Genomic DNA, 71,626 nt, shown 5'->3' with positions numbered 1-71,626 from the left:
GATATTGAATCTGAAACTCAAGGCTCAGAGCTGAAAATAAAGATGTGAATCATCAGCTTAGAAGGTATTATAATAAAAGCCTATGATAATGCATCCTATAATAATAGGAATTAGGATGTCATGTGATTCTTAATTGGCTTCTAACCGCCCTTAACCCTTTGTTCTTCAATGGGAAGTTAAAAACTAGTGTCCTTAGCAGGTGGCTTGCTTTGGTTAGATAATGCTCCATTGTGAGTTCAGTGTGTATTTTGTTTTATATACAGTGTAGGTATTATTATGTTTTCTTTTGTGATTGTGTGTGTGAGAGAGAGACAGAGACAGACAGACATACCATTACAGACTATCTGAAATCTATTTTTCATTAATTTCTCAATTTATGCAATTGAATTTTTGGACCCTGGTATGTTGGACTTATGCTAAAGTAAACAAAAAAATGGGTGGGGTTGCCCTAGAGAGCATGTATTTCTGAATAAATTATTCAGAAAAACCTCGATATTTTCTCAACTATAAAATAGGAACAGCAATACCCACCTTGCTGGGCTATTTATAATAGATTCTAATTCACACACACACACACACACACACATATGTAATATGGTATATATTATGTATTTATATATATTATATATGTATATTAAAGTTAAATCAGCCCTGATTGGTTTGGCTCAGTGGATAGAGCATCGGCCTGCGGACTGAGAGTCCCAGGTTCGATTCCGGTCAAGGGCATGTACCTTGGTTTCGGGGCACATCCCCAGTAGGGGGTGTGCAGGAGGCAGCTGATCGATGTTTCTCATTGATGTTTCTAACTCTATCCCTCTCCCTTCCTCTCAGTAAAAAAATCAATAAATATATATTTTAAAAAATAAAATAAAGTTAAGTCATAGATAGTAAGATGAAAAAAGGTCTAGCAGTTGAAAAAATATATTTTGCAAAAATGTATATTCTACAAAATGTTCATTAGCCTGCAAAATTTTTATCATTCCATTTCTAATATGTAAATGCTTCACATCAGTATTAGAGTTGTAAAAATGTCAGTTATATAATATTGTAAATATGTTTAGTATACCTTTTATTAAAGATATACCTTTTTATTAAATTTCTCACATTTTGAAGACTATCTGATTCATTTGCTTATTGTTGGGCACCAATTATACATTTTAATGGAAGATGATAACTAGCATATATTGGGTGCTTATAATCCCAGCCAGTTCCTTCATTTACTTCTCATAGCAAGCCCATTTTTCCCATTTTACAGATAAAAAGACAGATTCAAAGAGGTTAAGTAAATTTACCAATCAACTAGTAATTGGATGAGCCAACATTAGAAGCCCATAATCTTTCTAAGATTATTCCTATTTTCTCTTTTAAAGCCTTAAACTGTATTATTTTTCCAATGTAGTATCTCAGTTCAAACCCAGCTGGTTTAAGATAATTAGCCTGTTGATTATTCTTTTTAAGTGGCCAAACCAGAGCATGGGATGCAGAATCAGAGTCTAGTTTTAGTTCTGACTTTAGCAGAATATGATCTTTAAAAAAAAAACAGAATCTTTATAGGGTTTTTCGTTAATCTCTTAAATGGAAAGTCTCTTCTAGATCTGAAAAAAAGATATTGATTGAAGAAGTATGAATTTCACCCTGATTTATCATTTATCTCCTTAGCATTTTGCATTTCAGTGTAATTTTTAGAACTCATTCCATTTGTTACTAGGAAATCATGGATTTTTAAAAATTATAGCTTGTAGAATTAAATTCAGCTAATAATGTCTACAGTGTGCCAGTAGCTGTATTAGATGTAAAGGATATAGATTAAATGGATAATCTACTTTTAAGGAATTTATGGTCTTTGGTGGATTATGTGAATCTCTACTGATATATTGACATAGAAGAAGCTGTATTTTCCTTTCCTTTTTGGAGGGGAATAGAAGGGAGAAAATGATGAGATTTGGAAATAGATTTTCTTCATCTTATTCTCACACAAAGACCATTTCAAATCATTTTATTCTCCTCAGATCTCTGTGCTTTTGCTCTTTTTTCTTAACAGATGGTATCATGCCCTTTTTTATAGAGAGAGAAAAAAAAAGCCTTTAGATCAGAATTACCTCAACCTTCTGACACCAAAGCTATAAACTTACCTGTAAGTGCACCTAACCTTTCTTCAGTTCCAGTGGAAGGAGATATTTCTCCAGTTCTCTTTAAGGTTCAGTCCCTCCACCCTGTCTTCTGGTTCTAATTTTCTATCCCCTTATCAATCCTTCTACTTAATTATCCTGTGTTCTTCTTTTATTACCAGTCTTTTCCTCTTGATGACTCACTTGAGCATTTACACATGCTCTGGTTCATCTAAGCTTTTTTTAAAAAAAAAATCTCTTCTTTGACCCTGTTTTTAGCCTTCAGCTGCTTTTCAGTCTTTCTCTTCCCTTTTATAGTCAAAGTTCATAAGAGAGTTGTCTATACTTGCTATCTTCATCTTTTCTTCCTATTCACGCCTCAGCAACTTCTCTCCCCACTAAAGTGCTCTTTTAAGGCCATCGATGACACATGTCATTCATTCCAGTGTACTTTTTTTAAATATCCTTTTTCTGTGCCTTCTTTCTCTCTCTCTCTCTCTCTCTCTTGCTTTTCTTGCTTTCTTCTTCTTTCTTTTCTATTTTTGTTAATCCTCACCTGATGATATTTCCCCATTGATTTTTAGAGAGAGTAGAAGGGAGGGGGAGAGACACAGAGAAAAACATTGTTGTGAGAGAGACCCATGGATTGATTGCCTCCCACACACGCCCTGGCCAGGGATCAAGTCTGCAACCTAAGTTCTTGACCTTGACTGGAATCGAACCCCAGACCCTTCAGTCTGTAGGTCGACACTCTATCCACTGAGCCAAACCAGCTAGGGCTCCAGTGTACATTTTAAATCTGTATCCTACTTGGCCTCTCCCGATAAGAATTCCCAATGTTCTTGAAACTCTCTCTTCCTTTGGCTTCCATTGCATCAAACTCTCTTGGGTTTTTGTTTGTTTGTTTGTTTGTTTGTTTGTTTTCTCCTAAAGGAAAGTGGGAAGCTTTTGAAATGTTTTGAGCAGGGAAGGGACAGCTTATTTGACTGAAGAAAAGACCAGTTATGAAGCTACTATCATAGTCTAGGCCAGAGGTGATGTTTGCTTGGACTAGAGTGAAGAAAGTTAATTTGAAAAGAAACGAAGATCAAGGGAGATAGAGAAGATAATAGCAACAGGATTTCATAATTAAATATAGATAGTAAGAAAGCAGGAATTAGTTGTTCTGACTTTAACATATAAGGTAAATGGATACTATTTACCAGAAAGGGCAGAGGGAGATACTGGAAAAGGCCATGTTGAATTCTAGGTACATTTGAGATTCTGAATGGAAATGTCATGAGGGAAGATGGATATTAAGTCTGAATTTCAAAAGAGCTAAGATATGAATATTTGATTTGTTGATATATAAATGGTAATTTAATTGAAGCCATACATGTAAAAGAAGTCATCTAGGGAAATCTTACAGAGTAGAAAGAATTCAGTTTACGCTTTGGTGAATTCCAACATTTGAAGGTTGATTCAAGTAGGATGAGTTGGCAAAGAAGACTAAGGAAGGCACTCACTACACAGGAGAGTGTCAGATCAGGAAGCCTTGGGAAGAGAGTGTTTTAAGAAAAGGCGCAGCAGGCATTTTTATACTCATCCAAATACATCATTTATCTCAATTATACTTATCTAGTTACATGTCTATAAACCAGGTATGTTTAAGTTCTTGTAGGGATTGTGGGATGAACTAGGTTGGAGGCAAGCAAACATTTTCTGTGAAGGGCCAGATATTAAATATTTTAGGCTTTGCAGGCCATATGATCTCTGCTGTGACTACTCAGTTCTGTTGCAGCAGGAAAGCAGCGATAAACAGTACATGAAAAAAAATGAGTGCATCTGTGTACTAATAAAACTTTATGGACCCTGAAATTTGAATCTCATAAAATTTTCACATCACAAAAATATTGAGAGTTTTAAAAAAATCATAATTTAAAAACCATCCTTAGCTTGTGGACTATATAAAATCAGGGAGGTCCAAAGGCTACTTTACTGACCCTTTCCCCATAACAGGCTGGTGCCTGAACTATAACAGGCATTAAGTTCTGATCCAGTTTATATGTACTTTTGGGGGTGGGAAAGTGAGGTTGGTTTTCCTCTTCAAGCCCTGAATGCAAGAATTTATACTTTATGTTTGTGCTTCTCTTTAGAGATTAACTTTTCACTTACTAAAAGTAAATATAACCTATTGAAGCAATATCAAGTAGCCAGAAAGCTGTTTTAAATATTTGTAAGCTGCAGTTATGTTATTTTGGGTTAGAGAAAGATAAAACTGAGTTCCAGTGCTTTCTAGGATGCATACAATTTTTGGCTTTCCTTTTTGTTAATACCTGAGGTTTAAAAACACATACTAGTATATGCAGTAATATACAGCTTTACACTTTTGAGAACTCCTTTGCCCTTACATTTTTTTCTTTATTTGATCCTAGTCATATAAGGGCACACTGGTTTTATAGGACATGGATCTGTACTCATGTTGCTAGAATTGAGCACGAGATTAATTAAGACTTGATGATAGCTTGTGATATGTACCATGAAGGAAATCAGCAGGTGTAGAATTTTAGACTATGAAGGAGGGGAAGGGTAATTGAGGTGGTCAGATACTTGGGAAGATCACTTATGCTGAGATTTGAGTTATGTGGGTGGGAGAGGAGTGCCTAGGTAGAGAAACAGTATGTGTGATGACCTTGAGTTCCATGAGGTCTGGTAGTTTTAGGTGTAAATAGATTGAAAGGTAGTTTTAGGTGTAAATAGATTGAGGTGCCTACATTTAAGAAATCTACAAATAATTGATTATACAGCGATTGACATGGGATTTTTAAAAAATGTTACAATCTGTACTAAAAAATAGCTCATAAGTAACCAGATCAAAATTGGTTAGATGAAAAAATGTTACTAAAATAAGTAAATAAAAAATTTGTAAAAAGTTACTTTTAATGTGTTCCATGTTCATTGAAAACCATTCAGCTAAAATGACATTGCAGTTATATATGAAATTGGTAGGCAATCGGAACTAATATGAGTAATTGGCATACTAAGGACTGTTTAGCACCAAACTTCAGATGTGCTGAGACAATAAATCAAAGAAGAAAATGGTTCCCACAAGAGTAGCTCAGCTTAGTCTCTGAAAATGTGGCACACCAAGGATTACCATAAGAGATGCCTTGGCAAAAGAAGAATGGCTAACAGTAGAACTTGGAAGTCATTGTCAGTGGGAAGAACACAACAGATTGGGTTGGGAAGAGTGAGGGAAATAGGATAAGCATAAATGGAAGTGAAATGAGAATTCTAGTCAATAAAAGTAAAGGAGGCCGACAAGAGGAAAGAACTCAAGGAAAAGGAGGCGGGAGGATACTAATAGTTTAAGAGGAGCATATTCTAGTAGTAGACATAACTTTATATCGGGTGAAACAGTAGGAAACACAGTTTGAGAGTAAATGTTCCTATCTTATATGTATTGCCTAATGTGAAATCTAAAGGTTGTGATCATTTCTTTGACTGTTTTTTTCTTCAAAACTTTTACTTTGTAATATTTCAAATGATATACTTTTATTATATTTTATATATAAATATTTTTAAATATTTGAAAATAATTTGGTTTTAAATAAAATGTATGTATCATGTAGTACGTTGTATTTATTACTCGTGTTCTTTTAAGTGTTTCAGGCTGCATGTACCAAGTAGTTCAGACGATTGGCTCGGATGGAAAAAATCTTCTGCAATTACTTCCAATTCCTAATTTCTCTGGAAATCTTATACCACTAGTTCAATCTTCAGTTATGTCTGATGCTTTGAAAGGGAATACAGGAAGCCCAGTTCAAGTTACTTTTCAGACTCAGATTTCCAGCTCTTCCACAAGTTCATCAACAGCTCAATTGCCCATTTTTCAGCCAGCCAGTTCTTCAAACTATTTACTTACAAGAACAGTAGATACAGCAGAAAAAGTTAGAGTTACTACTGTGGGAACTGACACTTTTACCTCATCAGTTTCTAAAGTTCAGAGTCATGGTGTGAAAATTGATGGACTCACCATGCAAACATTGGCTGTTACTTCCTCCTCAACACAAAACGATTCATCTTATATTTTAGTAAATACTCAGAGCCTTCCAATGACTGTGAAACCTCCAGTTTTGCCTTCTGGGCATCATTTACAGATTCCAGCCCATGCTGAAGTGAAATCTGTACCAGCGACATCATTACCTCCTTCAATTCAGCAAAAGATACTTGCAACTGCAACCACAAGCTCCTCAGGAACAGTTGAGGCCTCCCAAATACCTTCTGTTATTTACGTATCTCCTGTAAAAACAGTGAAAAATGTAGCTACCAAGAACTTTCAACACATTTATCCAAAACCTGTTACAGAAATAGCCAAGCCAGTGATACTAAATGCCACACAAATTCCAATGAATGTTGCAAAAGAGACACAATTAAAAGGTGGTCAGCATTCTCAAGCTGCTCCAGTGAAATGGATTTTTCAAGAAAATCGACAGCCTTGTACTCCATCTCTTGTTCCTGTTAAGTCTTCAAATAATGTGGCTTCACAGATTTTAAAAAGTTTTGTAGAAAAGAAAAGTGTGGGAGGTAATACTATAAAGATGCCACCATTGAGTACCAGCAGTCCTAGTGGGGCACAAGCCAAAAGTATGCCTATTAAAGATAATGCGTTGGTTATGTGTAATGGGAAAATCTATCTGTTGGCTAAAAAGGGGACAGATGTTTTGTCATCACAAATTGATCAACAGAATTCTGTTTCTCCTGATATTCCACCAAGAAAAGATATATCACAGATAGTGAGCTCAAGTCCAGTAACAGAACTATCCAGAGAGGTTGTAAACTTTGTTTTGGCTAAAAATAAATCTTCCCAGATGGAGACAAAATCATTTTCAAACACCCAGCTTGCTTCCATGGCCAATCTAAGGGCAGAGAAGAATAAAAAAGTGGAGACACCATCTCTTTCTATCCTACACCCAAATAATCTGAACCCACCCATTAACTACTTAAAACAGAGTAAGACTTTATTCCTAAAGGCAGACTTTCCACATGGATTTAGTACAGGACAAAATGCCCCCCCAAAAGAAAATATCATCCAAAGCATAGAGAAAATAAGTTCCTCTGTTGATGCAACAAGTATTACTTCACAACAGTGTGTTTTCAGAGACCAAGAACCAAAGGTAATTTTCCCATGTCAGGGTGTTCTTTTTATCTGCATAGAAAAGTTTTCTTTTTTAATTCTCAAAGTTATCTATAATACCTTTCTCCCCTCTTCTCCCATCCTCCACTGCATCACACACACCATACACACGTGAATGCTAAGTCAAAGCTTTTATCTGAAGGAAATGTTTGAGGAGGAATATAATTGAGAGAGACCAAGCGGTATCTTTGTCCTGTCATTTGGCATGCCAAATTTTAAAACAAAGTCAAACAAAATCACAGAGCGACAGGGTTTAGAAGAGTTGGAAAAGGATAATGTGAATTAAAAGCTTAGTAAAATTATGTGTTCATATATGCATACATTTGTATACACATGCATACATATGCATGTGTATATATATATATTTTTTTTAATAGCCTACTTTTTTAGTAATGAAGAGATCAATATTATGCATGTAGTAGAAGAGGTGGGGGTTTGTTTTGTGGTATATATGTCAATTTTTTTAAAGGTAGATGGTGGAAGGGGTAAGGGGTAGAACAGGGCCATACAGTACCTTTTAAGTCATTTGTGGAAATAGGATTTATCTTCTATTGAATTTTTTTTTTAGTAGATAAATTTCCCTTTTTTTTTTAAGCCCTACTTTCTGACTCCGAATCCAATTATCCAACATCCACATAGGAATCTTTCTGTTCTACATAAGATGTGTGTTTCTGTGCTCACTAAATATTTGTACCCACCTTTTTCTTACTTGGAGGTCTACTTAATGTCAGTATTTCTTCTCTTTCAGTACAGAATTTATTGAACTCCAGAGATATACGGAAGTAAATTCTGATTTGACTCTAAGATTGGTTAAAGGCATAAGACTTTTTCAGACGACTACAATTTCTAATTAATGTCACTTAGATTATTTTTAACTTGTCATTAGTGTGTGTTCTCATTTCAGTTGTTTGAGAATTTAGTAACTGTAACCTTTCTAGTGCAAGAAAGTGAAATAAATAAGAAATTGCATGGAAACATTTCTTATTTATTTGTCTCAGTTCAGTTCAGTGTGGGTGGTAAGGCAAGGGTAATGCAAACCAACCATTTAGGACTTTAAAGCATGCTTGAAGTAAGATGAGGAAATCCCTTAGTTACCAGTCTGATAAAATAGCTTAAGTAATGGGTAGTATTGTTTGTGTGTTTTCTTTCCCTCATTTCAGATCCAGAATGAGATGGCATCAACATTACAAAAAGATGCTCAAGAAAGAAATGACAAGAAAAATTCTCAAGGAAGCAGCAGTAAGGCATATCTGAAGACGGATGCTGAATTTAAAAAGCTGTTTGGTCTCACTAAAGATTTGAGAATAAGACTTACTCGGATTCCTGACCATTTGGGTGCTGGAGATTTTGATTCCTTTAGGAGTTTGGTGAAGAGTGACAAAGAGACAAAGTTTACAGTGAAGGAGGAAGAGAGAAAACAGGTAAAAGATTTTAAAGTATTCTTTGTAGGTACTCCAAAGAGACATGAGTGTATTAATTTTTTTATGTCTTAATATAAATAATAGTTACCAACTTGGCATATATATATGTATATATATTATACCAAAATGGTGTTAAAAAGAACTATATATGCATAGGTAAAAATGCATCCATGGTTAATTAATGATGATGTTTCAAGTATTTTTATTCACCTGCTGTTTATTTTTCATCATAAAATTATAAGAAAATGGCCATAGCTTTTTAATTATACTACTTTGAAGACCCTATCTAAAATAAATAATCCAAGTGTAGGGAAAATACAAGCATGCAGATGTTTATTGCAATATATTACTCTTACTAGTAACATCTTAAGAAATTTACATGGTCAATGATGATGAAAAGAAGCATCCCCGTAACTTTGCCTACTGTCATTCTACTTATAAGATCAGAGCTCAGTCTATCTTTCCCAATGAAAGTCTTTAGTATGTGCCTAGCATGCAAAGGGGAAAAAAATGTAAGTCAATTCTCAGGTTCTTCACAAATGGCTGTTATATTTTGGTGGTAGATCAGTATAGATTCTAATACCTAATATAAGCAGGAAAATGTGAATTCAGCAATTCATTCTCAATGAAAATCTTTAGGATATTGCTGGTTTTTTGGTACCATAAATATTAATCTCTTGCTGTAGTTGTTCTCAATATATTTTGTTGAGTTGAATTTAATTGCTGTATATTTGTATCTTCAAACTTGTTAAATTTCAGAGCACACACTATATATGGCACTAATAATTTGCTTTTCCATTGGAATTGTACTCAACATTGCAACAGGGTTTTGATAAGAAAAGAAAAGCAAAAACCGTGAAGAAGATGGATCACGCAAAGAAGAGAAAAACCGCGAGTGCTTATAACACAGCTTTAAATGGAGGAATTAGCTGTATTTTACCAACTTCAGATGTATCACACCATAACATTGTCACAAGCTGCAATAAAACCAGAGAAGAAAGAACTGAGGTAGAACACTGTACTCATGAAAACCAGGAGAAAGTCACTTTGAGTTCAAATGCAGATTTTGGACAAAGTCATTCCTTTACCAGAAATTATACTGAAGATATTTTTCCCATGACACCACCAGAGTTAGAAGAAACCATTCGAGATGAAAAAATTAGAAGACTTAAACAGATGCTGAGAGAGAAAGAAGCAGCCCTTGAAGAAATGCGTAAGAAGATGCACCAAAAATAATAAAATGTTGCCATACTTAAAGACTTCAATGAATTAGCTCTGTTTTTACCAGATGTTTTTGCATTAAGTTAACTATAGATACATTCTGAAAGTGTCATTGAATATGAAGTTTGGTTTTTCATCAGTTGATTATAAAATTTTGTTTAAGGAATGCAGAAAAGGTTGATTCACATATAACTTCAATAATGTACATGGGCTATCTAAATCTTTGTTTACCCTTTTTTTTTGAAGGAAAATTTGCCTAATGTTTTTGTTTTGTTATTTTTAACTAGAATTCCCCAAGTTTGAATATTTGTGCAGGATTTTTATTATTGTTTGTATCTTTAGCTAAATTGCTAAGGTATACTATTGAAATTATAAAATCCAAGAGAGGAAATCAATTCCAAAACTTACTTAGTTTTGCCACTGGGCTTGTATATGTACTCACTTAGTTTCTTTACCCATGAAATGATGATACCTTCTGCTTACCACTGTAAATTTATTTAATATCATGAAAAAAATATAGCAGCATTATTTAAAAATTCAAACATTTTTTTTAAGACTGAGGGATACCTGTTTTGTAACTTTTACAAAATAGTTTCATATAATCCAAACTGAGTTTTAGAATTCAGGCTATATAATGTATTGTTTGCTTAACATGATATGTTATTATTTCTAGGCAAATGCTGCTTTTTTGAAATATGTAACTTGGACTGTGTGAAAAGTAAATGTGAACAATGACCACATTTAATACTTTTAAAAAATGTAAAATGTGGTTTTTCTTAAAAGAGTCAAAACAGTTTTCTATCTGGCTATCTTTGTTTTGGAGAGTTTGGAAAGGGGGGAGGGATAAGGGAGAAGGAAAAAAAGGTTATTTAAAAAATGATTAATAAATTCCTAGAAGTAAGATCAAATAAAACCTGTACATTGACAAAATAGAAAACAGAAAATACTGATATATTAGTCAGGAACTATTCAAGATATAATTATAATTCATTTAATATTCTCAGTCAGGGTACATAACTAGGTTGTGAGTTCAATTCTCAGGTTCTTCACAAATGGCTGTTAAATTTTGGTGGTAGATCAGAACAAATACAAAGTGATCATCAACTAGATTCTCCTGCCTTTTGTTTTTTGTAACAGTTTTATTGAGATAATTTATGTATCATAAAATTCACTCTTTTAAAGTGTATGCTTCAGTGGCTTTTACTATATTCACAGTTTGCAACATAGACATCTAATTTTAGAATATTTTCATCACTTCCACCTCCCCCTACCCTAAACCTCATAGGAATTAGCAATCACTCCCCAGAACCTCCTTCCTCCAGCCTTAGCAACAATGAATACATTTTCTTATCTCTATAGATTTGCCTGTTCTGGACATTTCATATACATGGAATGAATCATTCAAAATATTTTATTTAGTGACTGGTTTATTTCTCTCTCTTAGCTAATGTCAAGGTTCATCTATTCTCTAGTATGCTTTAGTACTTAATTTTTAAAATTCTTTATTTAGATTTTAAAAAATCCTCACCTAAGGATATATGTACTGATTTTAGAGAGAGAGAAACATCGATGTGAAAGAGAAACATTGATTGCCTCCTGTACATGCCCCAACTGGGGATTGAACCCACAATCTAGTTATGTCCCCTGACTGAGAATCGAACCTGCAACCTTTTGGTGTACAGGATGTCACTCCAGCCAACCGGGCCACCCAGCTAGAGCAGTACTTAATTTTTTAAATTGCTGAATAATATTTCATTGTATGGCTATATACCACACTTTGTTTACTCACTTATGGATATTTGGATTGTTTACACCAGTGGTTGGCAAACTGCGGTTCACGAGCCACATGCGGCTCTTTGGCCCCTTGAGTGTGGCTCTTCCACAAAATACCACGAGCGGGCGCGCATGTACAGTGTGATTGAAACTTCGTGGCCCATGCGCAGAAGTCGGTTTTCGGCTCTCAAAAGAAATTTCAATCGTTGTACTGTTGATATTTGGCTCTGTTGACTAATGAGTTTGTCGACCACTGGTTTACACTTTTAGCTACTAGGATGTTATGTTGCTATGAAAGTTTGGGTAGAAGTTTTTGTGTGGACATATATTTTCAATTCTTTCGGGTATCTAAGAGTGTAATTGCTAGATCATATCCTAACTTTTTGTTTAACATTTTGAGGAACCGCCAAACTATTCCAGTCACTGGGTTTTGCTTCCGCTACTTTACCAAAATGGATCTTGTCAAGGACACTAGTGACTTCCATGTAGCTAGCTAGATCCAGTGATCAATTGTCAGTCTTCTTAATTCATCATCTTAATTTACCCATCAGTGAGAACATAGTTTCATGAGTCATTACTTCCTTTTGAAAAAAAAAAACTTGTGTTTTTATTATTAAAGAAGCAACATATGTATGTTATAGAAAATACAATAAGCTAAAGTATTAAAAGTTGAAACTTCATATTCCCACTAAACTAAAAATATTAATAGATATTAAAGGCTTTCAGTAAATAGATATTAATTAAAGCCATAGATCTGGATAAACATCCCTTAGGAGGATAGGATAAATACAATAAAACTGGGCTCATCTAATGTCTTGAGTACATTTAAAAATTGGGAAAAACCAAGGAAATGAATTTTGAGGATTAGAAGAAGAGAATATGAAATGAATTATAATTATATCTTGAATAATTCCTAATATATCACTATTCATTAAATAAGTTCAACTAAAATTATCCTAAGGACATTGCATCCACTTTCCATTTCATTTCTTCTTTTTATTTAACCCATTTGTTTTAGCCTACTTTCTCCTTTTGAGTTTTCTGCTTTATTACGGTTTTGCTGCTCATGAAATCCTCAAGCACCCATAATTCTTTCCATTGTACTTTATGATACAAAATGTGGCTTGAATACTTTACAACAAAATTTCCTAAATATGCTGATGGTCTCAAACTCCTATTTCTCATTCTGAATTTCACTTAAATTGGGGTTTTATCTTTACCACTCCACTAAAGCTTTTTCCCCCCTCAAAGTCTCTAACAATTGCTATCGTATGGTCAATTGACACTTTATCAGACTGTCTTTGAAATTTGTTCTTTGCTCTGTTTCTGTGACACCAAATTCTTGTTTTCCTTCTGCCATATTGGTCCTTCTTAATCTCTGGCTGGTTCCTTCCCTTCTCCATGATCTTGGTAATGTTGGAGTTTATTTTACATCTGCACTCATGTGTTGATCTCATCTGGTTCACATGGATCAAAATGCTATCTATATCTGGGAACTCCCAACATTGTATCTCCAACAGCCTTCTTGACATTTCCACTTAAAAGTCTAATGGGTATCTCAAAGTTAACACAGACCAAGTCCAGCTTCCGATTATCATCCACACCCAAAATTGCCTCAACCAAGATAGCCAAGTGATTTTGTTTGAAGTATAAGGAAGGGAAAAGGACCAAAAACCCAACAGAAAAATGAGAAAAATACATGAACAGATAATTCACCATTAAAGGTATAGAAATGGTCTTCCAAGCATGACAATGTTAAAAAATGAATTCAAAATTGGATAAATGCAAGTTAAAAATTGGATAAATGGTATTCAGTCAGATACCATTTCTCGGTCAGCTGGAAAAGATTTAAGAATATGACAACACATTCTGTTTGCAAGGCTGTGAGGACACTGCTATGGGAATACAATTTGGTACATTCTTTTGGAAGGAAATTAGGCAATGTCTAACAAAGCAACGTATTTACCTTTCAACCAATAAGACCAGCAATTGTATTTTTAAGATGTGCCTCCAACAATATGAAAATATATATATAAAAGTTTATTAATTACAATTTTGTTTTTGCGAAGTATTGAAAACAACTTCAATGCCCATTGATAGGAGAGTGGTTAAAAAATTTATGGTATGTCCACACAGAATACTAAGTAGCTGTAAGAATGAGGAAGAGCTTTATGAACATATATGTAATAATTCTCCAAGATATATTGTAAAATGAAAAAAGCAAACTACAAAAGAGTCTACAGCATGCTGCCCTTCATATAAGAAAAAAGATATAAAAAAATAAATCTGTTCATTTATGTGAAAGAAATACAGAAAGGATAAATGAAAAACTAATGAGACTGACTAAGGAAAAGAAAAGGGGGCTGGGAATAGGTTAGTAGGGATTATGTAGAGCAGGGGTCCTCAAACTTTTTAAACAGGGCCAGTTCACTGTCCCTCAGACCGTTGGAGGGCTGGACTATAGTTTAAAAAAAACTATGAACAAATTCCTATGCACACTGCACATATCTTATTTTGAAGTAAAAAAACAAAACGGCAAAAACACCTACATGTGGCCTGCGGGCCATAGTTTGAGGACGCCTGATGTAGAGTAACATTTCTTTAAACTTTTTCTATAGCTCTGACTCATAAAAATCACAGTAATGTCTTGCATACCCTTCCCATACCCCCAAGCAAATTATTAAAACCAACTAGGAAATGGAGGGAACCCAAACTGGAATGCAGATACTAACAAATGTACTTGGAAATGTGGTCTCTAAGGCAGTAATTGAGGTTAAATGAGATCAGAAGGATGGGGCCCTGATGAAATAGGGTTAGTGTCCTTATAAGATGAGACATTAGAGTGCCTCGACTACCAACCACCATCATCATGAATGCACTGAGGAACTAGCATGTTCTCACTGAAGAAAGGCCATATGAGGAGAGAACACAGCAAGGAGCTCCCATATGGCTGGCATCTGATTTCTCATCAGAAACTCTACAGGTCAGTGGGAATGGTATGAAGTATTCAAGGTAATGAAAAGCAAGGATCTGAAACTAAGACTATTGAGAAAGGCTATCATTCAAAAATAGTGAAATAAAGATCTTCCCAGACAAAAACAATGCTAAAAGGAGTTTATTACCACCAAATGAGCATTGCAAGAAATGTTAAAAGGACTGTAATACACACACACACACACATGCACTGGAAGAGATGGTACATGACATTCATGCACTGGGGGTTGGGGGTGTCCCTCAGCCTGGCCTGTGCCCTCTTGCAGTCTGGGATCCCCCAAGGGGTCCTTAGTGCTGCCTCAGAGGCGGGAGAGGCTCCTACCACCGCCGCTGTGCTTGCCAGCGGTGAGGCCCGGCCTCTGGCTGAGCGGCGCTCCCCCTGTGGGAGTGCATTGACCACCAGGGGTAGCTTCTGCACTGAGCGTCTGCCCCCTGGTGATCAGTGAGTGTCATAGCTACTGGTCACTCCACCATTGGGTCGATTTGCATATTAGCCTTTTATAAATATAATAAAAGCCTAACATGCTAAATGTCCAGTCCGGTCATCCATTCAACCAATCAAAGCATAATATGCTAATGATATGCTAAGGCCGCTCAACTCGCTATGATATACACTGACCACCAGGGGGCAGACAGTCGACCAGTTGCTACGATGTGCACTGAGCAGCAGGCGCTCCAACCGGTAGGTTAGCTTGCTGCTGTGGTCCAGCCAATCGGGACTGAGCGAGACGGGCCAGACACACCTTGGAGCCCTCCCACAGGCCCTCCCTGGCTGGCCAACCTTCCCTGTCCCTCCCCGGCCCTGATCATGCACTGGTGGGGTCCCTCGGCCTGGCCTACGCCCTCTTGCAATCTGGGCTGAGGGGACTCCCCCCCTACCCCCACCCCGAGTGCATGAATTTTGTGCAACGGGCCTCTAGCATATATATATATATATATATATATATATATATATATATATATATATATATAGAGAGAGAGAGAGAGAGAGAGAGAGAGAGAGAGAGAGAAACATAGGCTTAAAGAATAAAAATGGCAATAAATAAGTACCTATCAATAACTTAAATGTAAATGCTCCAATCAAGAGACATAGGGTAGCTGAATGGATAAGAAAGCATTACCCATATATATACTGTCTACAAGAGACCCACCTCAGGGATGAGAGTGAAAGGATGGCAAATTTTTTTCCATGGAAATGAAAAAAAGCTGGGGTAGCAATACTTGTATCTAAAAAATAGACTTCAAAATGAAGGCCATAACAAGAGATAATAAAGGTCACTACATAATACTAAAGGGAGTGATGCAACAGGATATAACCCTGGTAAACATATATGCCCCCCATATAGGAGCACCTAAATATATAAAAAAAACTTCTAGAGGACTTCAAGGGAGAGATTGACAACAATATAGTTATATGAAGGCGCTTTACCTCCAAATGTCTTATTCTAGTTTCAAGAACAGGAAAAAAAGTAATAAGGAGGCGAAACATTAGGAAAGCAGAACCTCTCTTATGTATTATTGGGTTACTGGGCAAACTGCAGTAAAGGCTGATAAATTTTAGTTAGGAACAATGTTTCTGTTGGTGAAGAAGAAAGGGAGCTGATACGGTATCAGCTGATAATGTCTGTCACAAAAACCATATCTACCATGTTTTGATGAAAGGTTTAGGCTATAAGAACAAAGAAAGAGTAACTATGAACTATTCAGACAAAAAAAAATAATAATGTTACCTAAAAGGGAGTAAGAATCATTCTTGAGTTTCTACTTTTGTTTCAATAACACTAAGGGAAAAAAACAACTTTTACAGAGTTCTGAGAGGTAAAATGTAGAGACTTTTCTAAATATCTAAATTTTGAATAATATATGATATCAAGAAAAAGATATTCTCACCCTGGCCAGCGTGGATCAGTGGTTAGAGCATTAGCCTGAGTACTGAATGGTCTCGGGTTCAATTCCTGGTCAAGGGTTGCAGGTTCAATCCTGGCCCCAGTGGGGGCTTGTGTGGGAGGCAACCAATCTGTTTCCCTCTCTCACATCAATGTTTCTCATTCTGTCTTTGTCTCTCTTTCTCTCCCTCCCTCCCTTTCTACCTTCCACTCTCTAAAAAGCAATGGGAAAAAATATCCTTGGGTAAGGATTGAAGAAAAAGATATTCTCAAAAATTCAAGAGCCTTGGACATACGCTTACCTATTTCCTTGAATAAAACAACTTAAACATATACGATTACTATACAACTGTTCATTATGTCTTCTTTAAGAAAAATATTTCTACCTCTGGGAGTCTTTGTATTGTCAGCTTGGCTAGGTTGAACTACATTTCCAAGAATTCCCCTTTTATTTCTAGTTCGAGACACTTGTGGAAGACTCGAAGGGCAAAATGAAGCAGCATTTTGTAGCTAACACACATTGTCTCTGATCTACTAGCTCATTTTTTGGCCTGAGGCATGACCAAGTCTGAAAGGACATCTCCTGGATCTTTCTTTAGCCTCTCTTACGTCTTGGTCAGGTGACTGTGTTTATCTCTGTAACAAAGAATCCAGTCTTCTGAAGGACATGCCTACCATCTAGGTCATAGACACCAAGAAATGACACAGATATCAATCTGCCCCATGGCCTTCAGCTTGTTCCAGCTTGTTCTTGCTCTCCCTCATGCTACATTCATTTTTTCTTTTTGACTTTCTGCCCTGTGGACTTCAAGTTCCAGAATCAGATTGAAAGAAAATAGCTCCTCACAAGGAGGTGAGATGGCCAGATTCCTCGTTCATCAGTTGAACCTCAACTACTGAACCACATCAGGACAATTTTTTCCATTGATTTCTAGGGAGAGTGATGGGAGAGAGGGAGGTAGAAAGGGAGAGGAACACTGATGCGAGAGAGACAAATCAATTGGTTGCCACCTACACACTCCCAGACTGGGGCCGGGGATTGAATCTGCAACCCGTACTCGTGCCCTTGACCATGAGTTGAACCTGCGACCCTTCAGTGTGCAGGCTGATGCTCTAACCACTGTGTCACATTGGCCACAGGTGTAATGTCCTTCGTTGTCTTTTGTTATGGCCTTTGTTTTGAAGCCTATTTTGTCTGATATAATTATTGCTATCCCAGCTTTCTCCCCCATTTCAATTTGCATGAAATATCTTTTTCCATCCGTTTACTCTTAGTCTCTGTGTATCTTTTGTTATGAGGTGGCTGTCTTGTAGACAGCATATATATGGGTCTTTTTTTTTTTTTTTGTATTCCTTCAGCTATACTATGTCTTTTGATTGGAGCATTTAAGCCATTTACATTTAAAGTTTATTGATAGGTACATATTTATTGCCATTTTATTCTTTTAACTATGTTCTTCTGTTTTATTTTTCTTCCCTTTTCTTTCTTCTTAAACCAGGCCCTTTAACGTTCCTTGTAATACTGATTTGGTGGTAATAAATTTCATTAGTTTTTTTCTTATCTGGGAAGCTCTTTATTTCTCCTTCAATTTTAAATGATAGCCTTGCTGGGTAAAGTTGTCTTGGTTGTACGTTTGGACATATCTTTTTGAGGACATAACTTAAAACACTTCAGCTACATTCTGATTAATTTCCTCATATAAATGTTTCTCTTTGTTAATCTCTCTTTAGTTGTATCAAATCTGCTTAACATATTCATTTAAGTTTCAGTTTTCAAAATGTTTAGTCTTTAGTTTCTTCTGTGCACATATTTTAAGGCTGTTCTTTATTTTTGTAAATAGAAAAATACGGCTATTATATTTTGTGGATCCTTTTCTATCATTTGTTGTTTCACTTGGTTCATAGTGCCTTATTTTCCCATTTTTATTTAAATTTACTAGAGGCCTGATGCACAAAATTTGTGCAAGGGGCTCAGTCTTTGCAGCCCCGGCTTCATCTGGAAGGTCATTCGGACAGTCAGTCGTTCCACTGTTCAGCTGTCTGGTCTAATTAGCATATTATGCTTTTATTATTATAGATTGGAGTAACATTGTTTAATAACATTATATAAGTTTCAGTTGAACAGCTTTATAATATATCATCTGTATATTACATTGTGTGCTAATCACCCAAAGTCTAGTCTTCTTTTGTCACCATATGTATTACCTTCTTTATCAACCCCCACCACTTTCCCCTATAGTAACCACCATACTGTTGTCTGTGTCTATGAGTTTGCTTTGTTTGTTCATTTGTTGCTTTTTGTTTTATATCTCACACATGGGTAAAATTATGTAGTTCTGATACTTTTTCATATGACTTATTTCACTTAGCATGATACTCTCAAGATCCATCCATGTTGTCACAAATGACAATATTTCATCTTTTTTATGGCTGTGTAGTATTCCATTGTATATATGTACCACATTTTATTTATCCAATCATTGGTCAAATGACACTTAGGTTATTTTCATATCTTGGCTATTGTGAATAATACTGCAATAAATACATAGGGGTACATGAGTGTTTTCAAATTTTTTGGTAGAAACCCAGAAGAGGGATTGCTGGGCATATGGTAACTGTATTCTTAATTTTTTGAGGAACTTCCATATTGTTTTCCATAGAGCCTGTACCAATTTACATTTCTCTCAGCAGTGTACGAGGATTCTCTTTACAAAAGATGCTCTGATAAGGAGATAGTATCCAAAATATATGAAGATCTCACACAGCTCAGCAACAACAACAAAAAACAAAGAATCTATTTAAAAAATGAAGAGAGGGCTTGAACAGACACTTTTTCCAAGAAGACATACAGATGACCAACAGACGTATGAAATGACACTCAACTTCACTAGCTATAAGGGGAATGCAAACCAAAACTACAATGAGATGCCACCTCATACCTGTTAAAATGGTTATTATCAATAAAACAAGAAGTGACAAATGTTGGAGAGGATGTGGAGAAAAGGGAACCCCCGCATACTACTCATTAGTGTCTTATTTTCTCTTGTGTTGAGTGAATTTGACGTTGAGTAGTTTAATTTCATTTTTTAATAAAATGAAAAAATTTGCTTTTTGAGGTTTATGAAAACCTACCTGGTATTAAGTTGTTTCCTTCAGAAAATGTGCGACTTTTGTTTTTGCCAGAGCCTGGGATAACTTCTGGTTTGGGGATACTTTAAATTTTTAGTTTGAAAATTTGAGGATGATGCAGACACTCTACATTTACACTTCACATCAACATGATAACCAGACTGTGGATTCAACTTCTTAAGATGTTGCCTTCCTCTGCTAATTTGCCAAGTTTTAAACAAATTTTTATGTAATCTTTGGTGAAAAGGAGTGGTATTTATAGTTCACTCTTACACTAATGTAGAGGCCTTTGGGGTCTCTGACTTAAAAGAGAAAAGATCTCTACTTAAACTCCCCACCTTAAGTGGACACTGAAATTTGCCTCCTGCACTTTATGTGCCATGAGCCATGAAAACTGATACCCAAGTTGACCCAGTTTGGCAAATGCCCTCAAATTTCTTTTACCTCTCTGGTTCACACCATCCGTAGGTCTCTGGCTTGTGTATTCCTTTTATTTCTAGCACAACAGTGGTCCTCATAAAATGTTTCAAAGCTTAAATCTAGCATTTTAGTTGTTTATAATGGGAAGTTTAGTCTAGTAATATTGTCTGTTGTCTTACCAGAAACAGAATTCCTTTTCTTTATTAACCTATTTGTATGATTTTTATTATTTTAGAAAATTGTCTATAGCACTTACATTTAAAAAAGTGATTGGCCTAAATTTTAAAAATCATATTCTGTTACAGGCTTTAAAATCTTAATTGTATCTGAGGTCATGGCCCAATTTTTATTTATAGTTAATTTGTATGTTTTTTTCTGACTTGATCAGGCCAAAGGTTAAAAGGAAAATATATAGATTATTCAAATAAAATGTGATAAGATCTATAAAGTTTCTATGAGTGTGCTAGTTATGGAGGTACACACAGGAGACATTTTGTCAATATTTAAATGGGCACATGTATGTAAAGTTGTCAGCACATTGTCTCATACTTGGAAAGACCTCAGTAGATATTAAACTTTATAGTACTAGAGAAACCTTGGTAGGAATTTGTTATGCAGCAATAGATAACTAGTATTCCTGGCTTGCTGGCAAGGCAATCGGTCTGATTCATGGAACATGCATTTAAGATACAGGAATGGGAACATAAGTGATTGAGATCATATGCTATTTTATTTATTAAAGAGTTAAAATAGCGCATTAACAAAACCTTATGTGATGAAAAAAAATATCAGAACTCTTCTGAATGTGATTATCATCTGAACCACCAGAGATACTGGTCCTGGTGAGTTCTTCCACAGTTACGTAAATCGAAGGCTAAGAGATTGGCTGAAGTCGGGATATGAATAACTGCATAGTTTCTTTTGGAAGGACAGAATGAATGAATATGAAATTGAAATGAAACCCCACTGTTTGTGAAGAGAGACTACTCTGTCATTTCCGTAGCCATGGCCCACAGACAATGATCCAGTAAGTCTGGCCCCAGACGTTCCTTCAGCTTGTCTCTTGCTTGACTTTGGAGTGAACTGGGCGTGATTTGGAGACTAGAGACCTGACAATGGGAAGATGCAAAAATTCGAGTCCTAGACCCATTCTTTGATCTTGAGCCATTAGCGCCACAGGTTCTCTTGGTCTCTCGTGTCTGAAAAATGCTCAGGTATTAGTGTCACCACTTCGAGTGGCATGGCTGCCACCATGAGCGGGTGAATGATATCCTGCTTCCAGAGATGGGAAATGCCTGTCCAACACCCTCTTCTCCGGTTGTGTGAGAAAGGGACCAAAACAGGGAAGAGATGAGAGGGGGACAAAGATGTCAGTCCGGGAGGTGATCATTTAGGCCTTCATGCTGTAGGTGGTTTTGGATTTCCAGAGATGAAACAAGTCTTTTCTGCAAAGGCAGTAGCAGGTCACAGCCCTAGGGCCTGGCTGGTTTTATCAATCTGGCAGTTCAGAGTCAGCGCAAAGGACATCCCCAACACCTGAGAAGAATTGGGAAAATAGATCTTTATAGAAGGAGCCATCTCTTCCACAACCTCTGGCATCAGCCCCAAAGTCAAAGAAAGTATCCGTTATACTGAGACCATCTTTCCTGCTCTCAAATTCCTTCTCAGGTGTTGTCTCCTTTAACTTTAGAATGGCAGTGGGGAGACTAGTGGGCCTGATGCTGGCAAGACATACGAGTATAGAGTCTGGGGAAATCTCTTGTCTCTTTAAGTCTTTAAGAAAGCTTAGCCCTAATCAGTTTGGCTCAGTGGATAGAGCGTCGGCCTGCAGACTCAAGAGTCCCAGGTTTGATTCCGGTCAAGGGCATGTACCTTGGTTGTGGGCACATCCCCAGTAGAGGGTGTGCAGGAGGCAACTGATCGATGTTTCTCTCTCATCGATGTTTCTAACTCTCTTTCCCTCTCCCTTCCTCTCTGTAAAAAGTCAATAAAATATATTAAAAAAAAAAAAGAAGAAGAAGAAGAAAGCTTAAGAAGCCCTGCTGCTGGAACAGGAATGTTCTGCACAAGTCAACGCTTCATGCAATGAGTCATTTATCCCTATGCTCTAATACTCCTTGGTTTCCAAGCAGAGAAAATTGGTTTTTCTCTGAGCTCCTTGATTAAGTCTTAGCATACCCAAAACACTGGGGTATAAAAATGGTAGAAATATCACATAACATAAAAGAAGATAAAACTGCCGAAACCGGTTTGGCTCAGTGGATAGAGCGTCGGCCTACGGACTCAAGGGTCCCAGGTTCGATTCCGGTCAAGGGCATGTACCTTGGTTGCGGGCACATCCCCGGTGGGGGGTGTGCAAGAGGCAGCTGATCGATGTTTCTCTCTCATCGATGTTTCTAACTCTCTATCCCTCTCTCTTCCTCTCTGTAAGAAATCAATAAAATACATTAAAAAAAAAAAGAAGATAAAACTATCCCCAGTTGATTCCTGACTTGTCAAACTAAGCAGAGAAACAACAAAGAAATCCTATCTAATAAAAGGGTAATGTGAAAATTAACCATCACTCCGTCACAAAGATGGCGGTGCCCATAGCCACAAGATGGCGGCGCCCAGTCCTCTCAGCCCTGCAGGAGTCCCCTAGTCCCGGGGAGCGGCTGCTGAGAGCGGGCAGCGTGAATGGCCTGGCAGAATGCTGTGGATGGGCCTCTGGCCAGGCCAGAGCGTGGAACGCTGGGGTCTTCGCCCCGGCGACGAGGCAAGTGTTCCATGCCTGGCCACGGAGAGCCTCTGGGCAGCGGGCGTGGAGTGGCCAGGCCCTGCAGAGAGCTACTGGCACATGGATTCATGCGCAGGGCTACTAGTTAATTATAATTTTCATCACCAATTCCTGCTTAGCATATAAAGCCAATTTTTTCAAGTCTATCACAAACGTTCCTCTTAAGGATAAGTTGACCAGATAGCTCTTATAGCATATTTTCTGTCTGCTTGAAATTGCTAATAACATTATTTGCTTTTTGACTTGTGGAGCTCACATTTATTGAGCACATACTATGTAGCTGGTACTGTTCAAAACTTTATAACTCATTTAATCCTGAAAATAGTCCTATGGTTAAGCTCTTACCTGGATCACACATACACAGATAGTGATGATGCCGATATACAGGAAGTTGGACTGAAACCATGATTTTGCTTTTATGTAGCAACCCTAGAAAAAATTACAAGTACAAATGATAACACTATATTATTCGACTTTATCAAGGGGCAGTTTGGGAAGATAGTTTGTCTTTTGCTTTATGCCAAGAGACTTAAGCCAGGTGTTATATATTTTTTCTTTATATATACAAATACAGTCATAAACTAGAGAATATTAAGGACTTTTTTGGTGTTGTTATTACAATGATACCTTAAGTAGAAGTCTTAAATTCTCACATGTGATTTTAACTAACTCCTGAAAGGTATGTCAGCAACAGATGTCCTTGTGTTCTTTGAACATTTACTGCTGACTTGGAGTTAACACACGGAAATGTAGGCAATGCGATGCTAGGACTGGTTGTGTTTCAGCTTTTGCTTCAAAAGCCAGTAAACCTATCAGGGTCCTACCAAGCTCCAGGGCAGGTGCTGGTTGGTAGGTGTCCCAGTCTTTCTTCAGACACCTAAAAAATTCCAGAGATTTCCAAACAACCCCAAGAGGGGGGTAACATGGGGTAACAGGACCTTAAGGACTCGGTTGAGTTGGAAGATGATTCTGGCTGCTTCTCTGGGCCTAGTCTGGAGGTCCGAATCAAGCGGGCAGGTTGTTTCAACAGTTGCGCCAACTCTGTCTCCCCCCAACTCCGGACTCCTTCCCTTATGATTCATTTCACTAAGGGGCTGGATGCTGCCATCTCCAAGGAAGGAGAGCAGAGAAACTGGCAGAGGGAGAAGCTTTTCTACCCCAACCTTACAGATTTCACTTTCACCATAAGGAGACGTACTTCGTGCTCAAGAGAAATCTAGACATAATCCTCTGCCACTAGCACATACATTTTGCCCTCTAACGTAATAGTGCAGGGCAGCATGATTCTTAATGATGTCTCTAGTCTGAATGAGTTTGGTTTTTTTGTTGTTGTTTGTTTTCTGATTTGTCTAGTTACCTCGGTTGTCTCCCTGGTCTCTATTTTGTTCAAGGTTCCCTGTTTCTGGCTGGGAGGACTGGGTCCTATATGACTGGAGTTTCTAAGGTAATTAAACGTTCTAGTAAAGAGGCAATAACAGAAAAGTTGCCCCAAATTACCTTAACTTGTGGATCTTTAGGGCAAGTAGCTGGTGGGCCGCTGGTCCAATCACTTGTGCCATTTACACCACAACAGTGCAGCTGAAAACCAAGCCCCCCAAAGATATGATTGTTAGAAAGTCAACAAAATGGAAACGAATGTGGGCCTTGGAGAAAAGTGGGCCCTTCATATCTGACCGCAGAGCAGAGAATCCAGAATTGGCCTGACTACTACAGCTCCTGAGACAAAATGCTTTCAAGTCCATTGTACCATTTCATTCACATAGACTCCTTGAAGTTGAGAGGGCACGTTTACAGATCAAAACTTAGACACACAGGGGACTCTGTAATGGAGGGATCAGGCTGATCTACCTACACCCACCAACCTGTCTTGAGATCACAGAAAGTAAGGCAGTCAGACATTGGAAGCAATGAAGATGTCCCTTAGTAGGGGAATGGATAAATAAGCTGTGCTATATCCAGACAATGGAATAATATTCAGCACTAAAAAGAAATGAACTATCAAGCCATGGAAAGACATGGAGGACCCTGAAATGCATGTTACTAAGTGAAAGAAGCCAATTTGAAAAAACTGTCTACTGTATGATTCCAACTCTCTGACATTCTGGAAAAGGCCAAACTATGGAGACAGTAAAAAGATCAGTGGTTGCCAAGGATGGGAGGAGGGCAGGTGGGGAATGTGCAGCCTGTGGGCCATTTAAAGCCTGTGAAATCATGTGGTCTGGCCCTGCCAGGCATTAGGGATGAGTTAATGAAATGTTTGACCACATATAGCAGGCTAATTTTTAAGTTGATAATTTTGTATGGCACATGAATGATGTTATAAATATCCAAAAAAGGTCCCTCACCCCTGGAGTAGGAGGAGAGAGAAGCAGGTGGAGCATAGAGGATTTTCAGGGCAGTGAAATTACTCTGTATGATACTAGAATGATGGATATGTGTCATACGTTTGTCCATACCCACAGAATATATAAGACAGAGTGAACTCTAATGTAAACTATGGACTATGGGTGATAGTGATGTGTAAATGTAGATTGATCCTTGGTTTTTTTAAAAAAAGAATTATTCTGTTGATAATGGGGGAAATGCATGTGTGGGGACAGAAGGTATATGGGAAATCTCTGTTCTGTTTTAACCTAAAACTGCTCTAAAAAATTAAGTTCTTAAAGAGGCTATTATCTTTATATTGAGTGGGTAAGATGATGTAACATCTAGTATTTGCTCTTATATATTCTAGCAAAAAAAAAAAAACACAAAACACACACACACACACACAAAAAAAAAAAAAAAAAACCCCAGCGGGGATTAGCTGAGACAGTGGCAAAACATTAACTATTGAAGCTGGGTGATATGGACCCAGAGACCCATTTTGCTATTATTCTGTGTATTTTTAGATATGCCAGAAAACTCTCTAATAAAGAGACTTCTAAAGCAAATTGAAAAATAAAGAACTGGGGACTCAGAGAGGTTAAGTGACTTCCTCAAGGTCACCCAAACCTGGTCTGGCTCTACTTCCTGTGCTGCTGCTGCTTCACACTGAGCAGGCACAGCAGGGCCACGGCCCCATGTGGCCACAGTGGTGGTGTCTGCGACACAGACTATGCCAGTGCCAGGCTGGCTCCCTCACCCTTCTTTGTCCCCCAACACACCAAGGCAGGGATGCAGAGTTAATGTGGGTATTTGTGGATGGGGAGGGGGAATGAGGAATATCAAGCAGGATTTGGGCTACTTAGGAATTCAAAAGAGATTTCTTGTATGATATCATTTCTGTTTTCAGGGAAATTTTGGAAAAGGTGCAAACTAATCTAGTATCACATATTTTGGTCTTCCTTAGTAGGACTTAAACCAGGAGCCTATCTGAGTGGTGGAGGATGAGAGAGAGACTGTAGACAACCCGATTAACCTTCTTTATGTTATGATCCACAGCATAAACAAGGTTACCCAAATGACTTAAGGAAGAACCAAGGGGATTCTTGGCAAGCACATTCTGGACCTGACCCAGGCGCAATGGACCTTAGATTCTGAAACTCCCAGGGCAGGAAGTGCCTTTCAGCCTCCAGGGACCGAGGTTAGAGAATGAAGTCAGGGTGGAGCTGGGGCGGGGCCCATCGGCACTCACAAACTTCTGGATGGAGTCCCACGCCGCCTTGGTGCTGTTGTCCGAGTGATACCGCTGGATGCTGTCAGTCAGGCCCTCCCGCACCGACTCGCCCAGCTGCACAGGGAACATGCCCGCAGGGAGACAGTGTAAAAAGCAGGTGAGTTCAAGGAACAGGGAATTTCTAGGACAGTTGAGCAGTCCCATTTGCCCCTCCCTTCCAAATGGTCTCCTTGGAGCTAAGGAAGGGAGGGGAGAGGTCCTGGATTTTTTTTTTTTTTTTTTTTTGCATGGGAAGGAGTGCTGAGGGTGAGACGGCACCGAAGGAGGAAGCACACAGCGGTCACTTGTGCTTCCAGAACTCTGGTTTTTAAAGGAGGAAAGGGCCAGTCAGAGCCGTGGCTCCCAGGCACCATTCCGTATTGCCAACGCATGGAGAAAAGCAGGCAGGAGGAAGATAGACTTGCTTTCACTCTTCTTCCTTCTTATCCTTCAAAGACCCACACAAATGCAATATCCTCCATGAATGTTTTTATCTTCCCAATTATGATTAACCCCTTTCCTCCATCCTTCCACTTTGCTTCTACCTCTGATTGTAGAACTTCTTTTGTGCCAACTTTTCTCCACGGCCCACTCCCCATTCTCTGCAATAGGACAAGGAGCTGTGCCCTGTATAACTTACCTTCTGTTCATACGCGAAGAGCAGGATGGCCAAGGTCACCTCAGCAAGGAGGATGATCAACAGCAGGACAAAGAACTGGGGAGAAGCAGAGACATGTTCACAGCACAGATCCCAATTCTCCCCCTATTCCCACTGCATCCTGGGAGCATCCAGTCACATCTCCGCACATGTGCAGGAGGTTCTTGTTCCTGCCTGTTGGGCCTTCACAAGCCCCCTCTTGTCTTGTGAGGAATATGTATTCTTTTCCTGCAACTAGATTCCAAGACTCTAGAGGGCAGATCAGCTGTCTTCTTTGTTGTTCCTGTCCCAGGTGTGTATTGAGCTCCAGGTGCATAATGTATATATGCAATACCATTTGTCAAATCAATGAAACCATTTTGGCCAAACGGTGTCTTTAGAGTTTGGGGCCTGGTCCTTACTGCAAGAGCAGGGCTATTTGTATAGATGGGGAGAATATGAATTAGAACCTCTAATCCCCGGTTCTAATTCATATTTATCTCCAACTTTAGATGCCGATTCCCTTTGTGTTAACCACATTCACACTTTCACTTATTCTCTTTCCTTTACCTTTTCACCCCAACATGAATTCTGACTACTTAAAACCTTTCCGCATGCCTGTTATGTTCCACCTTTTGCCATTAGTCTGGGAACTACCTGAGAACTGGGACTTTTTAAAAAATATATATATATTTTATTGATTTCAGAGAGGAAGGGAGAAGGGGAGAGAGATAGAAACATCAATGATGAGAGCTTGCACACCCCCTACTGCAGACCGAGCCCGAAACCCAGGCATGTGCCCTTGGCCGGAATCGAACCTGGGACCCTTCAGTCCGCAGACTGACGCTCTATCCACTGAGCCAAGCCAGTTAGGGCAGAGAACTGGGACTTTCTTATTCTGTCCCTGGACTCCAGTTTCAGAGCTGACCCATAAGGGAAAGAAGATGAACCAGATGACTTTAAGAAGAACCAAGTGATCCTTGTTTAAGCGATTGGGAACCATACCAAGCTCTGATCTGGGCACACAAGAGAAACAAGGAGCTCTTCCTTCCAAGAGCTTAGAGGCTAGACCTAAGCTTAAAGGTGCTCCTCTGGGTAGTTAGCAGACCAGGGACAACCGAGAGCTCTGCTATCCCTCACGTTAGGCCTCAGTGGCTGCAGCCTGGGCCCTCGCCTAAACCAGGCCACTCCCACTGTGGCGTACCTTGTGCAGACAGGAGATAGGGAGGCACCGCTGCCCTTTTAGGAGGGTCACAGCACTCAGAAGAATCTAGTGACTAGGTTTTCCATTAGTCAGTGACTCCGAAAATACAGACTCATGCCAGGAGGATTTAGGCAAATGCCAATCTTATGTTTCTGAGGTGCCAATCTCCCGCCCCTCTGATTTCCCTGTGCCCATAGGTGAGCTGCCAAAAAACATCTGGCTTGGGCCTTAAGTCATGCTGTCCCCGCCCCCACCCCCACTCAGGGCACCACATCTCCTGCGAGAGACTCACCGACATAAGCAGGCACTTGTTCTCCTTGATGGAGCCCATGCACCCCAGGAAAGCAACCACCATGATGATGGAGCCCACGATGACAAGCACGTTGCCCAGCGTGAGGGAGGGGAGGTTGTGGAAGAGGGCCCCGAAGTTGTTGTGGACCAGGAAGTATATCCCAAAGCCCAGAATGCAGCAGCCGCAGAACTGGAAGGAAGAATCCCACAACATTCTGAGATAAAACATGGACCTTGGGGATCTCCTCAGAGTCTCATTTACTTGAGATTAGCATCACCTCTTTCCATAGGCTTCATCAGGACTCTGATGAATAACCTCTTTCCCCAGCTTTCCCCTAGAAAAGGGGTGGTCCTCCTGTCATGTCCCACTCATGCCTCATCCTACCCATATCAGATACCAGGGGAAGCTCACTCCTGTGAGTAGCACAGTATTTTCATGCTTCAGATTCCTACTCCTTGCCCCTCAATGGTTACACATGGTCTTCCCTTTGGAAACCACAACCATGTCGAGTGGAGGCCCTGTTTCAGAAGTTCATCTTGCAAGGCAGAACACTGGAGAAGCCAACTTCTAAGAATGTTCTCATAGAAACATGAGTGCGAACTCATATCTGAAATTCATTTGCTAAATTTGGTACAGTGAAACCTCCCCAGAAAAGGTGGCTTTCCTTTCCATCAGCTCTTCTAAGATGTCCAGGGGGCATATGACATCTAGGGAAAAAGAGGCACGCAATACACAGTGTAGAGTCTCTGGTTTCTCACGCATAGATGTCAGCAGTGAGTTGTAATAACCTAAAGTCCCCAGAGAAACAGCATCCTCTTCCTAAAGAACTGCATTGACACCTCTCAATGTTGCAGGGTTATACTGTGGCAGGATGCGGAGAGGGGAGAAAAGTATCATTCCCTTCTTCTCAGGCTAAGTAGACTGCACATGACCCAGGCATGCATGAATTCCCTCTACATAACGCTCTTCAGCAGAGGAGAGAGAAATAGAGCACACCTGGGGGGAGGAGAGCTCAGCCATGCTCAGAAGAGACTCACTTACCCAAAAGAGCAAGTTGAAGAAAAACAGGACATACTTCAGCAATTTCAAGCTACTCATGCCCATCCTGGGATATTCTTGCACTAAAACGTGGAAGGAAATAAAGACAATGTAAGTGACCTGGTTCTGCAAGTTGGTTCTAAAGGGGCACAAATATTCAGTTCAAGGATCTTTAGCATTTACCTTGGGTTTGAGCTGTGACTCTTCTCCGGGAAGTTTCCCCAAACTTCCTGCTCTCCTAGTCTCTGAACTGAGGTACCAATTGGCTCATCTCAGACACTCACTTTTGCTTCAGTTCATCAAGCCAAGGATGCTTAACATTGAATTAAGCACGGAAGGAGTAAGCAATAGAGCCAGGAGGGCAAGTCACGGGGACGCACACCGAGCCAGTGCTCAGCGACTAGTGCCTGGATACTTACTCTACTCAAATAAGTAAATGACAAAGTACTCTCTCACCTAAAACAATCTAAAGTTAATTAGATTATGAGGGTGTTTGGATATACAGTAGTTCCCCTTACCCTCAGGGGATATGTTCCGAGAATCCCAGTGGATACCTGAAATCCCAGATTGTACTGAACTTTATATATACTATGTTTTTTTTCTATACATACATATCTATGATGAAGTTTAATTTAAAATTAAGCACAGTAAGAGACTAACAACAATAAAATAATAAAATAGAACAATTATAACAATATATTGTAACAAGGTTATGTTAAAGTGGTCTCTCTCTGAAAATGCCTGAATTGTACTGTATTCATCCTTCTTCTCGTGACGATATGAGATGATACAATGCCTATGTGCTGAGAGGAAGTGAGGTGAATGATGTACATCATGTGACGTAATGTTAGGGTGACTTAAACACAAGCACTTCCATACCGTGGCAGTTGATCTGATAATTGAGATGTCTACCAAGAGACTAATGAACAGGTAGCATATACAGTGTGAATACACTGGACAAAGGGATGAGTCATGTCCCAGGCAGACAGAGGGGGATGCTACCAGAATAGCGTGCATTGAAAAACTCACGAATTATTTATTTCTGGAATTTTCCATTTAATATGTCCAGACTGTGGTTGACCATAGGTAGCTGAAACCATGGCAAGCGAAACTCTCTCACCTAAAACAACCAAAGAAGGTACAAAATATACAATGACTGCTTGCAAGACACCTGCCATCAGACAACCCTCAAAACTCAACGGCAAGAAAGCCAACAACACCATTTAAAAATGGGCAAAAGAGCTGAACAGACACTTCACCAAAGATACGTGGATGGCAAATAAGTAAATGGCAAAGTACTCTACTCAGCAGTCATTCAGGAAATGTAAATTAAAACCACAATGAAGTACCAGGGCCCACCTCCTAGAATGACTAAAAGGAGAGAAAAGAAAAACAGCCGAGCATACCACGTGTGGATGAGGATGTGGTGGAACTGGGACTCACGCGCTGTGGGTGAGAATGGAAAAGGGTACACCCACTTTGAAAAACCGTTGGCCAGCTTAGTAAAAAGTGAAAGGTAACTCTTATCACATGATCTAGCCATCCTACTCAAGGTCTTTACCCAAGAGAAATGAAAACATATGTCCATACAAAGACTTGTATAGAAATGTTTACAGCAGCTTTATTTGTAGGAGCCCAAATCTGGAAACAACGCGAAGGTCCATCAGTAGGTGAGGGGACAAATAAACTGCGGTACAGCTATATAATGGTAAACTACTTGGGAATAAGAAAGAATGAACTGCCGACACACGCTACCGCATAAATCCGCGGTTGGCAAACTGCGGCTCGCGAGCTTACATGCGGCTCTTTGGCCCCTTGAGTGTGGCTCTTCCACAAAATACCACGGCCTGGGCCAGTCTATTTTGAAGAAGTGGCGTTAGAAGAAGTTTAAGTTTAAAAAATGTGGCTCTCAAAAGAAATTTCAATCGTTGTCCTGTTGATATTTGGCTCTGTTGACTAATGAGTTTGCTGACCACTGGCATAGATGAACTCAAAAATAATTATGGTGAGTGAAAGAAGCTCGACATAAAAAATACATACTCTGTGATTCCAATTACATAAAATTTTAGAAAATGAAAGCTAACCTATAGCAACAAAGAGCAGATAAATAATTGCTTGGGAGGTGGAGGTAAAGAAGAGTGGGGAGGGGTAAGCAGAGAGGGAGTAAGAAGGGCAAGAGAAAGGGTTACAAAAGACCACAAATATTCCTTGGGGAGGGATGCATGTTATCTCGACTGTAGGAACGGTTTTAGCATGTGTACATATATCAAAGGCCCCTCCTAATGTGCACCTGCCCATCTCTCCAAACTTGTGGCAACAGACCCTGTCTTATACTTTCAAATTCAACAAGTGACATTGACTATTTGTCACTACCCCTCCTTCCTCAGCTTTGCTCACGTGGTTTCCTGGAATTGCCCCCTTCTCTCTCTCTCTGACCCCTCAATTAGATTAGCAGTTAATCACCCTGAGACTCAGGTCAAGTGTTGTCACTTTCCCAGGAAGCCTTCTCCGATTCTGCCTGATTCTTCGTGCCCAACCCCCACTCCCACAGGGAGTGCCATCACCCTGTGCAGCTCCGTTACTGACCTGAGCATCTACCTTGCTTTGTAATGATCTCTCCCGTCACTAGAATGGGGGATCCTGGAGCGTAGGAGCTAGTTTATTTACGTTCGAACCCTCAAGGCCTAGCACAGAACCTGATTACTCTTAAAAATAACTAAGATTGTTGGATGAACAAATTTTCCTCATTGACCCTAAATAATCCGGTGAGTGGAATGACCATGACATTGCAGCGTCAGGAGCTTTGGCTTGAGATTTATTCTGTGTAATTTCTTACGTAATTCTATGATGTAAACTAATCTTTTGGGCACAGGCAAATAGCTTACCCAGAAGGAGATGGGGCCAGATGCCCCCTGGAGTCACCTCCTCCCCACCAACCTGGGATCCTGTGACAACTGCTTCAGGTCCCTGTCATCGCCTTGTCCACAGAGCACCCACTAAGGAGGTGCCCACAACCCTGGGACTATCCCCTCTGATTCCTTCCTTCACAGACGGGAGGAAGGACCTCCGCTTTCTCCTCTCTGGTTTTCCCACTTACTCAGACGCACCTGAATGGAAGGAGGAAAGCTGCCCATTTGGTGAAGATCAGCATTGCTGTTACCACCTGCATAGATGGCCCCAGCTCTCCCGTTAACCCAGAGACAGGGCCACTCTCCCCCTGGCCTTTCTTCACTGCGATGGGCCAGTTATTGAGCTCCCGCCCCTTCACTCCTGCCAACCCCACTGCCTGGAAGACCCCACACCCTCCACAGTCAAGGTCGCCACACCCAGCCCCATGACCCAGGGCTCTGCAAAGTAATTCTGTGACGTCAGTTTCCAGGAAAGCTCCGCGACCGAACTGCAGCCAGCTGTGGTCACCTCCCACGGCCCAGCGTGGAGGCCACAGAGGAAGTTACCCTTGCTTTCCTCCAAGCAGAGAGCCGGGGCAGGTAGAATCTTGTGGCGTTCTAGCTCAATCTCTCTCTTCTCTCTGACCCATACCTGCTCCATCTAATCTGGTCTTGAGTTTAACCCAGTGTAGCTGTGGTTAAGGTTGCACAGAAGTTTTGAGAAACTATCCGTCCTTGATCTCCAGCCTTATCTGATCTAATCTGAGAGCCCAGTCTTGAGTCACAGCAGGACAGCCGTGGTGTCACACTGACTGTGACATTAGTGAGATGTTAATAGGTGTTCCTCTAACACAAACAAACCATCACTAGGGAGTGAGAGGAATCGACCGGTCAAATAATTTTGGAAGTCAATGGGATTAGAAGACTGAGATTCTACCATAGAATCTTCTTTTAGGAGAACAAACCATGGGATTATTTCTTTAATGCCTCTGTTTGTTGTGATACAGAGTGAATATGGAGCCATGAGTTCAAATTTACTTGAACACCTTTCAAAAGATGTGAGATGTCAGAATCATTCCTCAACTAGTTCTGAGATGGGAAATGTCAAACAAAAGTTTTTTTTTTCTTCAAATAAAAGTTTGACAAATTAAATCTACATTGAATATAGGATCTTAAATTATTAAACATATTGATCTCAAATCAGTTGGATTTGTAGTGAAGTTATATTTTTATTTTGCTTATGTTAAAATGCACCGGAAATGCCTTTATGTGAGCAAGGAACGCAGTCCAATGATGCCTATGTAGTGAGAAGCCTACGAGAAAAGGGAGTAGCGTGTTGTGTGGAGAAAAGGACATTCCACGGACAATCAGGGAATATTCTAAATAGTTAAGAGGTTTTATGGCTCTGTCCAAGTCACCTTAACTGAAAAGTCAGTCGATTGGAATGTCCTAATGGCTAATCTGTGCTGGGCTCTCACGATGAGTTGGGTGCTTTTATTTGAACCTATACCATCTCCAAATTAAGTAACAACATCCTAATAAATACTTGGACTACAACACCCCTATTTTAAATAATTCTAGAAGTGAATCCTTGTGGCATCCTTTCTCTACAACAATTCTTGGCCAGTACAGATGATGTATTGCTGCTGCTGCTGCTTGAGTGGGAAGTCCACGTGTGCTGGTGAAATGGGGAGTGGGGCGAGGCCTTGCCTCTGTATCCGGGCACGGAGACACACGGCCTCTACCCTGCGTGCTCACCCACTGGTTTGAGACACGCATCGTCTGCCTCTTTCCCACCCTCGCCTGCTGAGCTGCCCCCCCTCGCTCTGCTGCCATCTCTGCTCCTGTGCCCCGGCAGCCACCGGAGGCCGCTCCGCACCGCTGTCTCCTTCCTCTGTGACTTGGCTTCGGCGCTCTGCACCTGCAGTGGCAGCTGGGCCCTGGAGCTTCCCGAGAACAAGTGCCCAGTGTCTAGGCCAGGGTGATGGGCACGCATCACACGCTCACTCGGTATAGGAAGTGCTGTGGACTGAGGAATGTGGGAGCATGAACCAAACCACCGAAACTGAACCAGCACCACGCTTCCTGGAGCAGAAGCGGAGGGGGAGAGTGGCTGTGACCTCGCACACAGCTCCACCCTCGCTCTAACCGCGGCCAAATCTAGGCCGAGGAGGAAAGCATCTGCCTCTTCACCCTCAAGTCAGCGCATGTCCCATCCATGCTGCCAGGGTGAGACTGAGGACCTTGCCTTCCCCCTAGGGGCTGGGATGCTAGAATCCGAGTAAGAGAAAGAGATTTCCACTTCCCGTGGCCCCGCAACCAGGCTCGTTACACCCCAGCCTGGCTTGCTCTCCTTTCTCACATGCCTGGGGCTCACCCGTCTTTGAGCTGCCTGTGCCGGGTTCTGTCTGGAACGCCATTACCCCAGTCTCCGTAGCAGACCCAGACTTCTTTGAAAAGGAACTCAAGCGGCCCCCCTCTCCCAGCGAGTCTTGGGCACGCTCCCCAACGCCTGCATTCTGTGCACACCGTCCCACTTATTGTCGGAAAGATCACACCATGTGGCGTGTGTGTGTGTTGTATTTGTGTCTGTCCTCCGAGCTAGACTCTACGAACGCCTTGAACTTGAGATCCACACCCGTTAGTTAGCCTTGTCTCCAGCACCGGGCACAATGCCCAGGCCCTGGGAGTGAGGCAAGGAGCAGGCCTCGGCCCGAAGTCTGAAGCCTCCTGAGCAGTCAGAGGTCAAACTGAGGATGTAAGAACCGAGGACCACAGTTTGACCTTCCCAGGTGGTGTCTCCTCCCCAGTTCCCAAAGGTGAGGCCTCAGGAGGGGGGAATTGTGAAGAGAGGGGCTTTGAATCGCTCCCTGGGGGTGTAAAGGTGCCCCAATCCTTCCATTTTAAGGCTAAATATTGTTAACCGGCCCCCACAGGAAACTCCACAGGAAATCAAGTTTTAGCTCAGCCTCTGCGCCAATTCAACCGCAGTTTCAAAACAGGGCAGATTCTGGTGGCGATTGAGAAAGCAAAACTTCTCTGTGTAGCCAGCAGCGAAGATTCTGCTTTTGCTCAACTTGCAAACATCTGGAATGTCTCTTATCTCCTCTGGGCGTTCCTTAAGGGCGGGGCGACTTGCTGGACAAACACCCTCCCACCTTGCCAGGTTCTCCCCTGCTCTCACCCCCTCCAGCATCATCCAAAGCACAGTGCCTGGCCCCAGAGTGTTCCTAACTCCTGATTATTAAGTAACTTGGTTAAACAGTCCAGTCTTTATTTTTAAATGCAACGTTCAATAGCCCCCGAGGTGCTCTGGGAATCGAACCCTCCCGGGAACTCTGCTCTGCTCACCAGGAGACACTCCTGCAGGTCCTGGAGGAGAGGGCTCTGGTCTAGAGTTCCCCGAGGAGCCCTGACCCCCAGCCGGTATGGTGGTCACATACTGTGCCTTTCTGAGTCCGCGAGACCCCGATCCTTAGTTATGGGGCGTGTCATTGCCATGTCAAGTTCCACCGTTTGGCGCCTGGCAGATGCATTCGTAGTCACGTTTTGTACACCGCGGAGAAGTTTCTGGGGGGACTCTGAGGACCACAGTGCCCTTGCTGCCACTGGAAAACCCCAATCTAAGTGCCCCTGAGGGATGCCACCTTTCACCTGTGAGATACAGGGGCTGAGCCGGGCGCTGGGGTTCGAAGCCGTCCTTCCATTTAGCGGCTCTGAGGCATCACAGCGGGAGCGCCAACTTGACTTTGGAAATTTCTCCCGCGCAGAAGACCTGCGCTCCCAGCTGCCTTTCCAGACGGCTCTGGCTGTTGGCTCTCTGCTCCCTTGAAAAATCACAAGACCCGTCTCCTAACGACCCAGGAGGTGGCCCCCGCTTCCTCTCCCACAGAAGGCCCCAGGCGCCAGGAACGCACTGGCCCAAAGCCATGTCAGGTCCTGGGACCCGGGTTCATGAAAAGCCTTTCTGGCCGGTTTGCCTTGGGAGGGTTACCAGGATCTTGCTGATCTTTCTACTTCCTGTGCAATATTCGCGAAACAAAAGATTGTAGGGTGACTAGAGCGGTGCCTGGAGGCTCCAGAGAAGATACCTTACCCCATGTGACCTGGCCCAGGCCTCTGCGCTCAAGCCCAGCCCGCAGTGTCCCCAGTCTTACCTCCTGCAGGTGCCGTTCCTCCGTCCCTCAGGCAGACTCGATGGTTGTCCTTGAGGTGGCTGCGACAAGGCTGGTGACAAGGATGTCCGGGCTATTTGAGTAAAAGGAGAAGTGGAGGGGGAATAAATGTCATCACATCGTGAGGACAGGAAGCCCAGAGGAGGCGAGGGAGGAAGTGAGGCGGGCCCGCCCCCTGGAGACTCAGAGAGGCGCTCCTTCCCTGTGGCTTTTCAGAAATCTGCTCCGTGACCCGCCCCGATACCGCCCCGGGCTTTTACGAAACAGGAAAACGCCAAGACCAGGTTGGTTCAGGCACGAATCCGCGAGCACGGTGGGCGCTTGGATGACGTGGGCATTGTTATTTTTTGTCTGGAAAAGCTCAATCAAGGTGGCAGCTCAGAATGACCCATGGACCTGTTCGAGAAGGAGTTTGGCCTCGCCAGCAGTTTCCATTCAGGCAGACCGAGACCAGAGTGGAGGCCAGAAATCAGTATTTTAAACCGTTTTCTAAGACGGAGACTTAGGAATGTCTGTTAAGCCACTCCGCCTTCTCCCCACCCTCCCTCTGGCTGCCTTCCGGGAGTTCTTTAGTCTCCAGTTCGATGGGGCCCCATTCCCAGACTTCTGCATCTCAGGCTGGAGGTAAACCCTAAGGCACAGTCCAAGGGACACGGGTCGAAATGATGGGGTTCAGAGAGGGAAGCCCAGATTTAGAGCCCAAAGATCTGGGTCTCAGTCCCAGCTTCACCTGTTAGCCACGCGAGACCAAGCAGATCTCAGCCTCTCAGCTTCGGGTTATTAATTCTAATATAAAAATAATAATAACACGAAGGGAGCCACTTTAACATGGAGCCGGAGCTGCCATCCCCGAGGGACTGCCTCCCACGTCTTACTCCTCAAACCTTTGGGATGACAGGACTGGGCAGTATAACCTCTGGGCGGGCCTAAAGCAGCATTGTATTCCAAACAATTGTTTGCGATAACAGGGAAGATAACCTGACCAGCAACTGAAAATTAAAGACATTCTTTAGAAACAGCATCACGAACATCCTGGCCCGTGTGGCTCAGTGGTTGAGCTTCGTCCAAGCACCAGAAGGTCTCTGGTTTGATTCCCGGGTCAGGGCACATACCCAGGTTCTGGATTCGGACCCCAGTCGGGGTTGGGGAGTGTATGGGAGTCATAGGGAGTCTTCTCTCTTACATCAATGTTTCTCTCTCTCCCTTTAAAATAATCAGTAAAAACACATTAAAAAAAAATAGCATCACTATGTTGGCGTATCTGCACCTATAGAAACCCCTTCCTTTTATTGATGTACATGGTCCCCTTCCCTTTCTCATGAAAGCCCTCGCCTTTACCTCCTAATCAGAACCCTACCTGGGTTTCTGCCTGAATCAGTGCTCCCCAAAGAGCTGTTCTATTGGATCTCAAATAAACGCTTGTTGCCTCTCACCTTGGCCTTTTATTTTTAGGTTAACAGTAACATCTAATTATAACCCTACTAACTAGTTCCTGTTATACCCCATTTACAGGAGAAAAAATAGAGGCTCAAAGAAGTTAGCTACTTTCCTCAAGATGCTACAACTAAGAAATGGCAGAGCTGGGGACTCAAGCTCAAGGTCACAAAGAATGCTATTCCAAGAACACTATGATTGGTAGTTTTTGAGGATATGTTTTTGTTGCGGGGGGGGGGGGGGGGGGGAGAGAGAGAGAGAGAGAGAGAGAGAGAGAGAGAGAGAGAGAGAGAGAAACATTGATGTGAGAGAGTAACATCAATGCCCCGACCAGGGATTGAACCTGCAACCTAGGCATGTGCCCTGACCAGGAATCGACCCACAGAAGTGGCCATGATCTCCTCCTGACCCCCCTTACCCCCTCCAGCCTTGACTGTACATCTCTAGCCTCTCCTCTCCGTCAGCAAAGGACTGCACAGCCCTGGGACACGCATCAGGAACTCTGGGTTCGCCGTGTCGCCTTCCCTTTGCTTCTCCTCAGAAGGTATCTAAGTCTGGACGACAAGAGGCTCCTTTTGTTAGCCACCCACTCCTGAGCTTCGAAGAACAAACACACCAGGGGGTGGCCACGCTAACTGGGGGTGTCCAGGGCCCGGCGAGCGCAGGCATCCTTCCTAAACGCAGGGAAGTCATTGGCAAGTGTCGCTTTGAGGTGCAACTTACAGAAGAGAAGTCAGTTACAGAGACTCAGAGCTTAACAAATGCAGGGCAGGGAGATGACCGTGACATACAGTCATCCACAGGAGCTGTGGCCTTCTCTAAATATCCCCTCCTCCTCCTCCTCCTCCTCCTAGGCCACACCAACTCTCCCGACCCCACAGGACACACATTGAGCCCAACAGGCCCTCTGTGTTTTTGCATATTTTTCCAGAAAGAAAAATAAGGGAAGCTATAACGAATGCCTAGTTAAAATAAGATACGTGTGTATGTTGTCTCTATATATAGCAGCAGAAGTCTTTATTCAAATAAAGTTGTAAATAGAACAGCAATAAATAAGACAGATAAAGCAGAACTGCTCAGGGAGCAGAGGGGCGGGGCTCAGGCTGCTCAGCCTCCTCCCCTCGTTGCGGGCTCCTTAGGCACCTTTGCCCAACTCTAAGGATGGGAAACCGCGGGGCCAGGTGGCCAGAGCGCTGGTTCTTAGCCGGGGTTTAATGACAGCTGTGGGACCGGGCTGTGTTTCAGCTGAGAGACACGTCTCAGCGGAAGTAAGAAGCCGGTTCTGCACCCAGCGAGCCCTCTTCCCATTTGGGAGGCTGGCCCGGTGGCTTCCCGCAGAAGGAGGGTGGGGAGGTGCTTTCCCAGCTGCAACCCACCGTGCTGGCCACCAACATCCTGAGCCTGTGCCACCCGACTGGAGTCCGTGAGCTCGTAGGAGGTGCAACGTGGCACTGGGGGCTGCCAGGGGGGTCAAGGGCTCTGGCATGTGCCATGATGCACGACACTCCCTCCCGGCCACATATAAGAAGACAGGGATGCTCAGGGAGTCCTGGTGTATGCAGCCGAGTTCCTTATGCTCACCGGGCAAGGAGAAGAGCCACCGAGTTGGCAGGTGGTGTGGTGCAGGGGAGAGAGGCCTGGACTCAGAAACGGAAGTGCCAGATTCTAGTCTTTTTTTATAATTAACCAGCGAAAGTCCACCCCTCACCCAGGGGACCACTTCCCTCTCCATGAGAGAAGAGAGACTAGCTAATTCATACATCCTCTCTGGGCCTTAAACATTCTGAAGGTTTATTACTTTACAATGCAAAACATAAATTCTTGCTACAGGACAGTTTAAGCAGAGTTACAAGACCTTTTTTTGAAAAATATATTTTGTTGATTTTAGGGAGGAAAGGAGAGGGAGAGAGAGATGATGAGAGAGAATCACTGATGAGAGAGAATCACTGATAGGCTGGCTGCCTCCCGCACCCTGCCCGGGAGTCAAACCGTGACCTCCTGGTTTAAGGTCAACACTCAACCACTGAGCCCCGCTGGCCCGGCACAAGACCTGCTCTTTTCCGAGCTCTTCCTGTGGGCCCGACTGCGCTGGCCATGCTCTCGCTTGGTGGCCGTGAGACAGGCTTGGCATTTCCTCCTTCAGAGAGGAGAAAGGCTGGGCTCGGCGAGCTACGAAAGTGGCAGCGCCCAGATTTTACTAGTACACTTGCCCGTGAACAAAAGCCTGCTGTGCTATCCAGCTCCCCAGCTCCCCCTGAGCTAATTGGACACCAACACCTGCCACAGATGAGTCTCTGACGGATAACTGAGAACTGACTTTGACTTTCCTAGTTTACAAGAGGAGCAAGAACAGGGCAATTGTCTCTTCCTAAGGCCCAGCCTGAGAGTGTTTGCAGACACCAGGACGGCATGTGTCATTTCCCAGCCAGGGCACCGAGGAACCCCCATGAATGGCCAACACCATCTCTCTGCTTAACTCAAAAGAAAGAAGAAAGCTCCAATAGGGAAATTTAGGCAAGGGATACTCCCATCCTTGTAGGAGCCACACCAGGAGGCAGGCTCCTCTGCCAGTGTGATGCTGACCTCAGCTTCTCTACTCTGAAGTCGACTCAGCTCTTCAGAGTTGCACAAAGAACAAACACATGCCCACCACGCCCGATGCCAGCAGCACGGGGAGCGAGTCCAAGCAAGAGCCTGGCAGAGAGCCTGGCAAAAGAGATGGCACTTAATTAAAATGAAGGCCCCCTTCCCGCCTCTCTACCCCCCCTACCCCCCTCCCTCCCGCCAACTGAGTCTGCCCCCTCAGCAGCAGGGGAGGCAGAGGTTGGTGTGGGCCCTTTGCCCCGCCTCCTTTCCCCAAATCTCCATTTCCACTTCCAGGTCCTAGAGAGCAAAGGATTAGAACATGCCAAGTCTACTCCAGGGGAAGGAACTGAAGCAACACATATTTTTCCTTTTTCTAAGTTGAAGTCCTAATACATCTCCTCCTCCTCCTCCTCCTCCTCCTCCTCCTCCTCCTCCTCCTCCTCCTCCTCCTCCTTCTTTTTAATGTATTTTTATTGATTTCAGAGAGGAAGGGAGAGAGGAGAGGGAAAGAGAGATAGAAACATCAATGATGAGAGAGAATTATTGATTGGCTGCCTCTTGCACGGCCCACACAGGGGATGGAGCCCACAACCTGGGCATGTGCCCTGACCGGGAATTGAACCATGACTTCCTGGTTCATAGGTCGATGCTTAACCACTGAGCCATGCCAGCCAGGCTCCGCATTCTTGATGCATAATTAACATCTTATAACTATGATTACTATTATTATGTTTAAACAAGTTTATTTTAAGGCCTTTTTAGAGTAGTTTTAGGTTCTCAGAAAGAGAAAGTATAGAATACAGTATCGAGTGGAAAGTACAGAGATTTCTCAGGCTGTAGACGATGGGGTTGAACATGGGCGTCATGATGGTGTAGAGCAGAGAGGACCCTTTGCGCAAGAGCTGAGATGAATTGGCTGAGGGTACAAGGTACGTGGCAATCAGTGTCCCATAAAACACCGCGACCATGGTGAGGTGGGAGGAGCAGGTGGAGAAGGCCTTTTTAGAGTAGTTTTAGGTTCTCAGAAAGAGAAAGTATAGAATACAGTATCGAGTGGAAAGTACAGAGATTTTCCATATACTCTCTGCACCCACACTTGCATAGCCTCCCCAACTATCCACATCCCCCACCACAGTGGCCCATTTGTTACAATCAATGAATTTACATGGACACATCCTAATCACTGAACTCCATAGTTTACATTAGGGTTCACTCTTGGTATTGTGCATTCCATAGGTTTTGACAAATATGTAATGACATGTATCCACCATTATAACATCATACAGAGTTTCAATGCCCAAAAAGTCCTCTGTGCTCTGCCCAGTTATCTTCCCCCAAACCCCAACCTCTGGCAGCCACTGATCTTTTTGCCGCGTCCAGAGTTTGGCCTTTTCCAGAATGTCATGGAGTTGGGATCACATGGTGTGTAGCCTTTACAGGTTGGCTGATCTTTCACTTAGTTATATGCATTTAAGTTTCCTCTATGTCTTTTTATGGCTTAATAGCTCATTTCTTTTTAACGCTGAATATTATTTCATTGTCTGGATGTATCCGTTTATTTTTCCATTCATCTACTGAAGAACATCTTGGTTGCTTCCAAGTTTGGGGCATTATGAATAAAGTCGTTATAAGCACCCATGTGCAGTTTTTGTGTAGACATAAGTTTTTAACTAATTTTGGTAAATGCCAAGGAGTGCAGTTGCTGAATCATATTGTCAAAGTATGTTTCATTTTGTAAGAAACTTGCAAACTGTCTTCCAAACTGTCTGTACCATTTTGCATTCCCAGCAGCAATGAATGAGAGTTCCAGTTGCTCCACATCCTCGCCAGCATTTGGTGTTGTCAGTGTTCCGAGTTTTGGTCTTTCTAATAAGTGCATAGTGGTCATTTTATTATTTAAAATTTTGAATTACAAGTGTAATTTTATATTTATATATGTAGTTTCACATTAGCTATTTGATGTATGTCCGTCTTCTCCCTATTGACTGTGAGTTCAGTGAGAACTAAGACTGCCTCTGTTTTTGTTTATTTTATGACGGAGATGTGGTACAATGCCCTGGGTAGAGTAGACCTCGAATGAATATTTGAATGAGTGAGTACCCAGCCTTACCAGCTCATTCTGGGTGTGAGCTCTAACACAAGGCTCCAGCTCTACCGAGGATGATGGAGCAGAATCTGTCCTACGTAGACCATTTCTGGGACATCAGTTCACCAGAAGCTGCCAGAACTCGACAGTGTCCTCACCATAGGCAGAGGCACCTGGTCACCTGGCTTTGGTAGCTCCTGATTTAGGTAGTTGCCTTTTAGGAAGAATCTAAGTGACTGGTTCTCCAATCCAGCTCATCAACCCTTGGGCAAAGATGGCCCTTTTCCCTTTTGCTTCACCTGAGGAAACCTGGCTTCTTCCTTAAGCAGTTTTTCAGGGCTTCATGGATGTCTCTGTTTCTCAGGCTGTAGACGATGGGGTTGAACATGGGCGTCATGATGGTGTAGAGCAGAGAGGACCCTTTGCGCAAGAGCTGAGATGAATTGGCTGAGGGTACAAGGTACGTGGCAATCAGTGTCCCATAAAACACCGCGACCATGGTGAGGTGGGAGGAGCAGGTGGAGAAGGCCTTTTGCCGGCCTGTGCCAGATGGGATTCTCAGGATGGTGGCCAGAATGCAGGAGTAAGAAGCTGCGATGAGAAGGAATGGGACCAGAGTCACTGCTGAAGAGGTGGCGTAAGCAATGGTCTCGGTCAGTGAGGTGTCCGTGCAGGAGAGATGCACCAGAGGAGTAAAGTCGCAGAAGAAGTGATCGATTTCGTTGGGTCCACAAAAGGTTAGTCTAGACAGTAGGACCAGACTGATTGCTGTCAGGAGGAAGCAGCAGAGCCAAGAGCCGGCAGCCAGCCCCATGCAGAGGGGGCCAGTCATGAGGATGGGGTAGTGGAGAGGTTGACAGATGGCCAGGTAACGGTCATAGGACATCACAGCAAGCAGCAGACACTCAGTGGCAGCCAGGGACCCGAAGAAGTAGAATTGTGCCAGGCATCCAGCCACAGAGATGGCCTTCTCTTCAGCTATGATGATCAGCAACATCTTGGGGACAATGTTGGAGGTATACCAGATCTCCAGAAAGGACAAGTTCGCCAGGAAGAAGTACATGGGGGTGTGGAGGTGATGGCTGAACAAAACCAGCAGGACAATGAGGATGTTTCCAGAAACAATTAAGATGTAGAAAACGAGGAACATCAGGAAGAGGAAAACATTTAGCTCTCGGGTGGAAGAAAATCCTCGGAGCACGAATTCCACGGGCGCTGTCTGGTTCTCCGAGGGCAGGACGACCATGCCTTGGCTTCCTGGGAGCAGAGCATCCGGGACCAAACACGCAGGATGCAGACGCTGCTGGCTTACGCACAGAGCCTGGGCTGATAGTCGATGACGGTCATGCCCCACTCAGGTGTTTGGACGTTCTTTTTACTTGGGTGGAGAAGTAGCATCTTTGTTTTCAAGGCCTGACATGGGAAACAGAAGAATTTGGACTAAGAACTTGTGACCACTTCAAATTCCCACCTTCTTCTCCCACCTGTTTTGTTTGTTTGTTTGTTTTGTTTTTGTCTTCATCAGGGACAAGGTTGGCAGGTGATGGAAGAAACAGGAAGAGGAATACAAAGAGGAGAAAGGGGGAAGAAAAAAGAAAGAAGGAGAACCCCTGCTCTGTGCCCTTCCTGAATGTGCTACGGTAGCCTGGGGAGTTGTGGAAGGAACGGAAGAAAATCTAAAAGGAAGGTGGGCACGCTCCCGAGGGTTTGCGAACTCCCCGACAGGAGACCCCCCGACTCCCCCACTCCCCCACTTCAAGCACGTTTAGTTTTAGGGAAATGGTCCCTAGCACACCTAGTATGTGTTTCTCTCCTTTCAGCGTCTTGGTGAGTTGAGAGGTATGTTTATTACTTCTGTTTTGTTTTCCATGATCCTATCAAGAGAAAATTCTATGAGTGTGAGATTTGAGGTTCTCTGACTCTTAGGTCACAGCCCAAGCTGGTGTCACACAAGGGCAGGAGTGCTTTTTCTCACAATTAAAAAAAAAAAAGTAAAATCAGGCCATTGCAAAGATCTAGAGCTCCAGTAAATGGCAAAAGAAGGTTCAGAAGCAGGTGGCCTAAGGCAGTGGTCGGCAAACTCATTAGTCAACAGAGCCAAATATCAACAGGACAACGACTGAAATTTCTTTTGAGAGCCACATTTTTTAAACTTAAACTTCTTCTAACGCCACTTCTTCAAAATAGACTGGCCCAGGCCGTGGTATTTTGTGGAAGAGCCACACTCAAGGGGCCAAAGAGCCGCATGTGGCTCACGAGCCGCAGTTTGCCGACCACGGGCCTAAGGTAATGTGTGCCACCGACCAGTTGAGTAGAAGAGCCTCCAGTTCTTTCCAGTGAGATAAGGAAGCCCAAGGCTCCCCGCTCAGTTCCATCCAGGGTCAAGCCATACACCCGCCACTAAGCTCAGGGCAGACAGAGAAACTGCCCCCAAAGCACTGCTGTTCTCAACCCCGGTGCACTGGGTCTGCCCCCCTTCACCAGGAAGGGGCCGGCTGCTGCGGGTGAGTGGGCGGAGCTGGGAAAACCCACCGCAGGCAGAGAGCACCGTGTGTGTGTGATAATGAGGCAGTTTTCACCAGTAGCAACAACCCTAAACAAAGCCAGGGGCTCTGCCTTATGAGTCAGACCTTGAACCAGTTGTTTAACTTCTGAGACAGTTTCTCATCCGTTAAATGGGTGGGTGAAGAACTGAACATGTGCCTGGCATGCCAAAAGCATACAGACACAAAGCCTGGGAAGTCACTGCTCTCAGGGCTGCCAACGTGACTTCAGTTCGCCCAGCACTGATTGCCCTTACTTTGAAGGGGGCATTAGCAACAGTTTCTTCTGCCTCACCCTGCAGTGTTTGTGTGTGTAAGAGCGTGAGGAATTCAGCCCCTCCTGCTTTCTCTCATCAGACTAATAACCTTTGGCAATACATTGATCCTTTTTTAAAATTGACCCAAACTATTTGATTCAGGAATATATCCAAAGAAACCCAAAACATTAATTTGAAAAAATATATGCACCCCTGTGTTCATTGCAGTGTTATTTACAATAGCCAAGATTTGGAAGCAGCCCACGTGCCCATCAGTAGATGAGTGGATAAAAAAAGCTGTGGTACATTTACAGTATGAATACCACTGGGCTGTAAGAAAGAAGGAAATCTTACCTTTTTTGACATCATGGATGGACCTGGACAATATTATGCTAAGTGAAATGAGCCAGTCAGAGAAAGACAAGTACCATATGATTTCACTCATCTGCAGACTCTAGTGAACAAAATAAACTAAAAATCAAAATAGAAACAGACTCAGATACAGAGAACAGACTGACAGCTGTTATAGGGGAAGTGGTATGGGGCTGGGTGAAAAAAGGTGAAGGGATTAAGCAAAAACAAAACACCAAACTCATAGACACAGACAGACCACAGTATGATGATTACCAGAGGGAAAGGGGGTGGGGGGAGGTGGAAGAAGGTAAAGGGGGAATAAATGGTGATGGAAGGAGGCTTGACTTGGGGTGGTGAACACACAATACAGATGATATCTTATAGAATTGCACACCTGAAGCCAATATAATTTTATTAACCAACTAGAGGCCCGGTGCATGAAATTCATGCATGCGGGGGGGGGGGGGGGGGGGAGTTGTCCCTCAGCCCAGCCTGCACCCTCTCCAATCTGGGACCCCTTGAGGGATGTCCGACTGCCAGTTTAGGCCCGATCCCAGTTGGACATCCCTCTCGCAATCCAGGACCACTGGCTCCTAACCACTCACCTGACTGCCTGCCTAATGCCCCCAACTGCCCTCCCCTGCTGGCCTGGTCACCCCCAATGGCCCTCCCCTGCAGGCCTGGTCACCCCCAACAGCCTTACCCTGCAGGCCTGGTTGCCCCCAATGGCCCTCCCCTGCCAGCCTGATCTCACCCCTAACTGCCTCTGCTTCAGCCCCCACCACAAATGGCTTGTCCAGAAGGAAGTTGGACATCTGGAAGGTGGCCAGTTGACCCGATCTATTAGCATATTACCCTCTTATTAGTATAGATATCACCCCAATACATTCAATAAAAAATAAAATAAAATAGATCCAGTGCCCTAGATACCATCTGGGGAGCCCCATTTTCAGCTTTGCAAGTGGCTCACAGAACTAACCTGGACGCCGTGCCGACCGACAGTCCTGGTGCCTAGAGGAGGCCCAGACTCTGAGCTCACCACGTGGAGCCTGCGGAAGGCACCGAGAGAGGCCTCTTCACCCCCCTCACCCCCCTCTGCAAAGCACAACTAAGGATCCGAGACCCAGAGAGAGGGCTCCTGGCTGTGTCTGCTTCTATGCTGTTGGGGGGGGTGTGTGTCCCTCCCCCTCGGCCCTTCCTGGGTTCTGATGGCTGCACTAATAACATTGGCACAAAACCAGGCAGATTAACAGGAGAAAAGGCAATGTAATGCACACACACAGGAGAGCATAAACGATGATGCTGTTATGAAATGATGAAGCAGCCAGCTTTTTCTATTTTTCAGACAAACAAGGAATTTGTGAAGAAATCACGAGACAAAGACACTTAAGTTTGGGTGCTGGTTACTGAGAATCTACGCCAAGTTTGGGCTTGCGCAGTGAGTTAGTAAAGGAGTGACAGGTTTGCTCGTGCAAGCTTTTAGGCTCTGGCTTCCTTGAGGGCAGCAATAGGGTGTCTCAGCACCCCACAGTGAGGAGGGAAGCCTTTCCAGGGAGACCCATTTCCTGCATTCAAGGTGACCCTGGAGGGTCAAGGTGCCTGCCTTGTGCCGGCTGCTCGTCAAGTAATTTTAATTCAAAATAATCAATATGCCATTGTGGGCTATTGGGGGCTGCCTGCCGCCCTGCACCCCAACACTGCTAATGATGACATTACTCAATCCCAGGCTACTCTAAGTGCTGGAAATGTATAGCTCGTCTACGCATCACAACAGCCCTGTGTGGTGGTGCACTTACTGTCCTTGCTTTCAGATGGTTCATAAACTCACCGTGGTCATCAGCCGGGAAGCGGCAGAGGGAGGTTCAGACTCACCCTGGACCCGTCGCTCCTAACCGCTGGCACTGCCATCGGCTGGTTTGCGTGATCTCACAGAGGCGGGCAGAGGGGAGGAAGGTGTGACCTTCAGGGCGCGTGAGGCCTGCTGTGCTGTTGATGTGCGCAACCTCGAAAAGTCTGACAGCCGCTCCATCTGCCTCTGGACTGCTTTTCCCGCTGCTACTTCTTTCTTTTTCTTTTTTAAATATATTTTTATTGATTTCAGAGAGGAAAGGAGAGGGAGAGAGAGAGAGAAACATCAATGATGAGAGAGAATCACTGATCGGCTGCCTCCTGCTCACCCCACACTGGGGATCAAGCCCACAACCCGGGCATGTGCCCTGACCAGGAATTGAACGGGGACCTCCTGGTTCATAGGTGGATGCTCAACCACTGAGCCACACCGGCCGGGCTCCAGCTGCCACTTCTGTCCTTCCTTTAGATCTTAAAAGAAAACCAGGCCAGCCTATTACCTTAAAAACCCAGGAATCCTTTCTTTCTTTTTTTAAAAAAATATATTTTATTAATTTTTTACAGAGAGGAAGGGAGAAGAGTAGAGAGTTAGGAACATTGGTCAGCTGCTTCCTGCACACCCCCTACTGGGGATGTGCCCGCAACCAAGGTACATGCCCTTGCCTGGAATCGAACCCGGGACCCTTCAGTCCACAGGCTGATGCTCTATCCACTGAGCCAAACTAGTTAGGGCCAGGAGTCCTTTCTGAGAACATCCCCAGGAGCTGCCACTTCCTCTCCCAGGCCTCGCCTTCCTGCCCAGGGCTGTGCACAAACACCTGGGAGGACGGGCAGCAGGTGAAAGGAAGGAGGGGCCGGACGGCTGAGGACCCTGCGGAAGAGCGCAGGCGCTAGAGTCAACAGGCCTGGGTTCACATCCCTGCTCGCCCGCAAAGACATGTGAGATGCTCCACCGCCTCCAGGCCGGTGCAAAGGAGGCTTTGGGGGGGGGGGGGGGGCGGGGGGGAGGCCGCAGAGGCGGCAACAGCAGAGACTCACCCCCTGCCCCAGCATGCCGCCACCGCCTCTCCCCCACCTCCTCTGCAGAAGGGAGGAATTGAACGATTATTATTGGAAGAGGAGAGGTGTGGGCTTTGCTCGTGTTAACTTGGCTGTCTCCGCTGCTGGAGCCCAAACCAGGCAGCAGGTCCGTGACTCCGGTCGCACAGGCACAGGGTAAGTGCTGGGGAACTGGTAGAGCTTCCTCCCCTCCTCCCTCTTCCCCGTCCCTTCCACTCCCTCCCGCCCTCCGATCCCAGTAGGTGGGCTCTTAGAGGGCACCGCTCCCCTTCACAGATGCCCAGCAAGAACAACTTGTGGAGACAATGAAAGGAGACGGAAGCCCTGGGTTGGGGATTTCTAACATCCCTTTAAACTTGATTTTCTTCTTCTAATTGGGAAGCATTCCGTTTCCCCAGGACACAAACACGTAGTAAGAATGTAGGAAAGAGCAGGTTTATCACAAAGCAAAGTAAAAACACTTTTATCATCTTAGAAAAAATCAGTTCAGCCTATTTCCTGTGAATAATCACAGGTTTTGTTGCTTCCACTAACAAAAAATAAAGCCAGGGAGGTCATGGAGGGACACGGCTGCTCTCTGAGGGGGTCATTCTCTCAGCTGAATTCATTGCTCAGTGAATTCACCAGTCAATTCAGCCAACATTCCGCTAATGGGCGAGGACCCTTGACCTTGGCCAGCTGCTGCCAGTCAACCAGACACATAGCTTGGTTTTGTGGCTACACTCATAGCTGATTGGGGATGCTAGGAACCTGCACCCCTGGCCTCATCTAGCAAGGACAGACTTAACACGGGCAAAGCTGAAGGGTACCCCACAGAACAGGTGAGCGTTACCTGCTGGTGCCTCCCAGGGGTTCCCTCCTACTTTGGGGCGCCAGGCCACAGACACAAGGGCATGTCTCTCTCTCCTGGATTCAGAGAACTGGGCCAGACTTCTGGAATCCTGCTTTTATCTAGAAAGACACCTCCCTGCATCCTTGACAAAAACTAAGCGAACAAAGGCTGTCTTAACCCAGGAACCCAGGAGGGCAGGTGCGTTCTGGCCCCAATTTTCAGCCGCCTCCCTCTGCGCCGACTCCAGTCCCTCTGTGGGCAAAGCCATACTCTCCCCTGACGCGGTGCTGTGGGCATTTCCCACAGGACTCTGGCGGGAATTGCTGTTTGTCTTGCAAATGATATGAAACCAAGCTACCTTCCCCTGAGAGGAAATCTTTCTCCCTTGCTTTCCCCTGAGTTGAGCTTCCATTTTAATAATGTCTCTGTATTTATGATGACCTTTGCAAAGAACTTTCATGGTTGAACACGTGTGAGGTTACATTATGTTTTAGGGTGGATTAAATAATATTTTGAAGGAAGTATTCAATTTGTTTCTATCCTCAGGAAGTAAAATTACCGAACATTTCCTTACTGTGGAGGTGTGGTTAAAAGCTAGAACATTGTTAAAGCCATTCATTAGGTTTCTAAAGAACTTGGGGACTCTTGGATTGTTGTCATTGATTAAAAATACTAATAGCATAGCATCGACCTATGAACCAGGAGGTCACGGTTCGATTCTTGGTCAGGGCACATGCTCAGGTTGCAGGTTCAATCCCCAGTGTGGGACATGCAGGAGGCAGCCAGTCAATGATTCTCTCTCATCATTGATGTTTCTATCTCTCTCTGTCTCTCCCTTCCTCTCTGAAATAAAAAATATTTTGTCATATGATATTTTGAAGTAACAGTTACTGCAAAATATTATATGACAAAATAGTATATATAATATCTATAATAATAAAAGCATAATATGCTAATTAGACTGGACAGCTGAACAGCGAAACGGCTGTCTGGATGACCTGGGGCTGTGAGGGCTGAGCCCCTTGCACGAATTTCGTGCATTGGGCCTCTAGTAGTACTAGTATTATAAAATTAAAATAGTGTTTGTTTTTAAATTGCCAGTGTGCGTTATACGTACCTGTTGGTTGGCTGGTCGGATGGTTGGATGGTCAATCACTTAGCCTTTTATATATATAGATTTTTTTAAAAATAACTGAGGTTGGTTCTGCTCTTGGCAGTAAGTGTGTGAGTGGCAACATTATGGAATGAAAGTTACCATTCACTGGCAGGCAGTAAGGAACTGGAGAGAGGTTTGTTCAAAGTAACACATTAATACAGCTGTCCAATAAGTGTAGCAAGTGAGACCATGACAAAATGCCAGTGAGTTGACACTGCCCCATTTGTTCTTCAGATCGGGCTATTTTTCTCTGTGATCTAGTACCCAGGAGTCCCGAGACCGTGGTGTTTGGCACTACCAAACTCACAAATATTCGAGTACCCGAGGCCTCTGGGCAGGATGTCCTGATTGAAATCTACTGAGTGGCCACTGTGCCGGGCATGTGCTATGCCTACGTTACCTGTAACCCTCCCGCCTCCTCTGCACGTGGCCCATCCGACAAACGAGGAAACCCAGGCTTTGCGAGATGAAGTGACTTGTTTGAAACGACCCGGGCAGGGGAGCAGGAGCCGGGCTGGGCCAGAGAGTCCAGGAAGGCAGAGCCTGTCTATTTCAGTCACCGTCCTCCCCAGAGCTGGTGCAGAGTCAGATCTTAACTAAACATAAGAAGGGAATGAATAAATATGTGAGCAAATGTCTGACTTCCAATCGAGCTCCTCTCCATCTGAGCAAACCCTTTCCTCAGATTCACAAAATCCTACTGCTACGCTGTCGAGTTGAAGGAAGGGCTCTCGAACCTCAGTAGAAGCTGAATATTGGTTGAGGTGGCCACTGATGTTCATTTTTTTTTTTAAATGGCAAATTACTCGTGAAAAAGTAAAAGACGGCTGATAAAACCGCACGGAGGATTTTCTTTGGCGCAATAAATCAGCTTGCTTCAGGGTTCAAGTCCATTCCTTCCTCTGCAGCAAGGCCGCTCTGCGGTGCCTAAGGAATTGCGAAACCATTTTCTACTCTTAAAAAGAAAAGGTATTTGTTTTTCTGGAATCCAAGCCATTGATAGACATTTACTCAAGAAGACGAGCTTCACATCTGTTCTACAGCTGGTCCAGATTCAGCTCAATGCGTCCTCCTCAGCCCACACAGCCCGGCGCAGAAGCAGTGACAACCGAGGCCTTGCTCTCAGGAAAGAGTTCATTGACAATGTCTGTGGGCTGTAAGTCTTAAAAAGGTGGAAAATTCTAAAGGAAAAGAAACAGGGTGAAAAGAAAAGCATTTTTGAGCCCCATGTGTCAACTTCAGTTATTCAACATGGTTGGGAATGTGACTCTGTGGATACAGTAGTCCCCCCTTATCCATGGGGGACACCTACCAAGACCCCCAGTGGATGCCTGAAACCACAGGACCCTCCTATATCTATATACCGAGGATAACATTTAACTTATAAATTAGGCACTGTAAGAGGTTAACCATAACTAGTGATGAAATAGAATGACTATAACAATATACTGTAATGCAAGTTATGGGCATGCGTTCTCTCTCTCTCTCTCTCCCTCTGCCTGTCCATGAGCCTGCACATGCAGACACTTTACCTTTCATACCGTCTTTTACTGTACCTTGGATATGTTTGGACACACAAATAGTTACTTACCATTGTGTCACAATTGTCTATAGGATACAGTAACATGCTATACAGGTTTGCAGCCTAGGAGCAATAGGCTACATCGCGTAGGTGTGTAGTAGGCTGTGCCCTCTAGGTTTATGTGAAATCTATGATGAAATCAACTTAACAACACATTTCTCAGAATGTACTCCTGTCGTTAAGCGATATATGACTATAACCAAAGAACTGACTGTTCACTTTCTAAACCTCTTGTTATCATTTTCCTTTCCCAGAAGTGATAGAAACCTTTGCCAAAGGGAGCCTGTAAAATGCTCTTCCCCCGCCCGGCCAGATGGCTCAGCGGTTGAGTGTTGACCTATGAATCAAGGGGTCACGGTTCAATTTCTGCCCAGGTTGAGGGCTTGATCTCCACTGTGGGGCGTGCAGAAGGCAGCCTCAATGATTCTCCCATCATCAGTGATGTTTCTATCGCTCTCTCCCTCTCCCGTCCTCTCTGAAATCAATAAAAATATATTTTAAAATGCTCTCCCCTTGTTTGGTAGCCAGAGACAGAAGGCAGAGCAGAAGTAAATGGAGCCGCACAGGTCCTCCCACTCTTGCCACCTCTAGGCACCCCCTCCTTGAGTGCTGAGCCCCGATGGAACCAGGAGACCGCATGCTGGTGGCTGCCTTAGCGAGTTTGATCTCCGTGGATGAAGTCCACCAATGCCCTTCGCCTTCAGGGTCACCACTAGAGAGCAGACACTTCACCAGAGGAGCAAATCAGATTTCGTTTTATTTTCCTTTTTCAAAGGTTATGCATGTTGAGATTATTGTTCATTCACATGCAATTGTAAGAAATAACATAGAAAGATCCCATGTACTCTTCCCCCAGTTTCCTCCAAGAATCATGTCTTGCAAATCTATAGCAAAATATTAGAACTATGATATTGCCATTGACAGTCAAGATAAAGAATATTTACATCACCACAAGGATTCTTAATGTAGCCTTTTAATAGCTATACCCACATCCCTTTTACCTCCACCCTATCCTTAACTCCTGACAACTACTAACCTGTTCTGCAATTCTATAATTTTATCTTCATTCTTATAATTTATATAAATGGCACCATACCTTACCTAATGTATTTGGATTTTTTTCACTAGTTCTATGGAGATTCACTCAGAGAAGAATCTAAAGCTACTTGTTATAAATGATATTTTAAGTAAAAATAATATCCAATTCCATAAGCATGATTTGGTCACTTATGGAACAGAACATGGCAAAATATTGTGCATCTGCTTAAAAAGATGTATCCAAAGAACTTATAGAAACAAAAAAACGCATGCCGCTTTGAAAAAGAGCAATATACAGAATTGAGTTGCATATTCAGAATGGTCTCAAATATATAAAAATATGTGGAGAAAAAAGACCAGAGGGAAATGAAACTAGATATTTATAGTTGCTTGGAGGCAATGGATTCATGAGTGAATTCTTTCTTTTTTACTATTACAATCAGAAGATGAAGTTTATCTTAAAAGTTTTTCTAAAAGTAGAATTCAATACTGTATTCATAGAGTTAACTAGGACAGGCACAAAGATCAAAGATTCTGCTCTTCTGGATCAAAGGGACTTAAAGGCAGAGGGCATTCGGTACCATGGACAGCGCACCACACATCTGCGCTGTGTGGAATCAGGCTTTCATCCCAAGAGTGTGGTTTTACCCAGTTGGCTATATCTGACTAAAATAACTTTATTATTAGCGCGCTCTTGCCTATTTTTTTTTTGCTAGCTTTTGCCCTTGTAACTATGAAATAAATTTTATATTTTCAAGCTTTTCTTTGAAACAGTGGCCCATTTTGTAGATTAAAACCAAAAGATTTTGGTAAACATCAAACAGGGTCTTGAAAAGTAAGGCAATTGTTGCAGGAATTTACCCCACCTGTCTTAGCCCAAACACAGTGTTCCGATTTATTGTTCTAATCAGAGACTGTTCTAGGTGTCATTAGCTAGCCTGTCTAACCCCTGGATATATATGGTCTTAGAATATTTTTCAGACTTCAATAGCAGCTTTGATAAAGAGCTAGTTTTTTCTTCCTCCCTCCATTCCTTTCTTTCCTTTTCTTTTTATAATTACTTGCCTCTCTCTGAGGTCACTATGAAAAAAATACTGATGAAGCAGAGGAAGTTGAACTTTTTATGGATTTGTACTAAAACTGCCCTAATGGTGATACTATTTTATAATCATACTAAAAGCAGCCAAGGTAAAAAAATAGTAATAATGAAGTTTTATATTTACTAGAGTTTTAAAGTTTAAAAATCTTTTAGAAGTCAGAGGGCCATTTAAATAGTTTCTCCTTATAAAATAAGTTAGCTAATCATAATTAACAAGTGAGAAATCTTAATTCTTCCAGGAAATATATAAAAAAACAACTATAATAGTTCCCCCCCCCCCCCCCCACACACACACAGCCATGTTGCAATGAGGAAAGGAACTTCATGCTAAGTTTTGTGGATCAAAAAGATACAGACAAGTCCTGACCGGTTTGGCTCAGTGGATAGAGCATTGGCCTGCGGACTGAAGGGTCCCAGGTTCGATTCCGGTCAAGGGCATGTATCTTGGTTGCAGGCACATCCCCAGTAGGGAGTGTGCAGGAGGCAGCTGAATCAATGTTTCTCTCTCATGGATGTTTCTAGCTCTCTATCCCTCTCGCTCTCCCTTCCTCTCTGTAAAAAATCAATAAAATATGTTTTTAAAAAAGATACAGACAAGCCTGGGTCCTTGTACCATCTCTGATCCATGGTATCATCTCTGGATTGCTTAATTCTAGACTTCTCAGTTTTTTTTGGAAAAATAAACCTAGAATTTTTAAAGGCACTCTAGAGGGTTCTCTAATGCAAAGCTAAATACATTCTTCTTATGAGTGTAGGGTAGTCACTATTGAAGAACTGGGTTCATTAAGTACTTAGTATTTATTTATTATGTACTTTCTATATGCTAGGCCTGTTTGACACCCTGCAAACAAGGCTGTGTTCTGAGGTTTCAGAAGTGTGCCTGCCTGGCCTCTTTAACTTTTGGAAGTTGTGATGGAATAGGCATTCCTGCATCTTATCAGTCTTCATAGGATTGCAGAGCAACAGCAGAGTGCTGTGAGCTTAGGGGAAAAATTAAAGAGAGGATACTCTTACTTAAGAATCCTTGGATTCTTTGGTCTCATGAAAGGAACTGACATAACAGTGGTTAGGAGTATGAATTCCAGAATCAGAATAGGAGGTTCAAATTCTGGCTCTACCACCTAAGAATTGTGAGGCCTTGAGTCAGTACGTTGACCTTCTAAACCTCAGTTTCTCCATCTGTAAAACGGGAATAACTGCAGTACCTACCTCATAGAGCTATTGTGTGGATCAATGTCCTAATGTATGTAAAGCACTCGAGAGTGTCCCTGGGCTGAGCTAAGTGCTCAGAATCTGAGGTTTTATTATTCATGATTATTATTTAAACAGAAACATAAAAATATGGTTCCTGCCTACATGCATTAGGGGAAGATATGAATCATGGGTTGTGCTGGAAGATGGGAGAACAGATGGGGTGGATCAGGAAAGACTTCATGGAACAGCTGTACTTCGGCAACCCTACTCTGATGTTGGGCCAATTTGAAGTCAGTTTCTCCCGAATGACTGTCAACATCAGGGATCAAAACAAATCCTGTTTAGCCACATTCCATTCTAGCCATCAGCCAACTTACTGGTTGTGTGAGTGACGCAAGTCATGGAGAACTGGAGTCCAACCCTGAGAGTCACCATGCAGCGACCTCATTACCATCTGGCATGAGCATCAGGGGACTCACAGGGCTTGCTCCCGCATGTCTAAGTTTCCTGCTTCCTCAGAATGTCCACTTGAAATGGGAGTCATACCCATCTCGTCAGAGAAGGAAGGTCCTTAACTGGAAACGTTCCATCATTCACATCCCCCCAGGGATCCATATTCTTGTAATATGAAGAGCCTGCCCATAGAGGAATGACATTTAGTAACTCCAGTCATGTGTAGGGGAGGAGCAGATTCCTAAATCTTAATTATAGAACCATTGGGCCATTTTCTCATTAAAACCACTTAAGGCTAAACAAATCTACATTCCCTTGGTGTTTAACACACTTAACTTTTAATGAAGTCCCTCAGGCTTTAGGTCAATTTAAACAAAGAGAAAAGTATAAAACTTTTAAACAGCGATTCATGGAACTCATTATAATTAATTACCTAACCCTCCCCCTCCCTCCCCCCTTTACTAGCATTTTCTAAGATCATCAATTATTAAGAGCGGTCAACTCTGCTCTCTTCTTTGACCCAGCTGTATCCAGAGATGTCTGGAAAGGATTCCCTCCTCTGTGCTCCTTTTACCAATCTTCCCTCTCTCACTCATCAGCCTGGGTAAGGAAGTTCTGGATGATTACCTGAGTTATACTCTTATGGGGAAGAGGTAGGTAGTTGCAGGATTTCTCCATCAGGTCAACCATGTCAAGTCTCTGAGATGCTTTCTCAGCAATTCTTTGGATCTTCCTTCAATGGCCACAAGACTGCTGCAGTACCTTCAAGCATGAAAACACCCCCCGAACAAGTATACACAGAAGTAGAAACAGAAGGGCCAGGCTTTCTCTACATCCTTCATCACGAAGGAAAATCTTCCCAGAATTCCTTCAGGAGACTACACCTTATGTCTCAGCCAGGATTGGGTCTATCTCATGTTCAAAGCTTGGGCACTTGACTCCTCCATGTGACTTTAAATTTTATGAAAACTTCAATGTCAAACTACTTGAGTAGTGTCACCCAATTTTTGCTTTCACCTCCCTTCAACGGAGACACCCACTCTCTTCAGCATCCTCAACTCTCTTGTCTCATAGTCTTCCTGTGACATCTGCCCAACAAGAATTAATCCAATCATCTGGTCCTTCTACGTAAGGGAACTCTGAGGTTTTAAAAGCACTCAGTTCAACAGTTGGCAAGCACATAAAGGTTACCTGCTATTATTATGTCTTTCTTTCCAGAAAGTACACTTTGAATTCCTGAGCCCCATCAGTGGTCCTCCAGGGAAGACTGCTGGTCCAGAGAGGGCATCCTGAGGACTCTGTCATCCCTATTATCTTCCTTCTCTTCCTTCTGATCCAGAAAGACAGCAAGTCTGCTGATGAGGGGACTGGACGCTGGAGACACATTACCTGAGTAAAAACCCTCACTGTGTGGCCAACCGTAGGAGAGTTACTTAGCCTTCAGCACCTCAGTTCCTTGTCTATGAAATGAGAATGGTCATGATAACCGCGACAGAGATGGTGTGAATGTTACATGGGATAATCCATGTAAAGACCTTAGCAGATTGCCTTGCATATTGCAATTGCTTATTAAATGTTGGTCCTTATTGTTGTTATTCATTCTATACTCGCCAACATTTATTTATCCACCGACCAAGTGCAAAACACTGCTAGACACAGGTCACTAATAAAACAATCCCTATTCTCAAGGTGCGTAGGAGTCTCCAAGTTAAAATGTGTCAACCCTTGCTTCCTCTTGTGGAAGCCACTGTCATGATGACCTTATTTGAAGACAGGCTCTCAGAGGGTGACACTTCCTCAGGTGACACTTCCCTTGCAAACTCTGTCTCAGGAATCCTACTATGTCCTCAGGCAGTTCCAGTCTCTAACTCTAATCACCTCTCTCTCTGCCCCCACTGACCTACTGTTTTGAGTCAAGAGAAGTTAGAAGCACAATAGTAGAGTAGCTAAGACATGTTTTAGGTTCCAACCCCCGCTCTGCTGCTTCTACCAGACTAGCTTTCTAGCCTCTCTCCTCACCTGGTAAATGGGGACAGAGCAGCACCTGCCATATAAGGCTGCTGTGAGCATTACGTGAGTTAACATTGAACACTAGCCTAAAATATTGCCTGGCACAGTGTAAGCGCTATAGGAGAATCTGCTATTATGATTACTATGAACTTTAAAGAGGGTCAACATAGCACAGAATCCACCGGACTAGCCTAGAGCGTCCTTCCCATAGATGTGGCTAATGAGCGGGTTCTCTGACAGCGTCTTGACAAGTTCTGCTCCTAGGAGACAGAAGAAGAGAAACCTAGAGGACCGAGGAGATGGGAAAGGTAGAAGAATGTCCTTATTAACTCCATTAGCTGGGAACATTCCCGCCCGCTCTGTAGCATGGCTGGAGCGAGGGGCGGCCATTTCTCTAGAGAAAGCCTGGTTTCCACAGCAGAGCTGCGTGCCCAGGTGCCCAGGCCAGCATTGCTCCTTTTCTCCGCCTGTCTGCAGGAAGCCAAGGGGAGCAGGACCCTTCTCTGGGGGTTTTCAAGAGAACCCAGATGTGGTTTGGGGCTCAAGTTACAGATGCTCTTGGAATCGGGCACCCAAGGAGACACAATCATCTCTACAGATCCACCGCCAGAGGGCAGAGCGTCACCATGCGAAATCTTGAGTCTCACTAGCTGAGCTCACCTCCAAGGAGCTGGGGAGGTTGAGGCTCTTCCCAATTCAGTTCCGCTGGGGCGTGGCCCAGGATCTTGGAGATCAATTTTTTGAGTCCAGACATTCTGCCTGCTCAGACCCCCCACCCCAGGTCGTGGCCACCCCTTGCCTGATAGAGGAAAGGGGGTGAGGGAGGAGAGTGCGGGGAGTGGCGGTGGGGCAGAGGGACAACGCTGTCAGCCCAGCATCCTCCCAGGCCAGGGGATGCTGCTCCCTGGTCCTCCTGATATTGAGCGTGTTCCTTTGATGCAAAGGAAAGGAAAGCAAGATGCGGGGCTCATTCCACCCTCTGTTGGTGCCACATCTTCACATCTCGGACCCCTGGAAAGCCTTGGCTCTAGCTGAGGGCTCTCACCTGGGCAGATTTTGTTGTAGCACATTTGGGAAGTCCTTTATTAGCTGGCAGAAAGTGGTATGATTGCTAACATAGCATCCCTAGGTCCCGATCCTCCTCGCTTACTCGACCTTGAAGTCATGCTGATCATGAAAACATAGGGCAGAGCGGGGTTTGGGGTGGAGGTGACAGACGCTTTTGAACTCCAGTGCCCCTACAGGGAACTGGTAGGTGGGGTTATCTGTGGCCCAGAGTGAGTCCATCCACGTGACATCACCTTCTGGCTTCCCCACGCAGAGGCCATAGAAGACCGCGCCTGTCCCTCTCCCCCTTCCCCCCCCAGGCGGGCATCGGGCAGAGCGTCTTGGGCCAGGAAACAGGGATCCAGGTTCCAGGTTTCCGTTTTGCCCTTGCCTGGCTGCTCTCTGCTGGGGCCATTACTAAGCCGGCCTGGGCTTTTGTTTCTCACATTTGACAATGACATTGGCTCTGAAGGGCAGTACTATTCCGTTTCGAAGTGACTCCTGCTCAAGCCTTAGGAAGGCATCTGAATGAGGAACGAGAAACCAAGTTTTGTAGAATAGAGGTTGTCTGCCAAGGTCACGGAAAGAGTGTGAAATGTCAGAGGAGCCGATCTCGCTCTCTGTTGACACCTGTACGCACCGGCTCACGCTTCCCGTCCCCGGAGTGTAATGAGTGTCTCCTGCACAGGAAACGCGGCACGTCTGGAATACTGTGGGCTGCTCGCAAACACCTCACATTTCGTGTGTTATTAACCGGCTGTGCAACTCCTCTTGTTGTGATCATCACCTCCCGCAATGCCTCATGGGAAAATCTCAGGCAGGGCATCTTGAGAGCAGTGTCTTGGCCACATTCACGCCCTCCTCCTCGCCAACACACTTTTGGGTCATTTCCTCCCCAGTACGATCTTGGGCAAATCACTTACCCAGTCGGTGGTGTTAGTCTTTTTAAGCTGGAAGCCAGAAGAAAGTTCTGTTCTGCCCCCTTGCTGCCCCCTTGGCGCTCCCTTCTCCTTTGCCCTCCCCTGCGGCCCCCACACCAGAATTCTGCACCCCCACCGTTCTCCATAGCTTGTCTTCACAGCTGTAGACATTCTCCTGCCCTCATTCCTGCTTTGAGTTCCCTTTCCTAACATTTTCCTGCTCACTCCTGCCAATCCTTCAGGCCTTCTTGTCCAGGAAGATTCCCCGCTCCTCCCACCACACCTTCCTGGGTTTGATGGCCCCTTCTAGACGCCCACAGCATTTACACGCCCTCCCTCCAGACTGCCCTTGTCTGGCCAATGTGTCTTCCCTTCTGGACCGCCCGTCATCTCCGCACACCTGACGCCAAGCCGGTGCTCTGGTCCTCTTCTCCTTTCCCTGCGGGCTCAATCGGCGTGGATCTGGGTGTAGCTCTGCATGCTCTTCCTCTGGACCCGCTCTGAATGCCAAGCAGAAAGCCACGCCATGCCCCTGGCTGCTCCTGCTGCTCTGGCGGAACTGGACTCTCGAGAAACCAAAGCTTTGAGTCTCCATCCGCAAACGGGGTATTTGTAAATGGTTTCCGTTGAGTCCTGGCAACCCACTAAGAAGAGAAAAAGCATGTCCATCCCATGAAGTTGACGATGTGCCTTTAATATCCCAAATGCCCTGTAGACACAATTACCTCCTCTGATGGGTTAGGACAGTGGTCGGCAAACTCATTAGTCAACAGAGCCAAATATCAACAGGACAACGATTGAAATTTCTTTTGAGAGCCACATTTTTTAAAGTTAAACTTCTTCTAACGCCACTTCTTCAAAATAGACTCGACCAGGCCGTGGTATTTTGTGGAAGAGCCACACTCAAGGGGCCAAAGAGCTGCATGTGGCTCGCGAGCTGCAGTTTGCCGACCACGGGGTTAGGAGACCAAGGCCCCAAGAGGAACTGGCTCAGGCCTCCAGTCACAGCACTGAAGCTGTGCCTATACGTCAGGTGGCACCTGTCCCTGGACCCTAAGCTGGGAAACCATGCTTCCTCACTGTCTCCCCCAGCCCCCAGCCTCCGTGGGCAGCAGTGTCAGGCCTTGCCTCCAGGAGCTCAGGAAGAGGCACAGGGGCGGGTGACGGCAGCAGATGGGAGCAAGGGCCTGCCCTCGGGGCTCAGGGAGAACACAGTGTGTGCTCTGCGCTCTGCCCGCCGTCTCAGCAGCGCGTTGACCCCACACTTGGGAGAATCAATGTTGGCGAGGACGGGAGGAACATCTGCTCAGACACGTTTGTCATTCGAGGTGCCTTCAGACACACTCACAGCCTCTGTCTCCCCATCAGAGCCACTCACTCATGTCAGACCATCTGCTCTGGGCAGAGCCGAGTGTGGGGACTCGGGACCTCGAGGTGGCGGGGTTAGAGGGACCTTAGAGCCCTGGTCCAGCTCCCCGCTGCACAGCTGAGGAGCCTGCCGCCGAGGGGAGGGTGTCCTGCTCAAGGTTAGGCAGCTGGGAGGTGGCAGGGCCGGGACAGGAATTCTGGTCTCCGGATGGCATCTCCACGCCCCCACACCTGGGTCACATTATGCACATGTGATCGATGTCAGGAGGCCTCTTTCCTTCCCTGCGGACCACGTGTCAGCCCACCCCTGGCCCTGCCACCCAGCACGCCCCTGTCAGGGTCCAACGCCATCAGAGAAGGAGGGGAGGGCAATGGTTACAAACACAGGCTTGGGATCAGATGGACCTGAGGTTGTGACTATTCCTACCAGAAGATTATTTAACTCATCTGGAGTTTCCATATCTGTCAAAATCGTATCATGAGCCAACGACTGTTTTAATTACCTGTGTTAACACCTAAAACCATTCAAACAACCTCACGAGATTGGGTCTGTTGCCTGTGGTTACTGAGGCACAGAGATTTAGAAGTTTGCCCAAGGTTACACACCTCGGAAGTGGCCCCTGTGGGCCTTGAACTCTGGAACACACGCCTTAACGACCAGGTTGTCGTACTGCATACAACTCCCGCTCCTCCACACCCATCCCCCCAACCCAGCAAGCACAGCGCCTGCCTGCAGGTGACGGCACACCGAGGTCATGTCCGCTCAGCTACAGGCCAGCGAGCTGGTCAGTTTGTCCCATTGTTGAGAAAAGGCATTTCCATGGCCCCAAACCTGGGTCACATTATACACGTGGGATTGATGTCAAGAGTCATTGGTCAACCCGGCTCCTTTGGGGGTCACAGACCGTGCTCCTCCATAAATGCACATCTCCAAGACATTTTTTAAATCATCAGAGTCTGGTTTGCTTTGGGCTGTTTTTTTTTTCTTTTCTTTCTTTAAAATATGTTTTTCTTTATTTTTAGAGAGAGAGAGGAAGGGAGAGAAATAGAAACATTGATGAGAGCGAAACATCATGGATTGGCTGCCTCCTGCACACCACCTACTGGGGATTGAACGTGTAACCCAGGCATGTGCCCAGATGGGGAATCGAACCAGTGACCTCTTGGTTCCTGGGTCGATGCTCAACCTCTGAGCCACCCCTATTGGGCTGGGCTGGCTTATTTCTGAAGCTGAAGGAGACCGGTATTTGGATGCATCCAGGAAAGGCCTGACACAGAGATGGCTGCCTTTGACCTCACAGAGTCCCAGCGTCATCTGGTTCCACGGTGAGGATGCCCAGGCTGGAGGCTCTCAAACCTCTCTCCACTCCGCGTATTTATTATTCATCCTGTCCTTAAATACTCTTCTGTGACGAGATGCTAAGTGACACGCTAAATATTCATCATGACCACCTAGCACGGGGCCAAGGATAGGAGTCAGCAGAACAAATGTGCTTTCTGATCGCATCCCTTTCATTCTAGGCACGGAACGCCCCCGGCCGCCTGGACTCCGTCCCCTTCTGAGCGCGAGCCAGCGAAGCAGATTCCGCACAGCCCTTCAAGTGCTGCCAAGCCGGCTCCGGAATCTTGGCAAGTCCTTCCTTTTCCTTTCTTTCTTTGTTTTTTAACGTTTAAAAGCGGAGGTCTGACTTCTAGGCATATGTGTGTGCACCCACATAACCGCCATTTGGATCAAGAGTGAGGACATTGCTGGCAGCTCCGAATTTCCACCAGGCTTCCCAGTCAATACCACCCCCACCCCCCACACAAGACATCCTTATTTTGACAAGGGATTGCTTTTATCTTGAAGTTGAACGTAGAGCCTTCCTTCTGTCATTTCTCTTCTCTTTCCCTCTTTTTAAAATTTAAAGGCAAAGGCCCAGTCATTACATGTTGCTCATTGATTTGAAGTTCACTAGCGAGGAAGCATCGGACAAGCAGCTGGGCAGAGAGGATGCGGGCTTGGCCTGGAGCAGTGGGGGGGGGGCGGGGAGGGAGAGGTGGAGAGGGGAGTGGGGGGAGGGGTGGGTGGGAGGGAGGAGAACTTGTGGGGTGTGTTTTGGAGGTAGCGGGGACATGGTTGGATGTGGCAGTGAGGGAGAAGATAGAACCAGGCGTGATCTCTAGGGGGTGACTTAAGTTTCTTGTTGAAGAGTGATTGATACCTTTTGTGGAAAGAGGGAAGGTGGGAAAGGTTTGGGTGTGGGATGAGATCAAGAACTCTACCTGGAGATTCCAAAGACTCAGGTTGTTCATCTGTAAATAGGAGAAGACTAGATCCTACCTCTTGGGGTCATTCTGCAGGATGAAATGAGATAATTAATGTATGTGAAGGGCACATTGTCAGAGTTCAGGACACAGCAGTGGGGATGGGCATTATTGTGGGTATTCTGGATGTGACCCGGTCTCCCAAGGGGACAGATAGTGCCGTCCTTTGTGTGAAAAGCGTGGCAACCACACTCCCGTTCTGCTCAATGACACACCCCTTGGTCCCAATCACAATCATCCATGGCACAGTGTTAGGGCCACCTGTCCCCAGCTCCTACTTCTGTGGATGTCTGATGGCATCGCCCCATCCCTCCTCAAAGAATCTCTCCTCAAGAAAATGGTCAAGTCAGACAATGAGCCCCACTCCTTCTCAGCCGGGCCTCCACGGGGTAGGAGCAGGCGGCAGCGGTGATAAGAGAAGGCGATTTCCAATCTTTCCTGAGCTGCTCAGGCGGCCTGGCAGGGACCGCCGCAGGCGGACGCAATCTGGCCTCTTGAATGAATTTCGGCTGAGTTGTTATTTTGTTTGGCAACAATATTGTGTTTGAAACTCAAAAATAACAGCAACTGTAATAATACAAACCAGGGCATTTTTTACTCCTACTGTTGAGCCCAGCCTTGAGCTCCCCGATGGAAACGTCACTGGAGAAGTGGGGGTGAATTCGGAGGCGGCAAGAAGGCGGGCAGGCGTGCCCGGTCCACGGTGGTGGGACTGGCACTTCAACAAGAATATCTAACGCCTGCTTTAAGGTTCTTGGAGCACTTCTCCAAAATCATCTCAGTTCACCGGCCACGTGGCCTGGCCAGGTGGGGACTCTCCTACTCATCTCAGAGGTGAGGGTTCTGAGTCTCAGAGGAAGAAGGAAACGTGTCCACATGTTGGAGGCGGGACTCCAACCTGGCTCTGTTCCCAGCCACTGTCCTCCCTGGGGAAGCTCCCCCACGATCCAGCAGCCTGGGTCCCCCTGTGCCCCCCGGACCCCCGCTCCTTCAGGGGTGGGTCTGAGTCTGTCCCACGCAGAGGTGTGGTCCCCAGTCACAATAGGGCGTGGTCCTCAGGGGCCAGGGTATCATGTAAGCCATGCGTCCGATGTTTTAGTGACTTGTTTGAGGAATAAAAACATTTCATCAGACACTTGGATATTTTACTCTACTTGGAGTCCACTACCTGGATACCTTAAACAAGATATAGCTATGTAGTATGCATCTCTATTCCTGTTCTGCTTTCTTCCAAATATTTTAGTGTTTACAACAGAATAATTCTCAGCCCTGTTTTTATTTTGGCAGAAGCATAAGACACTGGGAAATGATGACTGTGCAGGGTTTGATTTGAGCTATTGAATGGCTATGTGATCCAGGGCCAATCGCTTACCTCTCTAGACCCTCATGGGTCAATAGAAGCTTTGGAAATGCCCTAGTTCTGCACCGTCCACTGTGGAGCCAGACTCAGGAGTGACTGATAAATTGACATGTGACTAATGTGGCTCAAAACCTGACATTTTAATTAGTTTAACATTAAAGAGCCACACGTGGCTAGTGGTTATTGTTCGAGAAAACAATTCCAGGCCCACACCTTCACCTACAAAATACCATATTCATGCTAGTCTCGGTCTTTCTAAGCCCCCTGCCCTAGACTTAGCATAGTGGCACATATTAGGCACTCAGTAAATATTTGTTAAATAGTTATTTGTAGGATTAAAAAATATTAAATGAATAAAGAAACGAGCAGATAAATGACTGCATCTTAAGGGAACATCATCAATGGAATTAATTTAAGGCTAACTTCATGGAGACTCTAGAGTTTGGGGGTGGGGGGAGGAAGAGAAACACCTGCATTGGCTGCAGCGGGTGGGAAACCTTGAGAGCTGTTTCCATGGGAACAGAACCAGGTACATCCCCATTACATTTGCCTTCCCACTTCCTCCACACCTGGAAAAGCAGCTTCCTCCTTGGGAGTATTTTCATAACCCAAGCTTCTCAGTGAGAAGGAATAGAGGGCTAGCACTACGGGGCTGGGAAGACTGTCAGGAAAGAGGGGACAATTGTCAGGAAGCCCCAGGGAGAGCTGCCAAGACTTCCGTTCCAACCCGTGGGAAGGACTTCCGCCAGACACAGCTCAGAATAACCGCTGCCCCCAAGGGTGCCGTCAGAATAAGTGGGGGCGTCACTAGTATCCGCCGGGGCTTTGCCTCTTCCCTTCCCGTTTCTGTTCTGAGGAGTTTCTCCCTTCCAGGCGAGGCCTGCTCGCGGGGACGCCTCCTCTTCTCAGCGTGGCTTACAGCCGGTGCCTGAGAAGTTTCCAGGGTGTGTCCAACCCAGGATGCCTGTCCCCTGTCGCTAATTCTTTTCAGAGACAGATGTATTCATCTAAATGAAAGACTAAAATCTTTGCTAAGCCTATCATTCTTGAAATACAGTGGCGCCGAAGCTAGGTGGTATGCGGAATACATTTCAGGGGACCTTGTATTTCCCTCGGCATTGTATGCTATATGATGTGGTAGGGCCCCCCCCCCTTTTTTCTTTTTCTTTCTTTTTTTTTTCTGTTGTCTTTGTCCAGCTTCCTGGAGCCCACATGTACCTCTGATTGTGCTGGGGAGGTCGGGGGCCTGGCAATAAATGCATCGGTTTTTTTCTAGCTTCATTGGAACCTTTAAAAAATCAAAGAATCTTTAAATCTCAGATGCCTCAAAGGAGAGCTTTCTCCTCTCATCGCCTCTGAGTGAATTGCCATTACTTTAAAATAATTTTATTCACACTGCGTTCTAGCAAATATAGAACTTACCCACCTGGCACCTTGCTTGACAAGGAAGAAACATGGAAAGCAGGAGTCAGAGGCGGCCGCCCAGGACTTTTCAAACGAATGCATCCCAGACTTCTCATGGCCTTTAAAAGCCCAAAGCCACGGGAGAGGGCCGACGGGAGTCTCTTGTATCCTCTGTGGACAGGAAGTGGCTGTGAGCGAAGCTACACAATCTGGATTCTTACGGCTGTAAGAGTGGGAGGAGAGTGAATGTGACTTTGATGGATCTAAGAGCACCACCCAAATGAAGTGAGATAAACAAGGTTGTGTGGTGGACTTAAAAAAAAAAATTGACAAATGACTAACACCAGTGTGATACACATACATTCCAATCACGGCAAAGAGCCTACAAAGAGAATGTTCTTTTATATCACGTGGCCAAAGAATGCTCCACATCACGTATCTCTAGGGAAATGCAAGTCAAAATCACAGTGGGATACCACCTCACACCAATTGGGATGGCTGCTATAAGAAGTGAAAAAGAAGTAGCAAGTGTTAGTGAGGATTTGAAGAAACGGGAATCCTTGTGCACTGTGGACGAGAATGTAAAATGGTGCCAGCACTATAGACAATAGTATGGTGGTTCCTCAAAACTCTAAAAATAGAACTGCCATGTGATCTAGAAATTCCACTTGTGGGTGCATGCCCAGAAGACTTGGAAGCAGCATCTCAAAGAGAGACTGATACACCCATGTTGGTAGCAGCATTATCCCCCGTAGCTGAAACCTGGAAGCAGCCCATGTCCACCAATGAAGGAATGAATGGGTAAACAGAATGTGAGGTATATATAGCAATGGAATACTATCCAGGCTTAAAAAGGAAGGAAAACCCAGTACATGCTACAACATGGATGAACCTTGAGGACATTGTACTAAATGAAACAAGCCAGTTTCAGAAAGACATAGGATTCCACTTACATGAGGTACTTGGAGTAGGCAAGTTCATAGAGACCCCAGGTAGAATAGGTGGTTGCCAGGGGCTGGGTAGAGGGGAAATGAGTTTTTGTTTAATGAGTACAGATTTCAGTTTTGCAAGGTAAGAGTTATGAAGATGGATGGTGGTGATGTTTGCACAGCAATTTTAATTTCACTTAACGATACTGAACTGGACACTGAAAACCAATGAAGGTGGTAAACTTTATGTTCTGTGTATTGACCACAATTTAAGCATTTTTAATAGCATTGATGTCATGAGTTAGGAATACCCTAATTGATCATTGTCTCTATTATCTAATTATGGACTAAAAGATCGCTGTTTGTGCAACAAGTTCCTGGGCAGGAATCCTTCAACATTATCCGGCATCTACTGACAACCATACGCAGCAAGTTAATTCTTCAGTCCTGGGAGCATGGACGGTACCGTCGGCTTATCTCGAAGGAGCATCAAGAGGGTCACTGGAGGGCAATGTTCTATGAGTGTCGCACTGAGAATGCTGATGGCCGAGGCTGGAGTGTCACCCACTTCATGTTTTTCTCTGCTAACCTCCTATGGCCACGCCGAATGGCATTGAGTCCTTGCTCACCCAGTTGGTGGCCCAGTCGGACCCCCCCAGGGGCGCCTTGTTAGGAATGTGGGGTGCTGGAGCCATCCCGGCAGAGGTTCCCTCGGCTCCTCTTCCCGATAATACAGAACAGCCTTCCTGTCAGGCCCATCCAGGGCAGCTGCTCACTGTCACCCCGGGATGCCAGTCTGGCCTCTGCGTGGCTGACGGTCTAACGGGGCCAGGAAAGGCTTCTCAGAGAAGGTGACGTTTCAGCCGAGCCTTGAAGGAAAGGGCAGAAGTGTTCCAAGCAAATAAGGGAAAAGGGGGCACTTTAGTCAAAGGAAGAAACTGACACAAGTGGACGCGAGACGTTGGATTTTGAAAGTGCTGGGAACCCCGAAGAGAGCAAGGGCTCCCCTGTGGCTGAGCCCAGAAAGGGGTCCGGGCCACCGGTTGGGATGCAGCCGGCTTCCAAGGTCTTGAGCACGCCACCCCTAAAAGCCTCACTCGGCTGCATTTCTTCACTGTCCCCTACGGTTGTCTCTTAGTCCCATAGAGAGAGCGAGAGAGCCAGGCCGGTGTGGCTCCGTGGTTGAGCACCAACCTATGAACCAGGAGGTCACCGTTCGATTCCCTGTCAGGGCACTTGCTAGGGTTGCGGGCTTGATCCTCAGGAGGGGGAGTGCAGGACACAGCCGATCCATGCTTCTTTCTCATCATGGATGTTTCTCTCTCTCTCTCTCTCCCTCTCCCTCTCCCTTTCCCTGCCTCTTTGAAATCAATAAAAAAAAATTTTTTTTTTTAAAGAGAGAGCAAGAAAGAAGCAGAGACAGAGATAGAATGACAGAGAAAGAGAAAGAGACACAGTGAAGCTGTGTGTGCGACAGATCTATGGTGACTGGTCTTCAGAGAGCATCTAAAGAGAGGGAGCCCTCCTCCACCAGGATTGTCCATGGACACGGGCCAGAGGAAATGTTGAGAGCCTTCTGCTTTATTTAAATTCCGGATGGCTCCCAAAGCTCACTTCATCCACGGACTCTTTACTCAAAAATGGAGCCACCCAGGGACTAGGTGAAGTGTGACTCCGAGGGCTTGGCTCAGGGAGTTGGGTAGATACAAGTGTGACATGACTTGTTTGATCCTGAAATGCTCCTCTTCCCAAAATATCTCTCTGTAGCCTGCCAGAGAGTAGAGCATCCTTTTCATGTTAACTCATTTATTGCCCACCATCATCCAGTGGCATAGGTATAGTTATCTCCACTTCACTCCTGAGGTGTAGACCCAGAATGGTAAGGAACATTCCCAGTGTTGAAGCTATTGTATCAGTAAAGGGTAGGATTGACTATGAATACCAAACACCTGAAAAATAGAGGCTTAAATGAGAAGTTCAAAGGCAGATCATTCAGGGCTGATGTGGCAATTGCATGGTTACCAGGGACCCAGTTTTTTTTTTTTTAATATATTGATTTTATAGAGGAAGGGAGAGGGAGAGAGAGATAGAAACATCAATGATGAGAGAGAATCATTGATTGGCTGCCCCCTGCATGCCCCCTACTGGGGATCGAGCCCGCAACCCAGGCATGTGCCCTTGACTGGAATCGAACCTGGGACCCTTCAGTCCAGAGGCCGATGCTCTGTCCACTGAGCCAAACCAGCGAGGGCCAGGGACCCAGTTTTTAAAAACTCCCTACTCCGTTATCCTCGGTATGTGGTCCTCGTCTTTGTGGTGCAGCAGGGCTGCTGGAGCTCTGGACATCACACCTACACTCCGGAGAGCAGGATGGAGGAAGGAGGAAGAAAGGCAATTTCCAATATGAGAAAACGTCTGGAAACCCCACACCGTGTTCACCTATCTACCATTGGCCAAAAGTTAGTCACATGATCAAGTCATCTTTTACGTGGTCAGTAATGTGTCCATCTAAGGGTCAGGGTTCTGTTATTTTTAGAGACAGAGGCAGTGGACATCCAGAACACACCTCTCCTACTTGGTCTGTGTGTAATACTAGGCAGGTTGCATAACCCCTTTGTGCCTCCTCTTCTTCATCTGTTCGGAAGTTGGTGTAAGTACAGCGCTGAAAACAGTACCCGGCATACAGTATGCTTCGTACAATCACCGTTGCTGTTGCAAAGTTCCACGAAGCCAAACACGAGGTGCAACAGGAAGGATTCTCTTGGGGCCGAGAGGCACCAGGAGAGAGTCCGCGAGGGGCTTCCTCCACGGCCCCTGTGGTTTGACAGCGTCTGGTCACTGGAAGGGGCCTCACCCCTGAAGCTAGAAGGGCACAGGGATTTGGAGAACTTGGGACAGCTCTCCACTCCGGATTTCTCCTCCTCCCCCACATGTCTTGCTCCTTCCTGGCTTCCGGCTCTCGGCTAGATGCCTCCAGGCCCAAGATCCAATTTGTCTTCCCGGAAGCCAGGCCTGCCCTGAGTTGAGAGGGCACCACTTTGATGTCCTTGTTCTCCATCTGCTCCCAGGGAAAGGGAAGCCCATCAGGATGGGGTGATCCTACAGACCTGGCCAGAGCCTGACCGCCCCCCACAGCCACTCCTCAGGGCGGGAGGGCTTCCGCGGGCTTCTCCAGAGCCTCAGGAATCCCAGCTGCAGCTCTCGGCTTCAAGGAAGTGAAGACTAACCCCAGTCCGGTTTAGAAGAAGCACATCTTCACAAAGGCCTTGGAAATCACTACTATGACTTTGAAAATAAAATTAATTTTCAGTATTGGAGTTCTTTGCCCAGATGATCCTCAGAGAGATCAGTTTGAGAAGGGCGTCAGCATGGGGTACAACCGGGTGCTGAAGACGCTTTCTCACTCCAACAAGCCTGAGCTTCATCTTTCATGAAAACAGCAGCAAAAGGGTGTGGACAGGCTGGGATCACCATCACCTTTTTTAAGGGGAGGAAACAACCACTTAGAAGGGGATGGAGCTCAGTCCCGGGACTCCCGCCACCTAAGGCTGTACAATTCCCCGCTCGCCAGCATGTGGCGCTGTTGGCCATTACCTCCTGGTAACTCTTCCCTGGTGACTTCTATGGCACTGAATTCCTCGGGGTTTATTTCTTATTTAACTGATTGTTGTCGGGAGCTCTTTACTGCCTCCTTTTCAACTGCCAAATCCCAATAAGTCATTTCAGGAGTAGATCTCAAATCTCTTCTCTATTTTACACTTTAAAAAAAAATCAAACGCATAATTTTAAAAGGCAAAGAGTGCTAACATGTTGATAACCTAAGAGAACCGTCACATGAACCTGCCCCAGTACCGGGCCTGCGCCAAGAGGCAGAGCTGCCGCGTAAGGTTGTGCTGGTTGAACAAAACTCAGCTCCGGGGCAGCCTTTACTCTCTGGGGTGGGGATGGCTCCCTCCAGGGTTACGAATGCACAACCTTCACCTCC

At 44.4% G+C, this 71,626-nt stretch overlaps 3 protein-coding genes across 6 annotated transcripts in view; 1 reads left to right on the top strand and 2 right to left on the bottom strand.

Moving 5' to 3' along the window:
- LRIF1 (ligand dependent nuclear receptor interacting factor 1) overlaps nt 1-15,608 on the top strand; it is a 19,361-nt gene extending 3,753 nt beyond the window's left edge. For 2 of the 4 annotated variants that reach the window (XM_079760608.1, XM_079760607.1), the window contains exons 2-4: nt 5,752-7,264; nt 8,445-8,705; nt 9,531-15,608. In XM_079760608.1, coding sequence (XP_079616734.1) covers nt 5,765-7,264; nt 8,445-8,705; nt 9,531-9,941 — 2,172 coding nt within the window. In that variant the 5' untranslated portion in view covers nt 5,752-5,764 and the 3' untranslated portion in view covers nt 9,942-15,608. The remainder of the gene's footprint in view (nt 1-5,751; nt 7,265-8,444; nt 8,706-9,530) is intronic. The other 2 variants (XM_079760610.1, XM_079760609.1) reach the window with 1 other exon arrangement.
- Nucleotides 15,609-20,108: 4,500 nt separating this feature from the next.
- Nucleotides 20,109-36,939, bottom strand: CD53 (CD53 molecule). Its single transcript, XM_079760362.1, has 8 exons — nt 36,758-36,939; nt 29,716-29,795; nt 28,675-28,863; nt 27,182-27,256; nt 26,521-26,616; nt 24,402-24,482; nt 23,250-23,333; nt 20,109-21,664 (listed from the first exon to the last, which is right to left on the bottom strand). The coding sequence occupies exons 2-8, from the start codon at nt 29,776-29,778 to the stop codon at nt 21,593-21,595; spliced, it is 660 nt and encodes a 219-aa protein (XP_079616488.1). The 5' UTR covers nt 29,779-29,795; nt 36,758-36,939; the 3' UTR covers nt 20,109-21,592.
- A 6,237-nt stretch (nt 36,940-43,176) lies between these two features.
- On the bottom strand, nt 43,177-44,127 carry LOC307093521 (olfactory receptor 11A1-like; the record flags this gene model as incomplete). Its single annotated transcript, XM_079761689.1, has 1 exon — nt 43,177-44,127. One exon carries the CDS (start codon nt 44,125-44,127, stop codon nt 43,177-43,179), a length of 951 nt encoding a protein of 316 aa, XP_079617815.1.
- Nucleotides 44,128-71,626: the final 27,499 nt, after the last annotated feature.

Source organism: Cnephaeus nilssonii (assembly GCF_951640355.1).
Source record: "Cnephaeus nilssonii genome assembly, chromosome: 21".
Lineage (NCBI taxonomy): Eukaryota > Metazoa > Chordata > Mammalia > Chiroptera > Vespertilionidae > Cnephaeus > Cnephaeus nilssonii.
The sequence above is the reverse complement of the archived record's forward strand: the minus strand, read 5'-3'. Positions and strand labels throughout refer to the sequence as shown.

Coding starts and splice junctions, on each gene's coding strand:
- CD53 (XM_079760362.1), bottom strand. CDS start 29,778: ATGGGCATGAGTAGCTTGAAATTGCTGAAGTATGTCCTGTTTTTCTTC. Junction 28,864..29,715: donor TCTTCAACTTGCTCTTTTGG/GTAAGTGAGTCT, acceptor TCTTCCTTCCAG/TTCTGCGGCTGCTGCATTCT. Junction 27,257..28,674: donor ACAAGTGCCTGCTTATGTCG/GTGAGTCTCTCG, acceptor GCTTCTCCCCAG/TTCTTTGTCCTGCTGTTGAT.